The sequence below is a fragment of the Nicotiana tomentosiformis genome, chromosome 1 (assembly GCF_000390325.3).
Source record: "Nicotiana tomentosiformis chromosome 1, ASM39032v3, whole genome shotgun sequence".
In the NCBI taxonomy this organism is placed as follows: Eukaryota; Viridiplantae; Streptophyta; class Magnoliopsida; order Solanales; family Solanaceae; genus Nicotiana; species Nicotiana tomentosiformis.
In genome coordinates, this window is record NC_090812.1 from 151,714,613 (window position 1) to 151,786,701 (window position 72,089).

General features: G+C 35.4%; 4 protein-coding genes across 4 annotated transcripts; 2 read left to right on the top strand and 2 right to left on the bottom strand.

The window, feature by feature from the left end:
- Nucleotides 1-32,959: 32,959 nt before the first annotated feature.
- On the bottom strand, nt 32,960-33,883 carry LOC138891615 (uncharacterized). Its single transcript, XM_070175222.1, has 3 exons — nt 33,672-33,883; nt 33,259-33,578; nt 32,960-33,162 (listed from the first exon to the last, which is right to left on the bottom strand). The coding sequence occupies exons 1-3, from the start codon at nt 33,881-33,883 to the stop codon at nt 32,960-32,962; spliced, it is 735 nt and encodes a 244-aa protein (XP_070031323.1).
- Nucleotides 33,884-41,944: 8,061 nt separating this feature from the next.
- Nucleotides 41,945-42,568, bottom strand: LOC138891616 (uncharacterized). The gene has a single exon (XM_070175224.1). It carries the CDS (start codon nt 42,566-42,568, stop codon nt 41,945-41,947), a length of 624 nt encoding a protein of 207 aa, XP_070031325.1.
- A 5,267-nt stretch (nt 42,569-47,835) lies between these two features.
- Nucleotides 47,836-50,209, top strand: LOC104100636 (premnaspirodiene oxygenase-like). Its single transcript, XM_009607909.4, has 2 exons — nt 47,836-48,759; nt 49,451-50,209. Exons 1-2 carry the CDS (start codon nt 47,875-47,877, stop codon nt 50,069-50,071), a joined length of 1,506 nt encoding a protein of 501 aa, XP_009606204.3. The 5' UTR covers nt 47,836-47,874; the 3' UTR covers nt 50,072-50,209.
- A 9,822-nt stretch (nt 50,210-60,031) lies between these two features.
- LOC138891617 (uncharacterized) lies at nt 60,032-61,234 on the top strand. The gene is made up of 2 exons (XM_070175226.1): nt 60,032-60,304; nt 60,494-61,234. The coding sequence occupies exons 1-2, from the start codon at nt 60,032-60,034 to the stop codon at nt 61,232-61,234; spliced, it is 1,014 nt and encodes a 337-aa protein (XP_070031327.1).
- The last annotated feature ends 10,855 nt before the right edge of the window (nt 61,235-72,089 follow it).

Sequence of the window (72,089 nt, forward strand, 5' to 3'; positions counted from 1 at the left end):
CCTACCGGGAAGTAAAGTTTGTTGTCGAATAGAGATTACCCAACATTTCACAAGTGCAAGCCACTGGGGGATAATTAGATAATCTTTGGCTCGATAGCATAAATTCCTAAGGCTAAGTGAAGTTTGTTATCGAACTGAAGATTATCTAGCAATTCACTAGTAGAATCCTCGAAGGTGTGAAACATCCAGTGTCAAATTCACATTCTTTGCATTCAAAAACTGGGGGGGGGGGGGAGTGATATGAGGACACGACAACAACGAATGCCAATTCGATCGAAATACGAAACCCTAAAATATAGTTGTATTAACGAGACCGAGGATTGCGCGACTAGTCCCGTAGAAACAAGTTGTACAAGTTAGCCATAAGAAATGGCAATTTTGTTTTAGCATAACGAATGCTTATGTACTTTTGAAAATGGAAGGAATAAAATAAAGTCATTTTGTTTCTATCTTGTTTCTTGTGTGAACGATGAATTGATTTTATCATTTGAAAGTTAAACAAGTACTTCAAATGCTAGTGCCTTAATGAACATGAGACGTCCTCTTGAAGAGCACCGTAAACATAAGAGGGCCATTTTCTATGAAAACCCTCACGATAAAAGGGTTGATTTTGGAAGAACTTGTGCCCAAAATCCAAACGCTTTCGGGAGAAAATACACCAAAGCCTTGTACAATTAGACGCAAACAGTAAAACCTGTACAAATACCTAAACGAAAAAGAAAAGACGCAAATATGAAAACTTGCGCAAATGTTTAAACGAAAGTATGCAGCAAGGGAAACTTATACAATACTTGAATGAAAAAGAGTTTTTATTTACGATAAATATGCTAAACATCACAAGTACAAAAGATTGAAAAGGAATGCAAAAACTAAGCTGCTGCATCTTCGGAACCCAGAGGAAGAGAAACATCTACGCCCCTAGGATAAGTGGGTAGATCCGCCGTTGATTCGATATCTTGGCCTTTGTCATTTTGTCCTTCAACATCATCACCTTTCGCTTCCTCTTCAGTTACCTAAAACTCAAAACCAGAACCAGAAATATTGGTTGCATTTGGCCTGGCCGGAAGACCATTTTAGTAGTTAACTCCAACTCAAGGGATTTAGCGATTTCGGCATCAAAATCAATGACACCCTCTTTAGCCTCTTCCAAGATTTTTCTCCTTATGTTGTACATAGAATATGTTTTTCAATAACGAGGGAAGCCGCTCGGCGCTTGAGTTCTTCTTTAAGTTGGTCAACCTCTGCAAAAAGATTTTCCCGCGTGGATCTACCGGACCGGAGGCTGACTTCGAGATCACAGACAGTAGAGCTGAAAATTCTATTATGCTCAATGGTCTTCTTATGTTTCTCCTCCAATTTGGCATACTTCGCCTCGCAACAGCAAGTTCTTCAGTTTTGGGAGCTAAGGCTGCCTCCAAATTATTCAACCTTTATGCAGCAGCAGCCTCGCGATCGGATGCAGCAAGAACGACATTGTGCACTTTAACCTATTTAGCCATAGTGTCTTCGAATTGTGCCCTTAATGGGGTGACCTACTGGATAAAAGTCACTACTTCTTGCTCGCTTTGCTGCAATTGAGCCTCCAAATCAACAACCTCAGCAGCTCGAGCTTCTAGGTCTAAGAGGCGGGCACCAGTTTGGTCTCACTCAAAGGTAAGTTCCTGCTTATCACGAATCAGTCGTTGGAGGCCCTCAAAAGTAAGGAGTTTAGCTTGCAAAACAAGATTGCAAATTCAAAACTCTGCCATAACACATATAAAAGAAATAACAGAAAAAACAAAGACTATACTAGCGTTGAATTGTGCATAGCATTGTTCAACAAACATCTCCCGAGAGCAGAGAGGGTGACGCCTCTCCTCCTTTGTGCATCTTCTGAGGGGGCAGCATAATTTTGCCCCAAATTTCCGTGAACTGGTGACTGGGGGAGAGGGATGTTCTCCTCTCGGGAAACCATGGCCGGTGGAGATGATATAGTAGCTGCTGGTAGCGAAGGAAGAGTTGGTGAAGAAGGAGATGAAGCTGATGGAATTGAAAGATAAGAAGTGGTTGCGGCAAGCGCACTACTAGTTGTTGCTTTCTCATCAACCAAAGATAACATGGACCCAATACTCAGCCTCACGGTACCGGGCATGACGACTGGGATTAGGAAGAGGGAGTTAGCATTTTCCACCATCTAATACTCTCCCTAGAGAGCCGAGGCAACACTCGATTGGTGTAACTAACTCACTAGATTGAGCAGTCTGTTAAGCTCAGGAAGTCATTGTCTTCTATGTAGAGAAGGCCCATTGACGAGCGCAAAACATACACTTAAATTGTGCTCGCTAGTCAAAGATAGTATAGTATAATATCGTATCCACAGGGATTAGAGTTAAACAGTATTATCGTAGTTTGTAGCTAGATTGTTATCCAGGAGGATCAACAATGGGGATTTATATAATTAATAATCTAAAATCTACAGCTATTGATTAATGACAATCGCAACAAAAGTAAGCAAGGGAGTTACCAATGGGAGAAAATATGGGTTGATAGGATAGGTGCAGGATAATTGTTAGGGATCTAACTCTAGATAATTCAATTGTAATGTTCAAGTGAGTCTCTCAAATTAACTCAATTATCAGTACAATTGTTTACTAGAAACTCCTCTCTCGATTAAGTCTCAACCTCACAATATGAACCAATTTAAGCTCGATGAAGTTATGCAAGAATTCGTAATGGATTAGTTTTTAGAAGAACCTCTTTCAATTATCCTCCTACCTAGGTTTAATCAAGGATTCAACTAGCCTCTTTCAATTACTTCGAAGAATCTATGAACTCAACCAATAATATAGTACAAATATATCACAAGTTATGCCTTTCTCGATTACAAGAACAAATGAACATAGATGCATCAATTAAATCCTCCACAAACGATTCAAATACATAAGAATAGAGTTCTAATCCACAAACAATCATCAATATACCAAATCCATCAAAACCCAAAAGGATCTACTCCATAGAATTGGAGAAGTTCTTCACAAATAAAACTTAAGTATAAGAAAGCATAAATTCAATCCAAACCCGGATCTTGAGTGAGGAAGGAATGATGAAATCCGTGTGCTTGTGTTCTTCCAACTCCTCCTTATCCTCCTTGGTTCCTTAGGTTAAATATGTGTCAAGAGTCTAGAAATGGTATTTTTTCCGTATATTTAACTATCCCCCCAAATAACCCGGGACGAAAATACCCTTTTTTGCAAAAATAGGAAGATACTATAGGAATTTTGCACTACCGCGCCGCATGTCGCTCCGCACCATGTGACGCGCTATTGGCAATTTCCAGAACGATTTGCTATATGGATTCTGGGCACATTTTGCATAGCCGCGTCACCCCATGTATCGCCCCATGGGGCACGTCTGTGTAGTTTTCTTCGAGTAAGTTTGTCTCTCAAATCTTTGACATCCGGACTTGGTACTCGACTCCTGAACGCGATCCCGGTTTAATTCTTTGGGTTTCTACTCAGACTTCTCCAATTAGCTCGAATTTGATCCACAACATCTAAATAACTTGGAATCACACCTACATGGCATAAAATACATAATAAGTGCAAAGCACTACTAATTAAAGCTCAACATAAGTAAAGTGCAGTGAATTAGAGTGCAATAGACTACTAAAATACGGGATTATAGCCTACCATCAACACCCCACACTTAAACCATTGTTCGTCCTTGAGCAATCAAACTATATTTCACATAGACACGACCTTTTTGAAAAACTCTCCTAACTCATCACACCAAGAATAATAAAATAGATTAAGCATAATATCGTAACATCCTCGCTTCAAGATTTGACTCAAAAGCACCACGCAATTATTTTCACAACATGCTCACTTACTCTAACACAGAGGTCAATGATATTACCTTTCCTTCATGAATCAAGTGTCCTCACACAATAATAGAGAGTAGTTCCACACACAATAAAGTTTAAGAATAATTAGGAACTCAAGATAGGAAGAAGTTGCTCACTCTCAGAAACAACATTCATGTGACACAAAAGACGTACCATAAGTTTGCTCGTAATGTAATACTCTACTAATTGAGCTCATAAAGTCAAGGATCAAGTAGGACTTTATTTGGTTGTAATATAAGCTGTAGGATGGGTAAGATATATTTGGATATAAGCATGACTACACCTCCTAAAGCACTTTAATACATACCGTTTAACCATTTAAAACTCCATACTTATGTCAAACCATAAGTCCACCTTCACATCAGTATACGTCAACTCCCAACTTCTTTAAGTACAAATACATTAAGAGTTACCACTATCAATGAATATTTGTACAACAATGCAATTATAATATTTTCCATGCCAAGCGGCTCTTATTATTATTATTATTATTATTATTATTATTATTATTATTATTATTATTATTATTATTATTATTATTATTATTATTATTTCAAAACATTGCAACTTTCTCCTTATTTCATTAGTTCCACTCAATAGCTAACCAACACCCCACGCTTTAACTTTTATAAAGTTCATAACAATTTCAAGTGCTCGCGAGAGGTAAAATGGGTAAGGTTTATAATGTCGTTGCCAAAGAAATAGGGTTACGGGCTCAAAGGGGTTAACTAAGATACATAACAATTTGGTGGGTGCAACATATAACTGGCTCAACAAAAAAATGCCTATATCATTTCCAAGACTGAATAAAACTACTATTTTGCTTTGCAAACACACGGGGCAAGTTCTAGACATCAAATGCAATGCAAAGAATACACGAAACCTCACACACACATGGCACATAACTCACTCAGGATCGGACTTATCAAGACACTCTAATCAAAGTAGTTAAGCAAAGTTAAGATCATACAATTTAAGGTGCTTATACATGAGTCAAAAACTAAGCCTAAGCATCACAAATAAAGTACTTACTATTCTCAAGGCATAATAAAGTCAAGAGAATTTGCTTTTATTTAAAATCACAACACAAAATTTCCTACTTCTAAAAAAAATAAAACTAACTACACCTCATTCAAACAAAACCCTTATAAAAGGACCGCGACACAAAAAAACAATGGGGAATTATTATACTACCTAAAGAAAATAATATAAATTTTTGTTTTTCAATCAAAAAGAAACTAAAACAAAATATAATCTCAATCAAAAGAAACAAAAACACACACAAGAAATGAAAACAAACAGTTATTTACATATTTACATCCTCACCCCATACTTTAAATTATGGCATGTCCCCATGACACACAAATAAAAAGCAAGAGGTAAAGAAAATTCCCCTGGACTTTTTTCGTTTCCGACAATTTGTGAACTCCACCCCTAATTCTGAATGCATTTTTCATTTTCGCTCCTCGGGTTTCTTTACGGAGCTTATCAGGCTAAAGTCCTTTAGGGATTTTTGAAATACCCGCTCGTTTCTTTCTTTCTTGGCCTCATTTTGAGCGGTGGATTGTTCTTGTAGGATTATCCTCAACTTGTTTTTGCATTCATTCACAAGATCAATCCATACATATTCCTGTAAATCCCTAAAAACAAAATTCACATGATCACGATTAGAATAAGAAAATGAAGAAGAAGGGTCATGTGAGTGTTCCTCTAGTATGTCCAAGAACATTTGTTCCTCATTCTCTTCTAATAAACAATGTGGTTGTGGATAGGTGGATTGGTATTTGAACTCTTCTTTTATGGATGCACAATCAACCCAAGCCTCATCTTTAATCATCTCATTTGAAGAAGAGTCCTCATGCAGAGTGGAAAGCTCTCTCTGTAGATATTCATCATCTCGGGTAGGCTCAATTACACATGGTATCTCTTCCATATATTCACCATCACAATGCAATGAGCTTCTGAAAGTGTACTTATTATTTGACTCACTTATATTGTTAGGTTGTTAATGGTTTCATCATCTTGTGTAAATCTCTCTTCCACCTTATTAATGAACTTATACATAAGTTCTTCTAAAACTAACATTCTCTGCTTGATGTGGTTGTCTCACTTCTCTTGCATTCCAGTTATAACAAGGGTAATTATCCGAACCAGAGTCAGAATTGTGCCCATATGAATCTTCATACATCTACGGACTAGAGACAAAGTGAGAGCGTTCAAAAGATGAATCATAGGAAGAATACCTACCTGCTTGACAATCAACCCATAGATGATTTCCACCGCATTTAAAACACATAGAAGACCGCTGACAATGTCCAGCTGCTAACTCTTTAACTGTTCTCTTAGGCTGGTTCAACTCCATTTTTACAACATTTAGAGTTCAGTATCAAGAATATGCTCTTCAAGATTTCTTCAGCAAAAGAAATCTTGAGGAGAAGTTAACATAACAAAGCTAAAAATAAGAGAAAAAAAAGAAAATATAAAAGCTAATTCCTAAATTAGCACTACAAACTATTTCAAACACTATTGATTTCGAATCCCCGGCAACGACGCCAAAATTTGGAGCACAAAACACACACTTAAATTGTGCTCACTAGTCAAAGATAGTATATATAATATCGTATTCACATGAATTGGAGTTACAGTACTATCATAGTTTGTAGCTAGATTGCGATCTAGGAGGATCAACAATGGGGATTTATATAATTAAAAATCTAAAATCTACAGCTATTGACTAATGACAATCGCAATAAAGGTAAGAAAGAAAGTTATCAATGGGAGAAAATACGGGTGGATAGGATAGGTGCAAGATAATTGTTCGGGATCTAACTCTAGATAATTCACTTTTAATGTTCAAGTGAATCTCTAGAATTCACTTAATTATCAGTATAATTGTTTAGTAGAAATTCCTCTCTCGATTAAGTCTCAACCTCACAATATGAACCAATTTAAGTCCAGTGAAGATATACAAGAATTCGTAATGGATTGGTCTTTAGGAGAACCTCTTTCGATTATCCTCCTAACTAGGTTTAATCAAGGATTCAACTAGTCTCTTTCGATTACTTCGAAATATCTATGAACTCAACCAACAATATAATGCAAATATATCACAAATTATGCCTCTCTCGATTACAAGAACAAGTGGACATAGATGCATCAATTAAATCTTCTACAAATGATTCAAACACATAAGAATAGAGCTCTAATCCAAAAACATTCATCAATATACCAAATCCATCATCCAAAAACAATCATCAATATACCAAATCCATCAAAACCCAAAAGGATCTACTCCATAGACATGGAGAAGTTCTTCACAAGTGAAACTAAAGTATAAGAAAATATAAATTCAATCCAAACCCGGATCTTGAGTGGGGAAGGAATGATGAAATTTTTGTGCTTGTATTCTTCCAACTCCTCTTTAGCCCCCTTGGCCTTCTTAGGTCGAAAATGTTTCATAAGTCCAGAAATGGTATTTTTCCTATGTATTTAACTATCCCCCAAAATAACCCCAGACGAAAATACCCTTTTTAGCTGAAATGGGAAGATTCTCTAAGAGTTTTGCACTACCACGCTGTATGCCGCGCCCCACCATGCGACGTGCTAGTGGAAATTTCCAGAACGATTTGCGATATGGATTCTGGGCACATTTTCCACAGTCGTGCCGCCCCATGCGGCGCATGTTACACCCCGTACCTTAGTATTAGGATGTGCCGTAGTAAATCCACATGAGTTCGAAGGGATTATATCTATTAGGAGGTTGTAGAGGGTTTAAGACATTATTATTATGAGACCCGGTAAGTTTACAATATTGATACCGTTAGATATTATGTTAGTGCTATTTTCTTTTAAGTGAAGTATTTTAGTAAATGTTTTATAAGTATAATTTTGGATAGTTACCATTATTACTATTTTCGGATATGATAAATTATACACATAATATAAGAAAGTTTATAAAAAAAAAAATTTATTTTAAAGATAGAAATTATTTTCTCACAAGAAAAGAAGGTTATCTTTTTACCATTTTAAGAATCAAGCATACGAGAATTTGTACTCTTTATATGAGATTAGGAAAATTAGAAGTTGAAAAATATATGCATTTTTACACGGATGTTTTAATGAAATAATAGTGTAATGTATAAAGTGGGTTAAAAGTGAATAGTAATTTAAGATAATTTTTAATTAGGTAGGTAATTGATTAATTATCGGGTAACGGGTCATTACCTAATTAATTAGGATCTTGGAGGCAAAAACGTGGCAGCAAGACACTAACCAAACAAATGACTCTTAGTCATTGTTGATTAGGTGGCTATCTAAAGTAAGGTACATAAAGTCATATGTCTTAGGTGGCCATCTAAAAGTAAGGTACATAAGACACATACGTTTGATATTACAAATTTGGTCTCATTGGGACATACAACAATAAACTGAGAAATGATATACCATTCTTCCTAATTCAAAACCTTTCAAGAACAGACGCTAAACTCATCCAAAAAGCTTCCAACAAAATTTCTTGCGACCAAATCAAACCCAGCAATAATTATTAGCACTTTAGCAACGTAAACTTTTGCGGTTCTAATGGAGTACGGTGTAATATTTTTCAAGAATATCATACGGATTTTTTCCTACTCCAGGTATGTTAACGCTAATTCTTCTTTCTTTTGGCATGATCCAAGTGACGATACGTAAACGTAATGCTATTCCATAAGTGATTCTACTCTTAGTAATTAAGAATATCTACGTTATTCAGTTTCATTATTTACATGAATCTCTTCTTAGTCCTTATGAGCGGATAGTCTACTCAGCCAACTTTTCGAGACTGAATTATACTTCAATAGCTGAATAAGTATTGCATTGCAAGTAAGGGTGTCATTATTGTATTAGGCGATATTAAAAGATAACAACTGTCTACATGTAAATGTAATATTTCTGCCAAAGATAAAAGCTTGTTCTTTATCCTTGCATTTTACTTTTTATGACTGAAGCTGTTAGAGCCAGTGAGATTTTGGCAAAAAGTAAGTAAAAGTAACTCTGCTTCAAGTCCTGTTCCCAGTAAAACAAGAAAAATAGTCCATTAAAATAATATGGAAGTACTCAAAAGAGGTTATACACAGAGGAAAAGGCAGAGGTTTTAGTTGACAGTTATGAACTCTTTTGCTATGCATCATTATTTATCACTGAGCTACGACCGGTTGGGCAGTTACATATTTACTATCGAGCTACGACCGGTAAGAAAGTTACGCATTTATCACCGAGCTACTGCCGGTTGGGCAGTTATACATCTACCACCGAGCTACGGCCGGTCGGGCAGTTACCACCGGTTAGGTAGTTATGTATTATTATTTAACACCGGTTGGGTAGTTATGCATTTACCACCGAGCTACTGCCGGTCGGGCAGTTACCATTGATCAGTTGGGCAGTCATGCATCATACGATATGGATAATAGTATCAAATAGAAGCATTGTATATATATATAAGTTTAAGCATATACGGTGGCACTTTAGAGATTCAGGTTGATTCTTATATGTCTTTAATTAATGTTGACTTATTATTATATTTCAGTTCTGCCTTACATACACAGTACATTATTCGAACTGATGTTCTTTTGTTGGGGACGCTGCATTCATGCCTGCAGGTATAGATAATCAATTTGACGAGCCCTCATAGTAGACGAGATTGGCATTCACCAAAGGATCGGTAAGACCCCACCTCATTCGGAGTGCAGCCGAGTCTATGAGTCATCATGTCAAAGTTTTACCACAGACTTATGGGTAGACCGGTACCCTGTCCTATTTGATATCAAATAATCTTAGAGGCTTTGTAGACATAGGTTCATTTTGTACAGTATGTTAGAGGCCTTGACGGCCCATATGTATTCATATTTTAAGAAAACTTGTTCAGTGATACAGTGTTGCCCACTTATGTAGCCATGTTGGCCCATGATAGTTACAGAAGAAAAGCAAATGAGTTACGCAGTAGTTCGCTCAGGCCAGCAGGGCACTGGGTGCCAGCCACGCCTCCCCAGGTTCGGGGCGTGACAACGCGGTTGTGTAGTTTTCTTCGAGTAAGTTCGTTTCTCAAATTTTTGACATCCGGACTTGGTACTCGACCCCCGAATGCGATCCCGGTTTAATCCCTTGTGCATATACTCATAATTCAAAGCTCAAATTAGCTCGAATATTCTCCGTAACATCTAACTAACTCGGAATCACTGTTTCACGGCATAAAATACATATTAAGTGCAAAGAACTACTAATTAAAGCTCAACATAAGTAAAGTGCAGTGAATTAGAGTGAATAAGTGACTAAAATATGGGATTATAGCCTACCATCACCCCTCCTCGCTGGTTTCCTCATCATCGCCAATCATCACGTGTCTATGCCGGCTCGGGCGGGGGGCTCATCCCCACAACTTCCGGAGACTACTCGGGGGCGACACTCTTTACATTTTTATTTTTTCCCCTACCGCAGAGGAACATCTTCTTTTTGGTTGCTAGTTCTCCGGACGGGGACTCCGAGAAGAAGTACTTGCACCAGAAGCAAGCCCGGAGACATGTCTATGTAAAAGTCTCCTACAACAGCCTCGCCACATCAGCAGAATTAGCCAAAACGTCCACCTTGGGGACGACAACTGAGCCCTGGAGTAGACCTGAATTCAACAGGAGAGAATGGTTAAACAACTTCCTTATACGAAAAGGTAAAAAACCGATGAGTTCGGCTTACCATGATTTTTGGCCTTCCACTTATATTTAATGGCCAATGTTTTCCACGTGCGGGTCTCGGGCGTAGTAATGTCCAAACTTTTCTGGACCCACTGGTCCAAGCCTTCAACTCTAGGTGGTACCCACCTAGTCGCTGAAATAAGCGAAAGAAGAAGGGTAAATAATGATATGGGACGATCTTTAATGGAAGAAAAGACAAATAGTGAACTTATGAGTGCGGTTCCATAATTCTGAAAAGGTTGAAGCCGTGGCCAGAAAGATGTCATTGGTGGAGACTGCAACAAACCGTTCCATCCACCTATGATCACTGTCATCATCCATGCTGGATAGCAGAGCATGGTGGCCACGCTTGCTGAAATTTATCATTCCCCCACGGAAGATCTTGGGGGAATAGAGGTTAGCTCTTCTCCCGTCTCCTGGCACAAACGCCAAAGACAAGTTACTGTCCTCAATAAAGAAGAACTTACTTGTGCCAGGCATACCTGGTAGCGGATGCAAAACTCAACGATAACGGATTCAAGCTCTCCACTCAAAGAGAACTGCCCCAAAGTGAAGGGATACATATAAAAATACGTAAAACCCTTCTTGGGTATGGTTATCCGCTCTGCCAGGTCAGGAGCGATAATGTCTAAATCTTGGCAATGGTAGTCTTCCTTCATAGCAAGAATACTAGAAGGACGTATGGAAGAAGGGTATTTTCTAACTGCCCACGTACGAGGGTGAGCCGAAGGATACTTCTCTTCAAAATTTTTAGTTATGACGAGACTCTTTAGGATGTTGGAGCTCACTGTAGGAGGAGAAACAACATCATCTTTACCTTTGTTCTTTGAAGAACTAGGGTTTCTAGAAGAAGAGTCCATTTTTATCAGAAATGAAGGAAGGTTTTTTCTCAAGAAGAAGGTTAAAGAAAGGTTGAAGAACAAACTACGAGTTGAGTAAAGAAAGTTTGAGAACGTTTAGTGAATTATGAAGTGTAAATGAAGAAGTTAGATGTGTATAAGCTAAAATTATATCTATAATTACCTCGATAACCGGCAAAAGTGATGCTAAATCATGGGATGACGCGTGTTCCGGACATTAAATATGGAGAGACGTGCATCTAATCAACAATCAGAAACTTTTCAGAAGGGGTCAAAGAATTTCCCGCCCAAAAGATATTTCTATCAACTTCTCGGTGACACAAAGTTATGCGACTGGAAAGCAAGGGGCTATCTGTATTGGGTAAAATATGTTTATATTAAATGATCGCATGAGAAAGTGATGCGTGGAGCCGAAAACAGAAGGCAGTCGGATCTGGAGAGAATAATGCTCATAAAATTGAAATAAATGCCTTCCAACCGGTAGTATATAATAAAGAATATTCTACAACATTAAGTGTGCGGCCCATTACAGAGAATATAGCATTCACTGCTTGCCGTTACACATTCTTCAATGACCCTCATAATTGTTATTAAAGAGGGACTTGATCCTAGGACCTTGTTCCCTAGGTGCAACTATAAATAGTGAGCTCTATTATTATTGTAAGACGGGAATTTGTTGACAAACATATGCTACACTCTATTCAAAGCTCAATATAATTTTATCTTCTTGTTCATTTATATCGTTGTTATTGATTCCGGAAGCCCTGATCCCGCAATTATAATTTCTGCTATTTTATCTCCATCTCAAGGCTAAGCATTACATTTTTGTCATTTAATTATCATTTTGGGATTAAATTAATTCACTCGTCTATAAACCACGTATAAATTCAACTGTACCGTTTTTCGGGTAAACGGTAAGTTAGAAAGTTGATTCAGTTAGTTTTTAAATAGGATTACGAATCTCACTTTCATAGAAAAATTTACCACATTTAAAAAATATGATGAAATAAGTGATAAGGATACTGTTTTCTGCTCTTGTATTCCATGTAGGAGTTGGTCTCTATGTTCTTAGTTTGAGTTGGTTTTGTTACTGTATACATATAGCTATAGGATTCTTGGTTATTGCTGTTCTGTAAATATATGGACTTGTATTCTGTATGTAAATCATTGAGGAAGACTATATATTTGTATTGGAGCCCTAAGAGGTTAAAACAATCCTCGTTGAAAAATAATGAAGGCGGTATAACAATCAGAACAAGCTCTTTAATGGGGGATGATAATGTTTCCAAGGCAACCTCATCCTTACCAGGAAGAGGAACATCGCTTAGCAAATCATCTCCCATAATTCCCACCATGTCTTCTCCAAATCTGGCACACCAATTGCGGGTAAAACTTATATCCTCAAACTTCTTTTTATGGAAGACGTACAGTTTCTTCCGATGGTCAAGGGCTGCGGACTTAGCCATCACATTAATGGTGGTGGGTTGGTTCCCGAATAGTTTCTGACTGGTACTCAACCTAATCCAGCGAATATTATTTGCGTACGAGAAGATCAACTTGTTCTAAGTTGGATAGTTGTTTCGGTCTCTGAAAGTATATTACCCAACTAGTTGGTGCTGAAACTGCTCAAGAAGCTTGGAACAAACTTGTGGTAGCTTATGCTTCAGGTTCAAAGCCACAAATTCGTGAGTTAAAAACTAAGTTGCACAACTTGTAGAGAGATAATGCAAGTATAAAGTATTGAATGAACGGTACCTTGGAATGAAATATGTGCCAAACTGCCGGTAATCAAATTTGTATTTAGGGTGTGTTTGGAATGAATGAAAATATTTTTTGATTTTCTCATGTTTGATTGGCTTAAATATCTTGAAAATTATTTTGCTCATCAACTCATTTTCCTCCAATTGGAGGAGAATATTTCTCCTATCAAGAAAAGGAAAAAATGGAGCTATAGGTGACGGATGCAATGGCTAAATGGAGCACAGGAGGGCAAGATGCTATTTTTTATAGAACTACCTAAATAGACATTGGGAGCCTACACACTTTATAGAATACAAATGCCATCATTCAGACATATGCAGTTGAAGAATGCTTTCGTATGGCCACAAGAAATATAGATTTCTGGTGTTTATTAAGTAACATTGCTTCTCCCTCTCGTGTAGATGTACATTTTTGTCATATAGGAAGATGTCAATTTCTTCTTTTGCTGCATGATACAAGTCAAGGATCGGGGGAATAGCCTTGTTTCTTATTCTATACGTGTATATTTTTTATTGGCTAGTTTTCCAGTACATTCTCTTGTAGGTATTGGCATTAAGTCCCCCTCCATTGTAACTTTTTTTTTTTGGTAATATGCACGGTAGAACCGTAGAAGTCCATGTCAAACTCCCCATAAAAACGAGAAATGATGATTTGGTCGAGTTTGTTCTTGCTGCTGGGCTAGGACAGCTTATCGTCCTTATACTAGATCATTTGAATCACGTCAAGAGGATATTTTTTTGACGCTTTATATGGGCTCACTACTAGAAATTCGCTAAAAACCAATCAAAAGAACCGACCAAGTTGGTCGGTTATGGCCAATTACCGACCAAAACGCGATCATTAGGGTGTGGACGGTGTTTTGATGGTCGGAATGCCTTACCGACCAAAGTTGGTCGGTAGCTTAAAACGACCATCTGACAAGTTTAAGTACTTACCGACCAACTTTGGTCGGAAACATATTTTATTAATTTAATTTTACCGACCAAAGTTGGTCGGTTTAACTAAATTATATTTTTTTATTAATTATTAAAATTTAAAAAAACCGACCAACTTTGGTCGGTAATTAAAAATATATATTTTTTTTTAAATAATTAAAATTAAACATTACCGACCAACTATGGTCGGTAACCTCAACAGTGTAGGCAAAATACCAACCAAAGTTGGTCAGTAATGTTGAATTCTGGGAATTCAATGTTCATTAACCAACCAACTTTGGTCGGTATTTTGGAATATTTTTTTATTATTATTAAAAACCGACTCTGGGTTTAATTTTGGCATAAAATGTCTGTTTTGGCAGCTACACCACCCGCCAGCATACCAATACACCTAAGAACAATAACAACAACAACAACAACAACAACATAACAACAACCAAAACATTTAATAAATACTTTAGAACTAACAAATTAAAGTTAAATTGAACATAAAAATCCAAAACCAAGTTAAAACTAATTACAACAAGTTCAAAATTGGTTCTATTTGTCTAGTTCAAAGTATATAAAAGTCAAGGGGTATTTTCTACAACATCATCATCACCGTCTGATGAACTTTCATTTACAAAACGGTATAGAGAATGGTCTTGTGGAGGACGGGAGGAACGATCACGAGCAGGATGGGACGAACAATCACGTGGAGGTCGACCCTTTGGAGATGACTCATGATATCGGGGAAACGGAAAAGCTCCACTAGATAGGAGAGTTCTGATATGAGCTTGCATGCCAAGGAATTGAGCATTTCTAAGCCTTTCTCTTTCCTTGGCCGCTTCTAGCTCGGATGTGAGCTTTGTCACTGTCTCCCGCATAGCGGAGAGGCTCTCCCTATTAAGTTACTCGCCTTGCGAGGAAGTCCCTATTCCTTGCATTCCACACTTATAGCGATGGAAGTTTTTAGTAGGAAGCCCGTATACCTTCCCCCATTTTGGACTGCCAATAGACTCCAACCATATTCTTTCAACATCCTCGTCCGAAGGCTGGGTTTGCTCACCCGATTCACCAGCTGGATGACTACGGATGAATTCCTCCATGTTACTTTGGTAGCGACCCTATATTATTTTAAATTAAATCAGTATTTCAAATTTTTTATAAAAGTAAATTATAATACTTAAAGAAAATTGAAAGCTTACATATGCAGTCGAGGCCCGGTCCTCGACCCACCTATTTTGATTCCCCTCTTTCTTCTTCTTCATAATATGCGTCTCCTTGAATATCTCATCATGACTCATTGGACGCCCATACTTCTTTTCCTGAAGTATAACCCTCAGGCATCATTCAACGCATAACCCTCAGGCATCTTCAATTTCGTAACCCAATCACAAATTTGTCATCTTTCCTCCAAAGTGAATGTGTAACTTGCTTTGGGCTTGAACACCTTACCATTGTTTGCTTTCTGCAAGTATAATTCAGGCCGCCTGCAATATTCTTGTATGTTCATTCTAGCCTTCGATTTATCTTTTGTCTTACCTTTAAAATCCATCACTGTGTTGAATAAATTATCAAAATAATTCTTCTCAATATGCATGACATCAAGGTTGTGTCGGAGAAGATTATCCTTCTAATAAGGCAACTCACAAAATATACTCTATTTCGTCCAATTATGATTAACACCATATCCGGGGAATCTATAAGGTGGAGCCTCAGTAACTTTACTGAAGTTCTGGACCCTCTCCCAAATTTCCTCACCTGAAAGTATTGGAGGTGGAGAATCAAATTCCACTTTATTATTTTTGAATGCATTTTTCATCCTTCTAAACTCATGATCATCAGTCAAGAATTGACGGTAATAATTAAACCATGATTGCTTTCGTCCATGTTTCAAAGTGAACGCTTTACTATTTTTCATGCAGTAAGGACAACCTAGCTTCCCATCAATCATCTACCTAGACAACATTCCATACGCAGGAAAATCGTTAATAGTTCACATTAAATTAGCACACAAATTGAAATTCTGCTTGCTTGATATGTCATATATTTCAACACCATCATACAACAATATTTTTAGCTCATCAATCAAAGGTTGCAAATATACATCAATCAAACTTTTTGGATTACGTGGACCGGGGATAATACAATTTAAGAATATATATGGACTAGTCATACACAACTCAGGTGGTAGATTATAAGGTATAAGAAAGACATGCCAACATGAATATGGAGTCGCAGATATAAAAAAAGGCGTGAAGCCATCCGCACATAGACCTAACCTAATGTTCCTTGGTTCACTAGCAAAATCTAGATATGTCCTATCAAAGTGCTTCCAAGCTTCTCCATCTGAAGGATGACACATTGACGAAAGTCCTAACTTAGAAACCAATATCTTTGCCTTATAGAAATCACTAGGTAAGTTGATATTAGGGTCAACTAGTTCACTTATAAGGTCAATGAAAGAGTCCATGGCTGCTTGAGAAATATTCCAATCAGATTTGATACTTAGTAATCTAACTGCAACAGACAGCTCAGAGTGCGGACTTCCTTCATGTAGTGGACGACTAGCTTCCTCTAACTGTTCATAAAAACGTTTTGCGTCATCATTAGGAGTTGTTCCACATTTTCATTGGGCTCACCCCCGAAGTGCATCCCAAAAGCATCCGCAACCACATCCTGAATTCTAGAATCAGATTTGTATTCTCCACCGACCTACTACTTTCACCAACAACCATGTTATGAAATATCCCACGGCTACCATCGATCTCTCCATGATTAGTCCACACAAAGTAATTCTCATTAAACCCCTTCCTATAAAGATGAAGCTTAACTTCCTTCGATTTTTTAAACTTCATATAATCGCACCTGACACAAGGGCACGTAATTACTCCTTCACTTTGGTATGTTGGAAGTGACATTTCATGTCTAATAAAGTTATCAACCCCTTCTACAAAATCCTCCCGCAATCCCCGCCGATTAGGATAATTCATACTATACATCCAAGTACGATGTTCCATCTATACAAATAAAACAAGAACAAATTAATTTAATCTATAATTATAAATTAATTATATCTTTTTTTAGTTAATTCAAGATAGGTATTTTTTTCCTAATTACACCAACTTATATCCTAAAAGTTCCAATTCATATCCTAAGAGTTCAATTCATATCCTAAAATCCTAAAAACTAAAATTTCAATTCATATCCTACGAGTTTAAACATAAACAAACTAAACTAAAGAAATTCAACCCATACCCTAAAAGTTCGATTCACAAGAATAAATTAATTTATTTTACAATTAAAATTTAATTATATCCTTTTTAGTTAATTCAAGATAATAATTTTTTTTTAATTACACCAATTTATATCCTAAAAGTTCAATTCATATCCAAAAGGTCCAATTCATATCCTAAAAGTTCAATTCATATCTTAAAAGTTCAATTCACAAGAACAAATCCTAAAAACTAAAATTTCAATTCATATCCTACAAGTTTAAATATAAACTAACTAAACTAAATAAATTCAACCCATACCCTAAAAGTTCGATTCACAAGAACAAATTAATTTATTCTACAATTATAAATTAATTATATCTTTTTTAATTTTCAAGATAATTATTTTTTCCTAATTACACCAATTTATATCCTAAAAGTTCAATTCATATCCTAAAAGTTCAATTCACAAGAACAAATCCTAAAAACTAAAATTTCAATTCATATCCTACCAGTTTAAACATAAACTAACTAAACTAAAGAAATTCAACTCATACCCTAAAAGTTCGATTCACAAGAACAAATTAATTTATTCAATAATTATAAATTAATTATATCTTTTTTAGTTAATTAAAGATAATTATTTTTTCCTAATTACACCAATTGATATCCTAAATGTTCAATATATACCCAAAAGGTTCAATTCATATCTTAAAAGTTCAATTCATATCCTAAAAGTTCAATTCACAAGAACAAAACCTAAAAACTAAAATTTCAATTCATATCCTACGAGTTTAAACATAAACTAACTAAACTAAAGAAATTCAACCCATACCCTAAAAGTTCGATTCACAAGAATAAATTAATTTATTCTACAATTACAAATTAATTATATCTTTTTAGTTAATTCAAGATAATTATTTTTCCTAATTACACCAATTTATATCCTAAAAGTTCAACTCATATCCAAAAGATCCAATTCATATCCTAAAAGTTTAATTCACAAGAACAAATCCTAAAAACTAAAATTTCAATTCATATCCTACGAGTTTAAACATAAACTAACTAAACTAAAGAAATTCAACTCATACCCTAAAAGTTCGATTCACAAGAATAAATTAATTTATTCTATAATTATAAATTAATTATATCTTTTTTAGTTAATTCAAGATAATTATTTTTTCCTAATTACACCAATTTATATCCTAAAAGTTTAATTCATATTCAAATGGTCCCATTCATATCTTAAAAGTTCAATTCATATCCTAAAAGTTCAATTCACAAGAACAAATCCTAAAAACTAAAATTTCAATTCATATCCTACGACTTTAAACATAAACTAACTAAACTAAAGAAATTCAACCCATACCCTAAAAGTTCGATTCACAAGAATAAATTAATTTATTTTTCAATTATAAATTAATTATATCCGTTTTAGTTAATTCAAGATAATAAATTTTTTTTAATTACACCAATTTATATCCTAAAAGTTCAATTCATATCCAAAAGGTCCAATTCATATCCTAAAAGTTCAATTCATATCCTAAAATCCCAAAAACTAAAATTTCAATTCATATCCTACGAGTTTAAACATAAACTAACTAAACTAAAGAAATTCAACCCATACCCTAAAAGTTCGATTCACAAGAATATTCTACAAATAAAAATTAATTATATCTTTTTAGTTAATTCAAGATAATTATTTTTTTTTAATTACACCAATTTATATCCTAAAAGTTCAATTCATATCCAAAAGGTCCAATTCATATCCTAAAAGTTCAATTCATATCTTAAAAGTTCAATTCACAAGAACAAATCCTAAAAACTAAAATTTCAATTCATATCCTACGAGTTTAAACATAAACTAACTAAACTAAAGAAATTCAACCCATACCCTAAAAGTTCGATTCACAAGAACAAACTAATTTATTCTACAATTATAAATTAATTATATCTTTTTTTAATTTTCAAGATAATTATTTTTTCCTAATTACACCAATTTATATCCTAAAAGTTCAATTCATATCCTAAAAGTTAAATTCACAAGAACAAATCCTAAAAACTAAAATTTCAATTCATATCCTACTAGTTTAAACATAAACTAACTAAACTAAAGAAATTCAACTCATACCCTAAAAGTTCGATTCACAAGAACAAATTAATTTATTCAATAATTATAAATTAATTATATCTTTTTTAGTTAATTAAAAATAATTATTTTTTCCTAATTACACCAATTGATATCCTAAATGTTCAATATATACCCAAAAGGTTCAATTCATATCTTAAAAGTTCAATTCATATCCTAAAAGTTCAATTCACAAGAACAAAACCTAAAAACTAAAATTTCAATTCATATCCTACGAGTTTAAACATAAACTAACTAAACTAAAGAAATTCAACTCATACCCTAAAAGTTGGATTCACAAGAATATTCTACAAATAAAAATTAATTATATCTTTTTAGTTAATTCAAGATAATTATTTTTTCCTAATTACACCAATTTATATCCTAAAGGTTCAATTCATATCCAAAAGATCCATTCACAAGAACAAATCCTAAAAACTAAAATTTCAATTCATATCCTACTAGTTTAAACATAAACTAACTAAACTAAAGAAATTCAACTCATACCCTAAAAGTTCGATTCACAAGAACAAATTAATTTATTCAATAATTATAAATTAATTATATCTTTTTTAGTTAATTAAAAATAATTATTTTTTCCTAATTACACCAATTGATATCCTAAATGTTCAATATATACCCAAAAGGTTTAATTCATATCTTAAAAGTTCAATTCATATCCTAAAAGTTCAATTTACAAGAACAAAACTTAAAAACTAAAATTTCAATTCATATCCTACGAGTTTAAACATAAACTAACTAAACTGAAGAAATTCAACCCATACCCTAAAAGTTCGATTCACAAGAATATTCTACAAATAAAAATTAATTATATCTTTTTAGTTAATTCAAGATAATTATTTTTTCCTAATTACACCAATTTTTATCCTAAAGGTTCAATTCATATCCAAAAGATCCATTCACAAGAACAAATCCTAAAAACTAAAATTTCAATTCATATCCTACCAAGTTAAACATAAACTAACTAAACTAAAGAAATTCAACTCATACCCTAAAAGTTCGATTCACAAGAACAAATTAATTTATTCAATAATTATAAATTAATTATATCTTTTTTAGTTAATTAAAGATAATTTTTTTTCCTAATTACACCAATTGATATCCTAAATGTTCAATATATACCCAAAAGGTTCAATTCATATCTTAAAAGTTCAATTCATATCCTAAAAGTTCAATTCACAAGAACAAAACCTAAAAACTAAAATTTCAATTCATATCCTACGAGTTTAAACATAAACTAACTAAACTAAAGAAATTCAACCCATACCCTAAAAGTTCGATTCACAAGAATAAATTAATTTATTCTACAATTACAAATTAATTATATCTTTTTGGTTAATTCAAAATAATTATTTTTCCTAATTAAACCAATTTATATCCTAAAAGTTCGACTCATATCCAAAAGATCCAATTCATATCCTAAAAGTTCAATTCACAAGAACAAATCCTAAAAACTAAAATTTCAATTCATATCCTACGAGTTTAAACATAAACTAACTAAACTAAAGAAATTCAACTCATACCCTAAAAGTTCGATTCACAAGAATAAATTAATTTATTCTATAATTATAAATTAATTATATCTTTTTTAGTTAATTCAAGATAATTATTTTTTCCTAATTACACTAATTTATATCCTAAAAGTTTAATTCATATTCAAATGGTCCCATTCATATCTTAAAAGTTCAATTCATAACCTAAAAGTTCAATTCACAAGAATAAATCCTAAAAACTAAAATTTCAATTCATATCCTACGAGTTTAAACATAAACTAACCAAACTAAAGAAATTCAACCCATACCCTAAAAGTTCGATTCACACGAATAAATTAATTTATTCTATAATTATAAATTAATTATATATTTTTTAGTTAATTGAAGATAATTATTTTTTCCTAATTACACCAATTTATATCCTAAAAGTTCAATTCATATCCAAAAGGTCCAATTCATATCCTAAAAGTTCAATTTATATCCTAAAATTCAATTCACAAGAACAAATCGTAAAAACTAAAATTTGAATTCATATCCTACGAGTTTAAACATAAACTAACTAAACTAAAGAAATTCAACCCATGCCCTAAAAGTTCGATTCACAAGAACAAACTAATTTATTCTAAAATTATAAATAAATTATATCTTTTTTAGTTAATTCAACAAAATTAGTTTTTCCTAATTACACCAATTTATATCCTAAAAGTTCAATTCACACGAACAAATCCTAAAAACTAAAACTTCAATTCATATCCTACCAGTTTAAACTTAAACTAACTAAACTAAAGAAATTCAACTCATACCCTAAAAGTTCGATTCACAAAAACAAATTATTTATTCTACAATTATAAATTAATTATATCTTTTTTAGTTAATTTAAGATAATTAATTTTTCCTAATTAAACCAATTTATATCCTAAATGTTCAATATATACCCAAAAGGTTCAATTCATATCTTAAAAGTTCAATTCATATCCTAAAAGTTTAATTCACAAGAACAAAACCTAAAAACTAAAATTTCAATTCATATCCTACGATTTTAAACATAAACTAACTAAACTAAAGAAATTCAACCCATACCCTAAAAGTTCGATTCACAAGAATATTCTACAAATAAAAATTAATTATATCTTTTTAGTTAATTCAAGATAATTATTTTTTCCAAATTACACCAATTTATTTCCTAAAGGTTCAACTCATATCCAAAAGGTCCAATTCATATTCTAAAAGTTCAATTCATATCCTAAAAGTTCAATTCACAAGAACAAATCCTAAAAACTAAAATTACAATTCATATCCTACCAGTTTAAACATAAACGAACTAAACTAAAGAAATTCAACTCATACCTTAAAAGTTCGATTCACAAAAAAAAATTAATTTATTCTACAATTATAAATTAATTATATCTTTTTTAGTTAATTCAAGATAATTATTTTTTCCTAATTACACCAATTTATATCCTAAAAGTTCAATTCATATTCAAAAGGTCCAATTCATATCTTAAAAGTTCAATTCATATCCTAAAAGTTCAATTCACAAGAACAAATCCTAAAAACTAAAATTTCAATTCATATCCTACGAGTTTAAATAGAAACTAACTAAACTAAAGAAATTCAACCCATACCCTAAAAGTTCGATTCACACGAATAAATTAATTTATTTTATAATTATAAATTAATTATATATTTTTTAGTTAATTCAAGATAATTATTTTTTCCTAATTACACCAATTTATATCCTAAAAGTTCAATTCATACCCAAAAGGTCCAATTCATATCCTAAAAGTTCAATTTATATCCTAAAAGTTCAATTCACAAGAACAAATCGTAAAAATTAAAATTTCAATTAATATCCTACGAGTTTAAAAATAAACTAACTAAACTAAAGAAATTCAACCCATACCCTAAAAGTTCGATTCACAAGAACAAACTAATTTATTCTACAATTATAAGTTAATTATATCTTTTTTAGTTAATTCAACAAAATTAGTTTTTCCTAATTACACCAATTTATATCCTAAAAGTTTAACTCATATCCAAAAGATCCAATTCATATACTAAAAGTTCAATTTATATCCTAAAAGTTTAATTCACACGAACAAATCCTAAAAACTAAAACTTCAATTCATATCCTACCAGTTTAAACATAAACTAACTAAACTAAAGAAATTCAACTCATACCCTAAAAATTCGATTCACAAGAACAAATTAATTTATTCTACAATTATAAATTAATTATATGTTTTTTAGTTAATTGAAGATAATTATTTTTTCCTAATTACACCAATTTATATCCTAAAAGTTCAATTCATATTCAAAAGGTCCAATTCATATCTTAAAAGTTCATTTCATATCCTAAAAGTTTAATTCACATGAACAAATCCTAAAAACTAAAATTTCAATTCATATCCTACGAGTTTAAACATAAACTAACTAAACTAAAGAAATTCAACCCATAACCTAAAAGTTCGATTCACAAGAACAAATCCTAAACCCTAGATTCTAACTAAACTATTCAAGACAATACAAAGTTAATAATTCAATTCTAACTAAACTATTCAAGACAATACAAACTCAAAATTGAAACACTCATCAATTAAAACTAATTCATAACTAATTGACTAATTAATAAAACTAATTAACAAAACTAATTAAAACAAGACATAAACCCTAATCCTCAATAAAATGCAATGTTCAAATAATTGAAACACTAATAAATTGACACTAATTCATAACTAATTAACAAAACCTAGAAATAATAAATAAATGGGTCCTAATTCAATCCTAAAATTTTTAGGATGTGGAGAAGGAGAGGGGCGGCAGTGGCAGTGGCAGCGGCGACGGCATGGGCTGGGCGGTGGCGACGCGGGTTGGGGAATGGGATTTATGTGAGGGAAATAGAGAAGGAGTGGGGAAGGTATTGAGTGAGAAAAATAGAGAAGGAGAGGGGAAGGTAAGAGAGAAATGGGGGTCCCCCCGTTATTTCAATTCTAATTTCAGAATTACTAACCAAAGTCGGTCGGTACATTAAGTGTTGACCGTTTGACCAAAAACCGACCAAAAAGATTTATAAACTATAAGCATTTTTTTTATTTAACTATACAATTATTATAAATAATTATAAACTATAAGCATAATCTTTATAAATAATTATATTAACTATTTACTTTTAATAAATTATAATAGTATCTATCTAAGTAAATTTTCTAAGTTATAATTAAGTATGTGAGTAATTTCTCTCACACACACGCATACACTATATTGTAATTGATGCATACACTATATTGTAATTGATGCTAATAACTTCTTTTTTCATTCGTTCATCACTAATAATGCATAACATAGATTAATCAATATATAGGTCGAGACGTTTTGATGAATCATCGATTAATATTCATCGATGCATCTAAGTAAGTTATAAGTCGATGAATCAATTTACAAATAGATATATTTGATGATAAAGTATATCTACTAATTAGGATCTTCCCAAGTCTATCCCTAAAAGAACCCGACCTTGTGGTCCTAGCGCTTCGTGTTCTTATATATATACGGCTATATATATATATATATATATATATATATATATATATATATATATATATATATATATATATATATATATATATATATATATATATACACACACACACAAACACACTTCACTGTAATACTTTAACTATATGTATAGCTTGTTATAGTATATGTTAGTGTGTATATATATAGCTTGTTAAAGTTTGACCTATTAATTTAACTCGTTTACTATTAATATATATATATATATCAAAGATGTTTAGTATTAATTCTTCTATTTTTCATTCATTCATCACTAATAATACATGACATAGATTAATCGATATAGGTCGAGATATTTTATTTTTACTATTAGTCGATATAGGTCAAACGTTTGGTTTTTAATATTCATCGATGCATCTAAGTAAGTTATAAGTCGATGAATCAATTTACAAATAGATATATTTGATAATAAATTATATATACTAATTGGGATCTTCACAAGTCTATCCCTAAAAGAACCTGACCCTGTGGTCCTAGCGCTTCGTGTTCTTATATATATACGGCTATACCTCTCTCTCTCTCTCTCTATATATATATATATATATATATATATATATATATAACACGCTTCGTTGTACTACTTTAACTACATATATAGCATGTTATATATAGTATATGTTAGTGTATTCAATATTTGTATTATAAAAGTGTTAACGAGTTATATTTATATTATTTAGATAGTAAATATAAAAGTAATTCAAAAGTTTGACCAATGTTGACGTAATAACCGACCAACTTTGGTCGGTTATTTTGCAGAAAATAACAATTACCGACCAAAGTTGGTCGGTAAATGCTTCCCATGCATTAACCGACCAACGTTGGTCGATAATTTTAAATATAAATTCTTAAATATTATAAAATATTTTAAATAATAAAATAATTATTAAAATTTAAAAAATTGGGTCCAGATTACCGACCAACGTTGGTCGGTAATCCAAAATTTTCTTGTCTGACCAGCTGGGTCAATTCGTTGACCAATTTACCGATCAATGTTGGTCGGTATTTAGTTTTAAAAAATATATAATTTTTTTTTAAATTTCAGTCCAAGCTGAACGGTTTTTGATCGGAATTCTAGTAGTGGCTGTTGTTGAATGAAAAGACAATTAAAAAGAGATGAGGCTCTTAATGTCATTGCACCTACAACACAGTTTACTTAAAATTCCTTCACTTCTGCTCGTAGACACGTGAGAGGCAGAGGCAATAGAGGCCGTAGACGATTTTAGAATCAAGGATTCTCACAATCTACTCAAAATCGTGGTTTCCAGTATACTCAAAATCGTGGTTTCCAGTATACTCAAAATCGCGGTTTCCAGTATTCTACCGTCTACAATTATTGTCACAATTGCGAAGGTAAGGGGCATATCGCACGAGTTTGTCACAATTGTGAAGGTAGTGTAATGTTGGTTCTCCGAGTACAAGTAAGTATACGTGGACGTCAAGTTAGAAAGTGACTCGAAAGTCGGATATCGAACCTACAGAGACATAGATTAATCGTTAACTAATAAGCAAACTAAAATCAATTTAATGTCCAAGATAATCGAGAATGGTGTTTTTCTATTACAACTACTATTGCGAAATTTAAACACGTAACCAAGGGAGATATAGATTCCAGTGTTGTGGTCGGTTTATCAATCCTATTGAGTTCGTAATTACACATGTTAATCCAAATTATCTATGATTTTTAGTTGACCGTATCGTTTATATAAATAGCATGTTCCCACAATGCTATACGTCTTTTCATAATATGTCAACCCTATATTTCTATGGTCTTGAATCTATCATGAACAAATATAATACAGTATTCAACTAAGAAAGACTGTTAGGTATATTCCTATCTTAACCGCGAAATCTTCCCTCGAGCCACGGGTTCAGAAACAAGCTCTCTCCAATTTTACTCTAATCTAAGCACGGCTTTTTCAAGCATAACGTAGATTGTAAATAGAACTCAACTGCTGGCCAAACAATTAAACAATTATACACAGAATTAGAAAACAACCAAAGATGATATCTCGAATTAACAGTAATATAATTAATAAACTTTAATATTCATGACAACCACAACCCTAGCTAGAACGTGAAGTTTAGCTCCACATAGACATGGTAGCAAAACAACAAATCATCAAGAAAAAGTAAAGATTACTAAGTTTGATGGAAAAAAGGTGGAATCTGATGAATTCCGGGCTCCTCGCTCTCCCTAGGTCTAAAATCTGTCCAAAGTCGGTCCCCTTAAAAATAATGTTTAATGACTATTTATATGTATAGGAAAAAAATCTAGACGAAATAATCAAGTCCTTACCCAAAAATAAGACAAAATAGACTTGAAACCCGGACCACACATCGCCTCGTGAAACACGTGACGCACCTCGCGAGCTCCAACGTGAGCAGAAAGTCTCGCTTCGCCGCTTATCCAATTTGTTGTTGCCTAACTTTTTTTCTCGAAGCTCGTCGCTTTTGAGTGCAGCCAGGTAATCTCCAAACCTTCATGCTTTAATTTTTGTGTCTCCAATTACATGCAATCATTTAAATACATATAATATACTTTCAAATATTTGCTTTGCTCACAATTTTCACTATAAAATACCTACACATAAAATAAATTTAATTAAGTATAAATATAATATAATTTAGTATTAAAGTACCTAAATATAAAATAAGTAATGTATTAAAAATGTATAATTATAGTCCAACGTCATTTAACACTATTCTAGTGTAAATAAGCTATTTGATAATGATGCTACAAACGTCTTTATATGTACAACCTACTACTTTGGACTCAGTGGGGCAGCTGTACAGTCAATTCGTTTTTCTTCTTTTAAGAATCAAACTTCTAGCAGCCGCAGTTGACTGATTTATTGGTCACGCTCCATTGCTCACAGGGGCGGATGTACATCATTAGTTAGAGTTCAACAAAATTTAATAATTTTAGCTCATATTCTATATAATCTATTCCGATTCAATATGTTGTCATCCCTCAAAATTTAGAACAATAAACTTAAAATTTTGAATTCGGTTATAATTGCTTACTAGAAACTTCACGAGCATGACAAAAAGATATTTATGTTTATCTCCATAATAATTAATCAACTAAAATAATTGCTTACCTCATGTTGTTCTTTTAGCCAGCTGAACTATTTCTTGGACGAAAGTTTAACTGTGTAATAGACAAAGAATTGAATTTCCAGCCACCAACTTAGAAAGTTGATTCAGGTAGTCTTCAAAGAGGACTGTAGTCTATACTAGTAGTCTTGCTATTATAAGAAAATTACCTATTTGGTGAAGCAACTCTACTCACGAGCGTTTGGTCCTGAGTTTGAGCCACGCTGGAAAGGAAGTGTGGGAAACACTATAGATTCTCTTAAATTTGGAGGGATTTTTAATAAGTAAAAAAAAAAGATAAAGAAATAATAGCAAAATATCATGATAAAAAAAATTGCAGACTTGAAAATTTTAAAGTTCCTTTTAATGTAGAACAAAAGGTAGTAACAAAGCATAGAATAAATGAGTTATTCGAATAATTCAATAAAATTGATCAAATACTTTGTTTTGTACACAATAAATAGCATGCGCACGAGATAATTTGATATTGTCACTTGCTCACAAATGTGGCATGTGTCATGTCCCATCATCATAAGGACACCTGACAGGCATCCCACAAGGGTGGAGCAAGAAGTTTGAACGCGGATTCGGACGAACCAGTAATTTTTGCTTAAAAAAGTACATTTGTATTAAAATATTCATTAAATATGTACAAAAATTAACTTTAGAACCAATTTATCGTTATAAAGTTCGAAACATATAAAGTTAAATTTCTGGCTTCGCCTACAATAGTTATGCCTTTAACTTCCGCCGAGGTACCATTTTATATAAAAAAGATGCTCCATTCATGAATGACATAACGATTGTCCATAACATATACAAAATACACCAAATATGTTATAAAATATAACTCAAAGTAACAATATGGAACAAGGAAAACAAGCTAAGAGATATATGGAGAAAGAGAGAAGAGATTCTTATTTCTTTTTCAATTGTATGTATTTTCCTATCTATTTCAAAGCCTTTATATAGGCATGAAAAGTGAAGAAAATATGTCATTGAATATGCCATTAAACATAGAAAATATGTCATTGAATATATCATTAAGCATTTGAGATGAAGATCATGGAGGAAGAGTAGACATCCACCATAATTTGATATTTCTTATAACACTCCCCCTTGGATGTCCATAGATAATGTGTCTCGTTAAAACCTTATTGAAAAAAAAAATCCTAGTGAAGGAAAAAAAGTACACATGTTTAGGAATACGCTTTATGGTAGCCTCATTAAACACTTGCAAGGAAAATTCAGTGGGACAAAACCTTGTAAGGGAAAAAGAGTACACCGCGTATTAACTTCCCTTGATGAGAGCATCAATTCACATCCTTGAGCCTTCGTATCCCAATCTTGTACACTAGTTTCTTGAAGGTTGACATTGGTAGAGATTTGGTGAACAAATCAGCCATATTATCACTTGAACAAATCTGTTGCACACTGATATCACCGTTCTTTTGAAGATCATGTGTGAAAAATAACTTTGGTGAAATGTGTTTTGTTCTATCTCCTTTTATGAGTCCTCCCTTCAATTGGGCTATGCATGTTGCATTGTCTTCATACAAAATTATGGGTAGTTTGTCACACTTCAAACCACATTTATCTCGAATTAGGTGTATTACAGACCTCAACCATACACATTCTCGACTTGCTTCATGAATAGCAATTATCTCAGCATGATTAGATGAAGTAGCCACGATTGATTGCTTAGTCGATCGCCAAGATATTGCAGTGCCTTCACATGTAAACACATAACCTGTTTGAGATCGAGCCTTGTGTGGGTCAGATAAATTTCCAGCATCGGCATAACCAATAAGATCGGGACTGCAATTATTGCCATAAAATAAGCCCATATTGATAGTCCTTTTTAGATGCCGCAATATGTGTTTGATTCCATTATAATGTCTCCTTGTAGGAGCAGAGCTATATCTTGCTAAGACATTAACTGAAAAAGTTATGTCAGGCCTTGTAGTGTTAGCAAGATATATTAGTGCACCAATTTCACTAAGATATGGTACTTCAGGACCAATAAGCTCTTCATTCTTTTCTTGAGGTCGGAACGGGTCCTTATTCACATCAAGTGATCGAACAACCATCGGAGTACTTAATGGATGTGCTTCATCCATGTAAAATCGTTTCAATACATTTTCTATGTAGGCAGATTGATGAACTAAAATCCCATTTACCAAATGTTCAATTTGCAAACCGAGACATAATTTTGTCTTTCCGAGATCTTTCATCTCGAATTCCTTCTTTAAATAATCAATTAATTTTTGGAGTTCTGTAGGAGTTCCAATAAGGTTTATGTCATCAACATATACGGCAAGTACAACAAACTCCGATGTTGTTTTATTTATAAAAATACATGAACAAATGACATCATTTATATAACCTTCCTTTAATAAATATTCACTAAGGAGGTTATACCACATTCTTCCTTATTGCTTTAGACCATAGAAAGATCTTTGCAATTTGATTGAAAATATTTCCCTGGACTTTGAATTATGTGCGTCAGGCATTTTAAATCCATTGGAAATTTTCATGTATATCTCATTATCAAGTGAGCCGTAAAGGTAGGCTGTAACCACATCCATTAAATTCATGCCAAGTTTTTTCATGGACAGCAAGACTAATGAGATAACAGAATGTTATAGCATCCATAACAGGAGAATACGTCTCTTCATAATCGACACCAGGCATTTGTGAAAATCTTTGTGCAACAAGGCGTGCCTTAAATCTTTGTACCTCATTTTTCTCATTCATTTTACGTACAAATACCCATTTATAGCCAACAGATTTAACACCATTAGGTGTTTGGACTACAGACCCAAAAACTTCACATTTCGCAAGTGAATCCAACTCAGATTGGATTTCTTCTTGCCATTTTGGCCAATCACGTCTTTATCGACATTCTCCAATGGATTAAGATTCAAGATCCTCATTATCTTGCATAATGATAGATGCAAAATTATATGCAAATACATAATCCACAACTATATTCAATCGATTCAAATCTGTCTCAATATCGATTGTGTTTATTGATAGTTCCTTATTTTCTTAAGTCTTAGGCTCATTGATTTCTTCATGAATTTCAGGATTGGTTACATCATGGGCTTCTTTATGAGACTCATTCGTAGTGTCATCTTGATTATTTATTTTTCTTTTTCTAGGATTTCGATCCTTAGAACCCAACGGCCTGCCACGCTTTAGGCGTGCTTTTGACTCATTAGCTATGATACTAGAAGATTGTCCAATATGGACATCAATACGGATTGGAACATTCTTTGCATGGATATGTGATTTCGTTATCCTTTCCAGATCCGTAAATGCATCTAGCATTTGATTTGCTATTTTCTGCAAATGGATAATCTTTTGCACCTCTTTTTCACAAATAGAGCCACGTGGATCAAGATGAGATAATGATTGATTTTTTCACGAAATTTCCCGTTTGATTTCACCAATTTCTCCCCCTAATTTTGGAAAAAGTGCCTCATCGAATCGACAATCTGCAAATCGAGCAGTGAACAAATCTCCCGTTAATGTTTCAAGGTAGCGAATAATGGAGGGCGATTCAAACCCAACATATATTCCTAACCTTCTTTGGGGACCCATCTTGGTGCGATATGGCGGTGCTACAGGCACATATACAGCGCATCCAAAAATTCTTAGATAGGATATATTAGGTTCATGACCCAAAACTAATTGCAACGGGTAATATTTATGATAATATGTCGGTCTGAGATGAATTAGCATTGTTGCATGAAAAATGGCATGGCCCCAAACATAAGTGGGTAATTTCATTTTCATGAGTAACTGTCTTGCAATCAATTGCAGACGTTTAATCAAAGACTTTGCAAGGCCATTTTGAGTGTGAACATGAGCTACAAGATGTTCTATTTTTATCCCAATTGATAAGCAATAATCATTAAATGCTTGGGATGAAAACTCATCAGTATTATCAAGTCGAATAGACTTAATTGGATTATCGGGAAACTGTGCCCGTAATAGAATTATTATTGCCATTAATTTTGCAAACGCCAAGTTGCGAGATGACAATAGGTACACATGAGACCATCTAGAAGATGCATGTATTAAGACCATAAAATATCTAAACGACCCACTAGGTGGGTGAATAGGTCCACAAATATCCTCTTGTATACGTTCCAAAAACGCAGGGGACTCAATCCCAACCTTTGCTGGTGATGGTCTAATAACCAACTTGCCTTGATAACAAGAAGTGCAAGAAAATTCATTATTTAAAAGAATCTTTAAATTCTTTAATGGATGCCCATTTGAGTTCTCTATAATTCGTCTCATCATAATTGATCCAGGATATCCCAATCGATCATGCCAAAGTACAAAAATATTAGAATTAGAAACCTTTTGGTTTATGATAGAATGTGCCTCAATTGCACTAATTCTTGTCCAATACAGGCCACAAGATAAAGATGAGAACTTCTCAATAACCCTTTTCTGGCCAGAGACATTTTTGATAACGATGAGATATTCGAGATTATTCTCATCTATTGTCTCAATATGAAATCCATTTCGACAGATATCTTTAAAACTCAACAAGTTCCTCTTGGACTTGGAGGAGAACATTGCATTCTCTATGATAAGTATTGTTCTCTTAGGTAGAGTTATATTAACTCTTTCAGAGCCTTCAATTAGATTACTACTACCAGAAATTGTAGTAACATCTGCCTTACACATACTTAAATGAAAGAAATATTTCTTCTCTTTGAATATTGTATGTGTTGTACATGAATCAATTAAGCAAATATTTTTACAATTCAACTTTGATCCAAGTTTGCTTTGAAAGATATCCATATTTGCTTCCCATGGTTTGACATACAAAAGAAGTATATGAATAAATATTAGTATTTTTTAGAGAAAAAGGAAAAGAAAGTTAAACCAATAATTCAATAGTGACATTTTAATGCATTTTTTATCAAATTCTAATTATTATACAAATAATTACGCAGCAAAAATAATTCAATAATAAGTACATGAAAAACAAATTAAGGGTGAAGTAACAAAAGTTGTTCCAGGGTGCTTGTAAACCTCTTCTTAAGGAGAATTAAAGTAACGTAAAGGAAAATCAAAAGGAATTAAAAGATCAGTGAGACTAGGACACTAATTACTTAGATATTACTCCTTGTTTATGAAATTTATGAAATTTAGGAAATACATATATTTTTAAAAAATACATAAGAAGTATTATTAAGTGCAATAAAAATTATAAGATGTTTATTCATTACATACTCCGAATAGGAAAACATAAAATTCAAAATGCTCAATCATCTTTAACCATAGATCCATCACCTATCGAGTGCTTTATTTTTCCATCAGGGTACTCAAAAATATCTGCCACATCCAAGTGGGTGATGTCAAATTCATTGTCATAGACAAAATTAGCTTCATGAGCTTTATCCTTTAGAGATGTTTGACAAAGCTCAACCAAATATTTTGGTATGCGACAAATATTTGCCCAATGCCCTTTTCCACCGCAACGATAACGTTCAGTTTCTGAACCATTTGCCTTTGGCCCTTTTCACTTTTGGTGGTTATTTTTCTTTGGGGGGTGATTAACACCAGGAAAATTTCTTCCTTGGCCACGACCACAACCACGAACATGGCCACGACATTTTCCACGCTTATAATAATGGGAATACACCTCATTCACTTCAGTCAATGGTGTAGACCTAGTGGGTCGATTTTCGTGATTTATCATGAGCAAGTCATTGTTTCGTTCAGCCACAAGGAGAAGAGAAATCAACTCAGAATACTTCTTGAAACCTTTCTCTCGGTACTGCTGTTGCAAGACCATATTGGAGGCATGAAGCATTGTGAACGTTTCAAGCATATCACAATCACTGATAGTATCTCCACAGAGTTTCAATTTAGAAGTAATTCTGAACATCGCAAAATTATATTCAGAAACAGACTTAAAGTCTTGGAGCCTCAGATGAGCCCAATCATATCATGCTTGTGGAAGAGTGACCAACTTTAAGTTGTCATATCTTTTCTTTAAGCCATTCCACACGCTAAGTGGATCTTTGACTGTGAAATATTCTATCTTTAACCCTTCATCAAGGTGATGGCGCAATAAAATCAAAGCCTTAGCACAGTCTTGGGTAGATGCTTTATTTCTATCTTTAATGGCGTCTCCAAGACCCATTGAATCTAAATGGATTTCAGCATCCAACACCCATGTCATATAGTTCTTGCCCGAAATTTCAAGGGCAACGAACTTTCTTTTCATAATATCAGTCATAATTAAAAGAGGAGAAAAGTTATACCTTAGTCTTCTCAAAGAGCTTCTTGAGACGGTAAAGTCTTGTGTTGATAATGTGTTATAAAATATAACTCAAAGTAACAATATGGAACAAGAAAAATAAGCTAAGAGATATATGGAGAAAGAGAGAAGAGATTCTTATTTCTTCTTCAATTGTGTGTATTTTCCTATTTATTATAAGGCCTTTATATAGGCATGAAAAGTGAAGAAAATATTTCATTGAATATGTCATTAAACATAGAAAATATGTCATTGAATATATCATTAAACATTTGAGATGAAGATCATGGAGGAAGAGTAGACATCCACCATAATTTGATATATCTTATAACAAAATATATGTTTATGGAGCCTTTACGACAATCAAAATAAAATTTATCCACAAGTTGAAAAAAAAATAATATGACGTCCGGCTATACAACCAAAAAAAATGATATGACGTCTTTGGCCTCCACTAGATTTTGTTTTTATTGTATTGTTTTGAAAACATTTGCCTTGTTTTGCTGCCGCCATATTTGAATATAACTAGGACCGGAAGTTAATTATTGCCACAAAACCCTTGTAAGCAGGACTGTCTACTATGAATTTATTGGTGCATCTACATAATTATTCCCTGGTTTTCATTTAATTGACAATATATTTTTTTTAATCTGTTTCGAATAGAATGAAGTCATCTTTATTCAAAAATAATTTAATTTCAAATTTTTTATTTTACTTTTAATGACTTGATTTCATAACCTAACAAATATCATGACATATTTAAGATAAAACTTTCAAGTTAAAAGTTTAATAGCTATACAAATTTCATATATATTTAAGATCACGAGTTTCAAAATTCTTTCTTTTATAATTTCTATCTCCGTCAACAAATTCACATAAAATGGAACAGAGAAAATATATTCTTTATCTATTTCATACTAAACAGACTTCAGCCACGAAAAATAAATTTCATATATTGCTCCACATAATGACTAGTCGGTCAAAATACAATTGCTTAACTCATTTTGTGTTCAATGAGTCGAGTGAAGTACTTTTCACTGACAAACAAAAGTTGCTGAAAAATGCATATCTCATATTTTTTTAGACAAATCCCATTTCTTGCCTAAACGAAATGCATGTAAAAGAGCATATATTTGCAACAACAGTTTGCAGAACCTATGTCGAATACATAAAAATGTCTCAAAAGTACAATATTGTCCGAATATAAAAGCAACAGTATCAAAGTAAAGGAAGGGGACTCTAAGGGTCTGCAATGGTCATGCGGCACTGTAACACCCCGGAAACTTTTGAAGTACTTAAGCGATATTAAGAAAGTTGATGTGCGCTAAGTATATTATTTTGTGTGCAGACGAGGACTATTATGATGTGATGTTTTAACTTCAATACCACACAAGAGGAGAGGGGGGGTGATTTGTGTGGTGTCCAATTTTTTGCGTGCACAGATTATAGAAGGACCTGGTTCTTCTATGTGTTCCTTATACTACTATTGCGGAATAATAAATGCAGAAATTAAAGAACATAAGTATTTTACGTGGAAAACACCTGGCTCAAAAGGTGAAAAAAAACCATGACCTACATCCTAGTAGGATTTTTTCAAACTCTCCACTAAATCACTGAGCCAAAAATGACATTTACAAAATACTTTTGTAAATCTAGGATTAACTCTAATCCCGTTGTAGCAACCAGCCTCTAACTGTTGCGACAACATCAAGTTAACTCTAACTTGAATACTCTGAGTACCTATTACAATTGCTTCTAGATAAAGCTGAAAGGTACAATATGAAAACACTTACTAAAATTGAACTAGAATAAAAGACAGACACTTGGAACTGGTTCTTCTATCTGGTTCATGTAGCTTCAGGTTCGCACACTTGAATCACACACGAACTGCTTGCAAAATGTCTTGCTATTTTGCTCTCAATTCACGTTTAACTTCTGCTTTTGTGCGTCACCTGTAGAATGAGAACTTCCTACGATTTATAGAGTTAGTACAGTAGAAAACAACTAGAGTTCTAATGCTACTCTTCCTTGGTGGAAGAGTTCTAGTTGATCTCAACCTCTAACTTCTCCCGTATCTTGGATAGTGTTCTCTTTGATAAATGAGACCTTCTTCTTATTAATTATGCAACCCTTTTCGATCAGGAGATCTTCTCCTTATCAATTATGCAACCCTGTTCGATCAGGAGATATTAATTAGACCAAGTTTAGCTTATCTCGTTCACGTGCATCCCACATGCTCGAATCTGCCCTGTCTATGCACACAAGGGATGGACCTGGTTCATGCCTGAGCTTCCTTTTTCAATCTTCAAAACTAACCTTCACTTGGACCAACAAATTTCCCCTTTTTGATAATGACAAACTCTGTGTTTTTCATAAGCTTAGGCCTTGTTTCAACTTACCCCAACATCAACACAATGTTAAAACAATTTTCACTTATCATCAAGGACCAGGTTCATTAGGTTATAAACATCCATGTTCAAAGTGTAAAGCACAACCTTTTCCCCCCTTTTGGTGTCATCTAAAAGTTGCATAAAAATATGAGATAACCAGATTTTAAAACTTACTCATGGCTACTGGGCCTACTTCAAATGCAATCATGGATTAATCATCATAGATCAAGCTAAGAATTTTAACCATCAAAGAAATATAAACAAACAGTTATAGCAAAAGACAATGAATTTAATTAATGATCGATAAGATTTTACCACGAAGCATAAGAAGAAATAAAAACACTGGAAACATGAGCAAAAGAACCAAAAAATCCCGAACTGGGTCACTGGTTTTAATCTACACTACGCTAGGAGGCTTAAGGCTGGGAAGAACTAGGTGCTTGGTTTTTGGCTTGGAGGAGTTTTAACATATCTTGAAGAATACCATCATTCTTCTCCTTTTATCTTGCCAGCTCAGTTCTGAGAGCATCTCTCTTAGTCTCCACCTCTGCCAACCTCTTCTTCAGCCTCTCAATCTCAGCATCCTTAGCCCCACTTTCTAGCACCAAGGCTCGCACCTTGCTATTCACTGATACCTTCTTAAATGAACCAGGTTCTTTATGAGTGACATGGACTTTATAGTCACAAGCAGGCAACGTATTTTCCCCAAAATGATCCTTGCTTGTACCAACCTCCATTTCTTCTTCAGATTATAACTTTCAGTCACTCTCTTCAGTAGGTCTGCGAGGCTTTCCTGTTCAGATGACACAGGTTCATCTATATTTTTTCCAAGTTGATCCAGCCCTTCAACGGCTTCGCCAGACCCACTCCCCCTGTTTTCTTTACACTCTCATCTACTCCAGCAGATATTTCTCCCCAAACAACCATTTCACATGTGTCTTTTGTTAAACTCACATGAGTGGGTGAAGAATCAATCACTCTTTTACCCTTTCCCCTCACAGCACTTCGAACACCCTTGCTCTCTTTTTCTTTTTCTTTTTCATTTTTACCACCAATTCCTCCAGACTCTGTAGTTTCAACACCTGCTATAGACCCTACTAGTACAAACCTATTCTCCAAATTTGTATCAACTTCAGAAATTGTCTCAGGAGTAACTTTAGGGCCAACAGATACATGTTCGGTTTCAGAAGAAACTGTTTCTTCCCCCTCAGTAGCAGATTTAAATGAGTCTTCAGATTTCTTTGGGTGGGGATGAAGGATTTTCAGGAGTGTTAGCCATTTTTGTGCTTGGGTATGGGAGAGAAGAGAATTGGATTGTGTTTAGAAGATGAGAGTATTTAAAGACAGCTCATGATCGAAATACTATTATTCAAATTATGCAGAGTGTAGAAAACATACCGAGTAATCTTAATGAACCAGGTTCTTCACTGAGAATTATCTTGTGTAAGTCTAATATTTCCAAAATAGAGAAAATATCATTAGAGATTAATGAGTCATTTTAGCACATGGCATAAGAGTATACTATTGAAAGTATGAGACAGAGCAAAATCTAATCTAATTACACACAATTTACAGATTTTCTAACCATTTTTTTTTCAATTGTTTTCGTTGTGAATTCTGAACTGGTCCTGTTAGGTGATCTTAATCATCCCTAATTCTAACATGTTCCTTTCAAAGTGATCTCTACTTAGGGCTTTTGTGAAGATGTCAGTTATTTGCTTGTCAGTAGCACAAAATTCCACAGTGATCAACCCTTTTTCATAGTTATCTCTCAAAACGTAATGCCTAATATCTATGTGCTTAGTTCTCTTGTGATGAACCGGGTTCTTGGTCATACTAATAGCACTAGTGTTATCACAAAAAATGGGAATACAACTAACAATAATTCCAAAGTATACTAATTATTGTTTGATACACAACAGTTGAGCACAACATGAAGCAACAACAACATACTCAGCTTCAGCAGTAGATAAGGCCACTGGATTTTACTTTTTAGCAGCCCAAGACACAAGACATGAGCCAAGAAAGTATGCCATACCTGAGGCGCTCTTTCTATCCACTAGAAAACCTGCATAATCATCATCAGCATATCCCACTAGATTGAAATTACTACCTTTTGGATACCATAGATAGAGATTAGTGGTGCCTTTTAGATATCTCAAAATTCTCTTGACAACAGTCAAGTGAGAATCCTATGGATTTGCCTGAAATCTTGCACAAAGGCCTACACTGAAAAAAATGCCAGGTCTACTAGCAGTGAGATACAACGATGAGCCAATTATTCCCCTATACAACTTATGATCGACAGATGAACCAGGTTCATCTATATCCAACTTTGTAGCTGTTGCAATAGGAATGTCAATTTCTTTAGAATCTTCCATTTTAAACCTTTTAACAACTCTTTCACATACTTCTGCTGATGGATCATAATTTCATTTGGATTTTATTTAATTTGTAAGCCTAAAAAGAAATTAATCTCACCCATCATGCTCATTTCAAATTTACTCCCCATTAGTTTAGCAAATTCTTTACTTAACTTATCAGTAGTTGCTCCAAAGATTATATCATCAACATATATCTGAACTACCAAGGGATCTTTACCTTTTTCTTTCAAGAATAAGGTATTGTCAATTTTACCTCTCTTGTAGTCATGTTCAAGCAAAAACTTTGATAACTTTTCATACCATGCTTTTGGCGCCTGCTTAAGCCCATAAAGTATTTTGTCAAGTTTGTACACCTTATCAGGACTCTCATTGCTTTCAAACCCCGGAGGTTTCTTGACAAACACTTCTTCCTTTAGATAACCATTGAGGAAGGCACTCTTGACATCCATCTGGTGGAGGGTGAATTCTATGTAAGAAGAAAAGGCTATAAGGAGTCTTATTGCTTCCAACCTTGAAAATGGAGAAAAGGTTTTATCGTAGTCTATGCCCTCCTCTTGGCTATATCCTTGAACCACAAATCTTGCCTTGTTCCTTGTAATTGTTCCATCTTCATCAAGTTTGTTTTTGAAGACCCATTTTGTGCCAATTACTGATCTGTCCAAGGGTATTGGTACTAGATGCCAAACTTGAATCCTTACAAATTGGTTGAGTTCATCTTGTATTGCATTTACCCAGTCTGCATCCTGCAAAGCCTCAGCAACATATTTGGGTTCAATAACAGATAAGAAAGCATTAAAAGCACAAAGATTCTTTAATGAGGATATGGTTTTGATTCCAGAGGTTGGATCAGTAATTACGTTCTTAATGGGATGAGAACTTTCATACTTGTAAGGTTTCACAACCAACTAGTTTCCCCTCGATGTTCCTTCAGTGTTTTGTTGATGTGGAACAAGTTTATGGACAAGTTTCATTGAGGTTTGGGGATCATTTCCCCTTTGTTCTGTTCCCTCAGACATGTTGCTCTGGGTGGAAGAACCTATTCCATCACCTGTTCCTTCTTCCAGTGTAGCTTCTGTTTGGGTTGTGGTTTCATTTAAGTTTCTTACCAGCCCAATTGCTTCATCATGTTCCCGTATCTCAGAAAGAATGTTAGTTTCATCAAAAACCACATGAATACTTTCTTCAACACACATAGTTCTTTTGTTATAGACTTTATAAGCTTTGCTATGTGAATAATATCCCAAGAATACTCCCTCATCACTTCTGGGATCAAACTTGCCTAGGGAGTCATTACCATTGTTGTGCACAAAGAACTTGCATCTGAATGCCCTAAGATAGGATATATTTGGTTTTCTCCCTTTAAGTAACTCATATGGAGTCTTCTCAATAAGAGGTCTAGTCATGCACCTATTTATGATGTAGCATGCATTATTTACAGCTTCTGCCTAGAAGCTATGGGGCAGTTTACTAGAAAGAAGCATAGTCCTAGCCATATCTTCAAGTGTCCTATTCTTTCTTTCAACTACTCCATTTTATTGTGGAGTCCTAGGAGCAGAAAAATTATGATCTATGCCATGGTCATCACATAATGCAGCAAATTTAGCATTTTCAAATTCAGTGCCATGATCAGACCTAATTGATGCAAGTTGATTACCTAGTTGTTTCTGAGTTTTTCTAACAAAAGAAAGGAACATGTCAAATACTTCATATTTAGATGTTAAAAACAATGTCCAAGTAAACTCAGAGTAATCATCAACAAGCACCATCACATATCTTTTACCACCTCTGCTTAATGTTCTCATTGGACCACAGGGATCCATATGGACCAATTCCATCGTTCTGGTGATACTTACCACTTTCTTGCATTTAAAGGAGGATCTTACCTACTTCCCCCTTGCACAAGCCTCACAAACTTTGTCTTCCTTGAACTTGATATTAGGTAGTCCTATCATCAAGTCCTTGGAGACAAATTTGTTGCGTTGGCCCAGACTTGCATGTCCAAGTCACTTGTGCCAAAGGAGGGGATCATTGTCCAACACACTCAAGTGAGTTCATTTTTTCACAATGTGGACAGATCTACAATATATATATTGTTCACTCTTTTCCCTGCAAAACAATCTTGTCAGTGGTAAGATTAATCACAAAGCATTTAGTTGAGGTGAATGCTACTAAGTTACCTCTATCACACAGTTGTGATACACTAATTAGACTGTATTTTAGACCGTCTATCAAATAGACATTCTCAATCGAGTGAGATTCAGTCTTACCTACCTTACCAACCCCAATGATCTCACCTTTCTTTCCATTTCCAAAGGAGAAATTACCTCATTTGAGGTCCTCAAGTGAAAGGAATTGGTTCTTGCTTCCTATCATGTGCTTTGAGCAGCCACTATCCATGTACCATATTTGCTGCTCCCCTTCACTTGTACTTGCAAAAGGAAATCAGAGGTTAGTCTTAGGAACCCAAACTAGTTGGGTCCCTTTCTATAAGCAAAAGGATGAATCAAATTCTTTTTAGCCCAGCCTGGCAGCCTATTTTTCCCTTGAACAAACTTTTTATTCTCTTGACTAGCCTTTTCTTTTGCAGTGCATTCACTTTTATAGTGACCAGTCTTACCACAGTGTATGCAAATTTTGTTCTCAGGAAGTGTGAGATACTGGCTTTTGGGATCCCATTTAGGTGGCAGATTATCAAAGCCAATTCCTCTTCTATTGCTACTATGATGTTCCTGTAGCCATGACAGTGCATCGGAGGACCTGTTCCATTTACAAGTTCTGTCTAGTTCATGCTTGATTTTGCCTAGATCCTCTTTCAAAATTCTAACCTGCTCATCCTTCTTATACAACTCATCTTTTAGTTTACCTACATTTTCTTCTAGAGTGAGTTGTATGCAATCAACTGTTTTCTTCCTTGTTCCTAATTTCAATTTTAGGTTTTCATATCTAAGTTCTAGGACATTTGATTCAAATGCATGAACCTGGTTCTTTAATACAGTATTTTCACTTATAGTCTTACTAACCCTAAGTTTTAGGTTCTTACACTTTGCTTTCAAAATCACACATTCCTTAGACAACTATTTCTTTTCATTATTTATATCCTCAAATTCATCAATGAAATCTAGAAGTAACTCAAATAGCCTTACTTTAGACAAAAACTTAATATTGTCTTTTAGATGGATTATACTTACTTTAGATTCCTCATTAGATTCTCAAATTGCCATAAGTGCTTGTTCATCTCCATCTTCATCATCTGAGTCCTCATCAACGCTTTCTCCCCAAGAAGCAACCATAGCCTTTATTGATCCTTTGTTCTTCTTGGGATGAACATATTCCTTCTTTTTGTTTCTTCGTTCAACTCTTTCCTTCTTCCATTCAATTTCCCATTGAAGGCAGTTTTTGATGCGGTGATCAGTCTTCCCACACTTGTAGCAGCCCTCGTTGGTTTGCTTTTCATAAACCCTTGGTTTGTTGTAGCCTCCATTTCTTGAAGAAGTCTTTCCTCTCATTAGGTACTTCTTGAAGTCCTTTGTGATCATAGCCATTTCATCATCTTCAAGATTAGAACCTTCAGTTATTCTGAGTGCCAGGCTTCTTTCCTTCTTGGGTACATCCATATTCATGGTTTGCCTTTTAAGTTCATAGGTAGTGAGATGTCCAATTAGCTCATCCAAATTAAGAGTGGCAATATTCTTTGATTCCTGAATAGCAGTGATTTTGCTCTCCCATGAGACTGGAAGAACCCTTGTCAAAATCTTCTCATCTTTGTCTTCTTCAAGAATAACCCTTCCAAGAGGCTTAAGTTCATTTGTTAGTGTGGTGAACCTTGTATACATCTCTTGGATGGTTTCCCCTTCTTTCATAGTGAAATTATCATATTAAGAATATAGTAAAGTTCATCTGGACCTCTTCACCTGAGGTGTTCCTTCATGAGCCACTTGCAAAGTGTCCCAAATTTCCTTAGCAGTAGTACAACTTTGATTTCTGCTGTACTCGTCTGGGCCAAGTCCACACACGAGCCATTTCTTGGCTTTAACATTTTTCTCCCATTTCCTCAAGTCGTCAGCAATGCAGTCAGCTCTTGTTTTTGGCATCTCTTCTCCTTCGACATTAATCATCATGGTAGCCGGTGGACCGTCTATGACAATGTCCCATAGCTCATAGTATTCTCCTATGATGTGATCTCTCATCATGTTTTTCCACCAAGAGTAATACTGGCCATTGAAGAGTGGTGGCCTAGCAGTGGATTGCCCTTCCTAGTTTCTAGGTGGTGTACTCATCTTGATCTTCTCCTAAGGTGTTAGCCTCTTCAAGGATAACTTGCTCTGATACCAATTGATGTTTTAACTTCAATACCACACAAGAAGGGGGGTGATTTGCGTGGTATCCAATTTTTTGTGTGCACCGATTATAGAAGGACCTGGTTCTTCTATATGTTCTTTATACTACTGTTGCGGAATAATAAATGCAGAAATTAAAGAACACAAGTATTTTACGTGAAAAACACCTGGCTCAAAAGGTGAAAAAAACCAAGACCTACGTCCCAGTAGGATTTTCCCAAACACTCCACTAAATCACTAAGCCAAAAACTGCATTTACAAAACACTTTTGTAAACCTAGGATTAACTCTAATCCCGTTGTGGCAACCAGCCTCTAACTGATGCGACAACTTCAAGTTAACTCTAACTTGAATACTCTGAGTACCTATTACAATTGCCTCTAGATAAATCTGAAAGGTACAATATGAAACCACCTACTACAATTGAACTAGAATAAAAGACAGTTACTTGGAGCTATTTCTTCTATCTTGTTCATGTAGCTTCAGGTTCGCACACTTGAATCACACACGAACTGCTTGCAAAATGTCTTGCTATTTTGCTCTCAATTCACGTTTCTTCTGCTTTTCTGTGTCACATGTAGAATAAGAACTTCCTACGATTTATAGAGTTAGTAGAGTCGAAAACAACTAGAGTTCTAATGATACTCTTCCTTGGTGGAAGAGTTCTAGTTGATCTCAACCTCTAACTCCTCCCTTATTCTGGATAGTGTTCTCTTTGACTAAGGAGTCCTTCTCCTTATCAATTATGCAACCCTTTTCGATCGGGAGATTTTCTCCTTATCAATTATGCAACCCTTTTCGATCAGGAGATTTTCTCCTTATCAATTATACAACCCTTTTCGATCAGGAGATATTAATTAGACCAAGTTTAGCTTATCTCCTTCACGTGCATCCCACATGGTCGAATCTGCCCGTGTCTATGCATACAAGGGATGGGCTTGGTTCATGCATGAGCTTCCTTTGTCAATTTTCAAAACTAACCTTCACTTGGACCAACATGATGGATATTAATTGGATATGATAATATATGTATGAGGTGCATTAAGAATGATTTATGGTCTAAGGAGAGCCCTAAGTCCAAGTCAAGTTGGAAATTTCATAATAGACTAAAGTTTCAAGTGAGTTCGCACAAGACCTAACTTAAAACGAGCATAACTCTCATGATACGAAGTATAATATGATTTATTACCTATAAAATGAAATATATTTGAGTCTAGTTTCTAACTCTTCAAATCGTTTGTCATTTGGACACTCCTACAAGAAGTTATGATCAAATTACCAAAGGCTGGCAAAATGCAATTTTGCGACCAATTCTGTGACCGCAGAACCATTCTGCGTGCCGTAGGAGTGGTTATGGGATCGCAAAATGGTCGCAGACCTGGCCGGCGCAGCCCAGTTTTGGGCATAGATTCTGCGATGCATTTTGCGATCTGCATACCCATTATGCGGTCCATTATGCGACCGCAGACTTGATTTCGGAGGGTTAATTTTTCTATTTTCATAACCCGACCCCATTTTGATAAATAGCCTTTGGGGCTTATTTTGGGGTGTTTTTCTGAGGGTTTTAGAGAGAGGTAATAGCATTTTAGAGAGAGAAGTAGGGAACCTAACATTCTAATCATCCAATCTTCAAGAATCAAGGAAGCCAATCACAAGATATTTATCTAAGAGGTAAAATTCAAACCCCTAATCTTCAATTTTCGAGTTTGGGATAAAAGTTGGGTGATTGAGAGTATGATTCTTGGGTGTAAGAGTATTATACATATATTCTTGTACCAATAAGGTTTGTGAAAAGATTTTTGAGCTCAAATAAGTAAGGATTGGGGTTGTGGAGTGAAGGAAATCTTGTAGAAGAACCTTGTAAATAAATTTGCACACCTAGTGTTTGATAAAATGCACAAATAAGTTGAAAACATGAATATCTTCCTAATTATGGTTCACTTTTGTTATATTTCTAAATAGATTGAAATTGATAGGATTTTCGGAACCTCATAGTAATGTAAGGAGGGCTCAAGAAAGATTGGAGCTGTCCGGAGGTCAATTCACGTGAGAAAGCTATTTTGGACTATCGGCCTAACTTCAAAAAAGTAAGTATCTTGCCTAACCTTGAGTGGGGGAATTACCCCTTAGACATTGAGTCTTATGTAAAAATTGTGTAATTGAAAACCATGTACGCGAGGTGACGAGTACGTACTTAGTTTATATGTGCAAATTATATCGGTTAAAATTCGTAGACTCCCTTTATGTATTAAATTGAAAGATTGTTGGAACTTAGTAAATCCTTGATTTATCATGCCTCATTCCTTGTTTGTTGAGTTTGTATTTTATATGATAATTTGGTGTGATTGCCATTTGACTTTTATGTGAACTCTGTGTTTGTTTGAATTGCCATTTTTATGGAAAGTACTTTCATTATTGATTTTATCTACAAATAATTTAAATGAGAATTTTAGTTAATAAGATGAATAAATCTATTATTTTATGATGTTGTGATTTAAAGGTGTCGTTCCTTGATGAATTACTTTTCAGTTCATGTTGTTGAAAATTTGGTATTGAATTATAAAGGTCGTGAATCATATTGAGGTAAAGTGCCAAGTTGTGAAATATTATTCGGTTGAGTTGTTCACGCCCGAACATTTTGGTAAGATGTTGTGCACATTATAATTAATTAAATAAGTTTAAATTGAGGCATTTATATATTTATCTAAAATTTGGATTAAAGAAGGCGCTGTTCTATGATGAGTTATTTTTCCATCCTTGTAGGTGTTTTTGAGATTTTATGTACATTATGTTGAGCTGTGGACTATCTGTTGTGAAATTAATTGACTTTATTGTACCTTTGGAATGGTTGTGGCATACAGGAAATTTATAAATACGAGTTGATGATGATGTGTTGTTGTGATAATATTCTGTGTGAATTATTGTGTGATTTGGGTTACTGTTATGCAGCGTACAAGGGTGGCATCGTATTGTTGACATTTTGAGGGTATAAGGGTGGCATTTCACTGTTGTTATATGTGTTGGGATATTGTCTTGGCGGAGTAATAAGGGAGGCAATTAAATAGAGTGATAATGGTGGCTATAGGAGCAATAAAGGTGGCTATAGGAGTGATAAGGGTGGATATATGAACGATAAGGGTGACTATTGCTATTGTTAGGGGGGAGGGATAATGGAGGCTATTATAGGAATAATAAGAGTGGTTGTAGGAGAGATAAGGGTGGTTATTGTCAGGGATGATATGTGATGATGTGGGGTTATTATGTTGATGATTTTTATATGATGATGTGGGATTATTGTGTTGATGAATTTTATGTAATGTTGCGATTCTCTTGTGCAACATGTCTTGTTGTTTCGGTAAACTTGATAATAGTTTGATCCATGTTGAAATTGTGACCATGTGGCTATTGCCGGGAGGATTATGTTATTGGCACGTGATTTGTCCGTGAAGATGTGATATGAAATGCAGGCTCGAGGTACCGCAGAAATATGATGATTATGATATTGGCACGTGAACTGTCCGTGCAGTTGTGATATGAGATGTGGGCACGAGATGCATAAGTAAATAATAATTGTATTATTGGCACGTGAGTTGTCCGTGCAGTTATGATAGAAATATGTGCACGAGGTGCCGTAAAAATATGAAAGTGGGCTAAGACCCGTGTTACGAAAATATGAAAGTGGGTTGAGACCCGTGTTTTATGACTATGAAATGAGGTGTCATAGAGTAACTTTTATTTGAAAGAATTATATGTGAAAGATATATATTTGAAGGACTTGATTAATTGGTTGTACTTGTGTTATTTATTCGTTTGAGCAATAATTATGGTGTTCTTGTTTCCTTGTTGTTTATAACAATGGTTGATTTTTGTTGCTATCACTGCTAGTTGTCTTTCAATACTATTGTATACTGCTATATTGCACAAGTTATTTGACTAGTGAGTGTCTTGACTATACCTCGTCACTACTCCACCGATGTTAGTCTTCATACTTACTGGGTACCGACTGTGGTGTACTCATACTACACTTCTGTATATTTTTATGGAGAGCCAGGTATTGGAGATATCGGATCCGGACAGAGTTAGAGTGTGATCGCAAGGATTCAAGGTAGAGCTGCTCGGTCATCGCAGTCCCTTGGAATTTTTCTATTTTATTGTACTGTTAATTATTATTCAAACAATATTGAGTATTCGGCCTTTGACATCATTTTATGTATTCAGTTAGAGTTCGTGACTTAGTATTACCAGTCTTTGGAGTTTGTTTGAATATTTTCGCTGTTGGTTTTGATTATTTATAAATAAAAAAAAAGACTTGAATTATTGTTATAGTCGGCTTACCTAGTCTTAGAGACTAAGTGTCATCACGACACATGTGGTGGAATTTTGGGTCGTGACAGGCACTACCTTGAATCCATATCTATTAAAATTAGAGAAGAAAATTTATCCTACAAATGTTACCTATATTTTGTTACCAATCTCCTGTATTGTGACCTCTTGTGGAAAAAAATATATATTTAAAAATCATTTATAATAAATTATAAAATCGATCTTTTCAAATATGTTTTAAAAACTAAATTATTGGTACATAACCCCTTATAAGTTGAACCATCTACTGTGAATTCAATGGGGGCAGCTATTCAATTGTTTAGTTTGTTTTCTTCTTTATTAAATTATATAAAAAGTTCTAGCAGCCACTGTTGACAACTGAATAAACAAAGTTGCTGAAAAATGCATCTATCAAAAAACATTAGCATAAATATGCAACAACACTTTGGAGAATCTTTCAAACCAAATAACCCTCCCAAAATGCAGTTCTTCAATTTCATTTCCTTTGTCTTTTTTGTGTCTTTCCTCTTTTTATTAAGAAAATGGAAGAACTCCCATAGCCAAACCAAAAGATTGCCTCCAGGTCCATGGAAATTACCTGTACTTGGAAGCATGTTTCATTTGCTAGGTGGACCTCCACATCATGTCCTTGGAGATTTAGCCAAAAAATATGGTCCACTTATGCACCTTCAACTAGGTGAAGTTTCTGTAGTTTCTGTTACTTCTCCTGAGATGGCAAAAGAAGTACTAAAAACTCATGACCTCGCTTTTGCATCTAGGCCGTTACTTTTGGCTGCCAAAATTGTCTGCTATAATGGGACGGACATTGTCTTTTCCCCCTATGGCGATTATTGGAGACAAATGCGTAAAATTTGTCTCTTGGAATTGCTCAGTGCCAAAAATGTTAGGTCATTCAGCTCAGTCAGACGAGATGAAGTTTTCCATATGATTGAATATTTTCGATCATCTTCTGGTAAGCCAGTTAATGTATCAAAAAGGATTTCTCTATTCACAACCTCTATGACATGTAGATCAGCCTTTGGACAAGAATACAAGGAGCAAGACGAATTCGCACGACTAGTAAAAAAAGTGTCAAGCTTAATGGAAGGGTTTGATGTTGCTGATATATTCCCTTCATTGAAGTTTCTTCATGTGCTCAGTGGAATGAAGGCTAAAGTTATGGATGCACACCATGAGTTAGATGCCATTCTTGAAAATATTATCAATGAGCACAAGAAAATTGCAACTGGAAAGAATAATAATGAATTAGGAGGTGAAGGATTAATTGACGTACTGCTAAGACTTATGAAAGAGGGAGGCCTTCAATTCCCAATCACCAACGACAACATCAAAGCTATTATTTTTGTAAGTATTGTATACTGCATCATTCTTCCCTCATTATTATTACCCTTTCAGTTCCATTTTATATGACTTTTCTTTCTTTTTACTTTGTTTAAAAAAGAATGACAAACTTTACCTTTAGAAATAATTTAACTTTAAGTTTCTCATCATACTATTAATGACATGCTTTTATAGTTATAGAACTATCATGATATATTTAAGATCATAAGTTTAAAAAATCTTTCTCTCTTTCTTTTTAAACTTTATATCTATCAAATACTGCCGTATAAAATGAAACGAAGGAAGTATTATGATTTCAGCATACAACTAGTACTTTCTCTAATTGCATAATTGTTTTTCTATAATTATTTTGGCACTTAAAGAGTCAGTTAAGTTAGTTTTTAAATAGGATTACTAATCTTACTTTCATGACTAAATTTACATATTTGAAAAGTACCATGAAAAAACTATGTCAACGACCACAACTTAGCCTTTCTGGGATAATAATGAAATACGTAGCAAAATATCACGAGCAGAAAATAATTTTGGCCTAGAACTTTTAAAAGTTTCTTTCGATGTAGAACAAAGGTAGTAACCCAAACCTAGTATAAAAAAAGTTATTTAAATATTCAGCTGAAATTGGTCAAAAAGTTAGTGTACGAAATAAATAGCATGTGTGAGATAATATACTATTTTAACTTGCTACAAATTGAAGGACATGTTTGGTGCGGGAACGGAAACTTCATCAACCACAATTGACTGGGCCATGGTCGAAATGATTAAGAATCCAAGTGTATTCGCTAAAGCTCAAGCAGAGGTAAGAGAAGCCTTCAGAGAGAAAGAAACTTTTGATGAAAATGATGTCGAGGAGTTGAAATACTTAAAATTGGTTATCAAAGAAACTTTCAGACTCCATCCTCCATTTCCCCTTTTGCTCCCAAGAGAATCTAGAGAAGAAACAGATATAAACGGCTACACTATTCCTTTTAAAACAAAACTTATGGTTAACGTTTGGGCTATTGGAAGAGATCCAAAATATTGGGATGACGTGGAAAGTTTTAAGCCAGAGAGATTTGAGCACAACTCTATGGATTTTATTGGTAATAATTTTGAATATCTTCCCTTTGGTAGTGGAAGGAGAATGTGCCCTGGGATATCATTTGGTTTGGCTAATGTTTATTTGCCACTAGCTCAATTGTTATATCATTTTGATTGGAAGCTCCCTACTGGAATCAATTCAAGTGACTTGGACATGACTGAGTCGTCAGGAGTAACTTGTGCTAGAAAGAGTGATTTATACTTGACTGCTACTCCATATCAACCTTCTCAAGAGTGATGCAATGATATCAACCTTTTGAATTTCTGTCAACCCCACCAATAGTGTATTAATTCTTCTCCTAGTGTTGTAGGTTTTACCTATTTCTATTATATGTATTTTATCATATAATAAAAATCATGATAGTTTTGGATACAAGTTGTCGAATGAGTTTTTTTGTTGATTTCAAATTTTTGAATGTAATGAAGTGGGGACAACATACATACTTACATCCCTCGTATTATGACGATTCAGGAGATAAATTGATGGTGTTTTATACTATATATTCTGTTTTTATACCATCCATGAACTTCTTATTATAGGAACATATTTCTAATACCCCGTACACCAAACAAGCCTCTAAATATTAATATGAACCTGTATATAACCTAATTAAAGGATGGTTTGGGAGTTATATGGTTAATATCGATCCCTACCAAAGTACTGCACGTGAGTTCTCAATTCGAACTTCATTCTTTTCCTACTGTAACTGTTATTCCTTACCACAAGGAGATGGTTTGTTGCAAACTTAACAATATTTCCATCACAATCTTCTTTTCAAAACTATTTGCTACTGTTGGAATATGAATAAAAAGGGGAAAAGGGTAAAACTTGCTCTTGTATTATTTGAAATTGAGCATCTTTGTCACCTGTTAAACTTTTGATCTAATGTTACCTCTGCCGTTAAGAAACATTCTCATTTTTGCACTTGACCCCTAAAGATGCTCCAACTTGTGGGTAATTTTAAAGCATAATCAAAAGTTTTGGGTAAATTTTGAATATTTTCTTGAAGAATATGGACACATAAAGTTTATTCATTTCATGTTGGAGCTCTGTTAATGTTAAGGGATAATGCTAGAAGGTTTGGTAACGATAAGGGTATGAATGGACCAAAGAGTTACATAGGAAAAAAGTGAGCAATTCCGGATAGTAGATGGACAAATTTCGACAATTTTCCTAAAACGAAAAAGAAATAGTTTCTGGTTTCTTTGTTCGACATAATTTCTCTACAGTCATGTCACGACCCAAAATCTCACCCGTCGTGATGGTGCCTATCTCAATAATAGGCAAGCCGACAATCCCAATAAACCCCATATCTTTTAAGTTTGAAAATATAAAATATAAATTTAGCGGAAGAAAAAATCACAATTACATATATAAACACTCCCAAAACTCGGTGTCACTGAGTACATTAGCATCTAATATGGATACAAATCTGGAACATAAGGTCTATAGTAGTATAAGACCAAAATACAGTAAACAAGGAGATAGAGAAAGAGAGACTGCGAAACACGGCAGCTACCTCTGAATCTCTTGAAAATCAACTGCGCGAAATGATCAACACTCGTTATGTCCGGGAACACCTATATCTATACACGAAGTGCAGGGTGTAGTATGAGTACAACCAACTCAGCAAGTAACAATAATAACTAAGGAACTGAAGATAATGACGAGCTACACAGTTATAGTTCACTTTCAGTAATTCCAACAAAGAATAAACATGCTTTCAAATCTGGCAATTTAAGTCAAATCAATTTTTATATAGTTCAAGTTCATGTAATTCGGATAAAAAGCTTTCAGAAATTTCACAACAATGACAGATAGCAACCAAGTGCAACAACAAATGCAAAGCAAGTATAGCCTCTCAGGCAACAGTCACTCAACTCATCACAATAACTCAACCACTCGGCCCTCAGCACTCACACTCAATTGGTACCCACTCTCACTAGGGGTGTACAGGCTCCGGAGAGGCTTCTACAGCCCAAGCGCCATAATTTGCACGGACAACTCATGTGCTGCACGGACAACTCGCGTGCTATGATATCCTACACGGAAAACTCACATGCCATATATTCTTACCTCACCGACAGGCCCTCGGCCTTACTTAGTCGTCAACCTCTCTAGTCTCTCGGCTCTCGGAAATCACAAAGATCAACCCACACAAAGATAACATAGTAAATCAACAAATATCAAGAAAGACTAAGGTATGATGCATAAGTAAAATCATGACTGAGTACAAGACATCCATTAGCAAATAATTCAACAAGTACGCAACCTCTGTGGGTCCCAACAGTACTATCACATATCCTAAGTATGATTTTTAACATGATTTACAGTCAAATTTCTTCAACACAAAGAGAGCTTATAGCTAACAACAAGTTATTCAACTTTACAGTTTCACGTGACGGACAAAGTCACAATCCCTTCGGTGCACGCCCACACGCCCGTCACCTAGCATGTGCGTCACCTCCAAAATAATCACATGACACAAAAATCAAGGGTTTCTGTCACGACCCAAATTAACCCTCTGTAAGGCGTCGTGATGGCACCTAGTCTTTACGACTAGGTAAGCCTAATATTACGAAAAATATAAAGAAAACACAATATTTTAAAGATAAATAGTATATTGTGAATAGCCAAGAGTAGTACCACTCGGCATATATAAAATAATTTTTCAAGACCCGGAATATCACTAAGTCACATGCTGCTATTATCTATGTAGCTCTATACAAAATTCTGAAGATAATAAAGGAAGTCTCTAGGCGAGGGAGTAGAAGGGGACTCCGAAGATCTGCGGACGCAAGCAGTAGTACCTTGAAGTTTCCTAAAATCAGTAGCATGCACTAAACCCGAGGCTGATAGCTCGCACCTGGATCTGCACACGAAAATATGTACAGGGAAGGGCATGAGTACACCATAATAGTACCCAGTAAGTGCCAAGCCTAACCTCGGTTGAGTAGTGACGAGGTCAGGTCAAGGCCCTACCAGAGTAAATATATAAATTAAACAGTAAAAGATATAAGTAAAATTTACGGTAACACAATTAAATAAATTCTCAAAAATTTAACAGTTAAGGGAGCCCTCGGCTGAGAACAAGGTAAACTCAGTGAGAAATCTCCCGGGATACCGTCTCGTAGTTCCGAATTAATATGCAGTACAGGGGGATCTCCCAGAATACGTCCATAGTCCCAAAGTAAATATGCAGTGCTGGGAGATCTCCCGGAATACGTCCGTAGTCCCAAAGTAAATATGCAGTGCTAGGGGATCTCCCAGAATACTTCCATAGTCCCAAAGTAAATATGCAGTGCTGGGGGATCTCCTGGGATACGTCCGTAGTCCCAAAGTAAATATGCAGTGTTGGGGGATCTCCCGGAATACGTCCGTAGTCCCAATCTAAATATACAACGCAAGATGAAATGGCAGGTATGACATCGAGTTATAAAGTGTATACTGAACACATATAAGGAAAATAGGGATTTAACTAAGCATGGCGCACAGAATGTCAAATAGGTAGTTAAAACACGTAAGCATGCTTTTCTAGTCTGTGCGAAGTCTCTCCTGAATCACCTTCACCTTATCTAGGGCATCCTGGACCAAATATGTACCCAACAATCGGGCCTCGCCCGGCTCAAACCATCCCACTAGGGACCGGCACCGCCTACCATACAAAGCCTCATACGGTGCCATCTGAATGCTGGACTGGTAACTGTTGTTGTAGGCAAACTCTACAAGTGGCAAGTATTGGTCCCATGACCCTCCGAACTCCATCACACAGGCATAGAGCATATCCTTAAGAATCTGAATTGTGCGCTCGGTCTTCCCGTCCGTCTAAGGGTGAAAGGCTATGCTCAAATCCACCCTAGTACCTAACTCCTGCTGTACGACTCTCCAAAACCGTGATGTAAACTGCGTACCTCTGTCTGAAATTATGGATATTGTAATACCATGAAGGCGGACAATTTCTCTGATATAAATCTCAGCCAACCTCTCAGAAGAATAAGTGGTCAACACTGGAATAAAATGAGCTAACTTGGTCAGCCGATCATGATCACCCAAATAGCATCGAAACTTTTCAAAGTCCATGGAAGTCCAACTAGAAAGTCCATGGTGATCCGCTCCCACTTCCACTATGGGATCTCTAACCTCTGAAGTAATCCACCCGGTCTCTGGTGCTCATATTTGACCTGCTAACGGTTGAGACACTTGGCTACAAACCCAACTATATCCTTCTTCATCCTCCTCCACCAGTAGTGATGTCTCAAATCCTGGTACATCTTCGCGGCATCGGGATGAATGGAGTACCGCGAGCTGTGGGCTTCCTTGAGAATCAACTCCCGAAGCCCATTTACATTGGGCACATAGATCCAACCCTGCATCTTCATCACACCATCATCACCTATAGTCACATTGCTGGCATCACCTCGCCGGACCCTGTCCTGAAGAACTAGAAGATGAGGATCATCATACTGGTGCTCTATGATACGGTCATAAAGAGAAGACCAAGCAACCACACAAGCTAATACCCGGCTAGGCTCTGAAATATCCAACCTCATGAACTGACTGGCTAAGGCCTGAACATCCACCACCTCCGCTGATATAATATAGTGATATCATAGTCTTTAAGTAGCTCCAACCACCTCCGCTAACACAAATTAAGGTCCTTCTTCCTGAACAAGTGCTGCAAACTCCGGTGATTAGTGTAAATCTCACAGGGAACACCATACAAATAATGAAGCCAGATCCTCAGGGCGTGAACAATAGCTGCTAACTCGAGATCATGAACCGGATAATTCTTCTCATGCACCTTCAACTGCCTAGACGCGTAGGCAATCACCCTTCCGTCTTGCATCAATACCGCTCCAAGGCCAATCCTCGAGGAATCCCAATAGACAGTGTAGGACCCCGAACCTGTAGGCAATACTAATATTGGGGATGTAGTCAAAGCTATCTTGAGCTTCTGAACGCTCTCCTCCAATCCTCAATCCACCTGAATGGAGCACCCTTCTAGGTCAATCTGGTCATAGGTGCCGCAATAAATGAAAATTCCTCCACAAAGCGACAGTAATACCCCGCTAAACCAAGGAAAATGCGGATCTCCGTAGCTGATGACAATCTAGGCCAACTCTGCACTACCTCCACCTTCTTCGGATCTACCTTGATCCCATCACAAGACACTATGCCCAAGAATGCCACTGAATCAAGCCAAAATTCACACTTAGAAAATTTTGCATACAATTTCTTTTCCCTCAAAGTCTGAAGCACGGTCCGCAGGTGATGCTCATGATCTTCCCTAGACCGGGAATATACCAGGATGTCGTCAATAAACACAATGACGAAGGAATCAAGATAAGGCTGGAATACACTGTGCATAAAATGCATAAAGGCTGTTGGGGCATTGGTTAACCCAAATGACATGACAAGAAACTCATAGTGACCTTATCTGGTCCTGAAAGCAGTCTTCGGAATATCGGACTCAACTGATGATAACCTGAACGTAAGTCAATCTTGGAGAACACTCTGGCTCCCTGTAACTGATCAAATAAGTCATCAATACGAGGCAATGGATACCTGTTATTCACTGTAACCTTGTTCAACAGCCGATAATCAATACATATACGCATAGAACCATCCTTCTTATTTACAAATAAGACCGGAGCACCCCAAGGTCATACACTGGCCTGATGAAACCCTTATCAAGCAACTCCTACAACTTCTCCTTCAACTTAGGAGGAGCCATATTGTAGGGAGGAATAGAAATGGGTTGAGTGCCCGACAATAAATCATTGCCAAAATCAATATCTCTGTCGGGCGGCATGACCTGAAGATCAGCTAGAAACACATCTGGAAAGTCCCTCACTACTGGAACTGACTCGACTGTAGGGATTTCAATACTGACATCTCTCACATAGGCCAAATATACATCACACCCCTTCTCAACAATTCGCCGAGCCTTAAGAAATAAAATGACCCAGCAGGGAGTATACTCTAAGGTACCTCTCAACTCTAATCTCGGCAAGCCTGGCATAGTCAGCATTACGGTCTTAGCGTGAAAATCAAGAATAGCATAATGAGGCGACAACCAGTCCATGCCCAAGATAACATCAAAATCTAGCATACTGAGTAATAACAAATCGGCTCTGGTCTCAAAACCACTAAGAGCAATCAAACACGACCGATATACGCGGTCCACAATGAGAGAATCTCCCTGGGGAGTAGATACATAAATAGGGGAACTCAAAGAATCCCGAGATGTCCCCAAATGTGGAGCAAAATAAGAAGACACATATGAATACGTAGAGCTTGGGTCAAATAATATTGATGCATCCCTATGAGAGACAGGGACGATACCTGTGATGACTGAATCTGAAGCAACGACCTCTGAACGAGCTGGAAGGGCATAGCACCTGGCATGGCCTCCCCCTCTAGGGCGACCTCAACCTCAAGCTGGCTGAGGAGGTGGGGTGGCAGCTGGTGCTGGGAGAATGGCCGGAGGACCCGATGGAGCACGTGGAGGCTGATAAGTATGTGGAGGTGCACCCCTCCTGGCTCTGGGGCAATCTCTAACCAGGTGACGAGTGTCGCCAAACTTAAAATAACCTTTCGGAGGACGCGACAGCTGAGACTGACTCAGACCTTCCCTGCTGGAATGGCCGGTAATAGCACCTCGAGTAGGAGGCACGCTGGATACTATCGGTGCATAATAGGGCTCCTGAGGTCTAGGAGGAGCTGGAACACTGCTGGCTGCTGGAAGGGATGAATGAACAGGGCAACTCACAAAACTCCTACCATAGCGTGCTGCTGGTGCACGAGCTCCTGAATGATGACCAGTCTCTCGAGACTTCTTGGCCTCTCTCTCCTCTCTGTCCCGGGCAAACATGCCATCCAATCTCTTGGAAATGCTCACTGCTTGCTGATAAGTGATGTCCATCTCCAACTCCCTGGCCATGCTGGTCTGAATACTGGGGTGGAGTCCCTCAATGAAGCGACGAACCCTCTCTCTGACTGTAGCAACCAGAGCCGGTGCATGGCGAGCTAACTCACTGAAACGGACTGCATACTCCGACACAGTCATAGCACCTTGACGCAGCTGCTCAAACTCTGCGCGCCAAGCGTCCCTGAGGCTCTAAGGAACAGACTCACCCAAGTACATCTCTAAAAACTGAGTCCAAGTGAGTGAGGCTGCCTCGTCCTTACTACTCAGCTCATAGGTACACCACCACTGATATGCTGCTCCCCTTACCTGGAAAGCGGTGAAAGAAACCCCTCGTCTCCACAATGCCCATAGTTCGGAGAATGCGATGACACTCGTCAAGAAAACGCAGAGCATCATCTGAAGCTAGTCCGCTGAAAGTAGGTGGGTGGTACTTCGTGTACCTCTCAAGTCTGAGCTGCTCTGCCTCTAAAACATCATACGAACTTAGTCGAATCCTCAAATTACCTCAAAAACAACGCTAAATTCAATTCAAGCTTATTGAACTTTGAAATTTCTAATTTCTACAAACGACTCTGGAACCTATCAAATCACATCCGATTTACCTCAAATTTTGCGTACAAGTCATAAATAACATAACGGAGGTATTTCAATTTTCAGAATCAAATTCCGACCCCGATATAAAAAAGTCAACCCCCCGGTCAAACTTCCCAAAAATTCAACTTTCGGCATTTCAAGCCTAATTCCACTACGGACTTCCAAAAGGTTTTCGGACACGCTCCTAAGTCCAAAATCACCATACGGAGCTATGAAAATCATCAAAATTCAAATCCGAGATCGTTTACACATAGGTCCATATCCGGTCCACTTTTCTAACTTAAATTTTTAATTATGTGACTAAGTGTCTCATTTCACTCCGAATTCCTTCCGGACCCGAACCCACTAACCCGGTAAGTCATAAAATAACTTTAAAGTATAAATTGAGCAGTAAATGGGGGAACGAGGTTAAAATACTCAAAACGACTGGTCGGGTCGTTACAAGCAACTACATGCAGTCCTCAGCTAAGATTTCAAAATTTCTGTAATAACTTTCAGAATTATTAGGAAAACTTCTAGCTTGTTTAGACGGTTATTATGTATCGTTTCATAATATATCGTATCATATTGTATTGTATTGTACTGTATCATTTTGATGTATATAATATTTGGATAGATTGTATTGTTTGCCGTCGTTTGATTATGTCAAGCACCAACAATATGAAAAATAAACATGCAATATTATAAAGAAAACGTAAGGTACGAGGTAAAATTATTATATAAAAAGATAGGAAAAATGATAAAATAGGATTATTTACTAATAAGGAATGGCAAGATGAGAGGAAAAAATAAAGTAACACCGCGACCACACCAAATCATCGTTACATTAAGTGATTTTTTTTTGTTACGTAATGATGAATTACACGATACGATAAAATTTAAATAACATTCAATGGTATTTACAGTAATAATACGACACTGTACAATAGATAACAACCATCCAAACAAGTTGTTAGTGCTTTGGCACCAACCACTTAGCATAAAAGAACTTAATCATTAAAGCTTCTAAGCAAAAGATGGCACCATACGTCATAAGCTTTATTCTTAGTGCTACTCTGCGCCTACCATAAGTATTAGGGTTGACACTATGATCAACATATCTTAGAGAGTGCGCGGTTTGTTCACAATGGCACATCGTCCAAAAGTAAGATTGAGTTAACAAATCAACTAGAATAGAACCACAAAGTGCTAAACACTTTGAAACTTGTAAAGAATTTAACTAAATCCTTAAAGTATAAATCCTTAATGTATCACTTTGAAGCACAAGGAAAAGATCAAACAGATAGATTTATTGAAATCCATTAGCGAAAAAGCAATTAATTAAGAATCAACCTTTTTTATAAGGGAATTATTAAATTCAACCTACTGCATTATTTTAAATTTCCTCTTCGATATTTCAAGCATTAACAACTCCAAGACATAATCTAGTTCATATTTTAAATGAATAAACAATTGGGAATGTTATAGATTAAAAATATTATCTAAGGCATTTAATCAAACAAATGTAGGCAAATTTGTGAATATGATTATCCACATCATTGTACAATGCAGTAACTGTCAGATATGGATTTTAATGATAGACAATAACTTAATTCTACTTGCATGAAACCAATCCCAAAGGATGTCATAAGAATGGGAAAGATTTTAACAGAAAACACCAATCAAGGAGGCAAACGTGCAAGTCAAGATCCAAAGGCAAGAATCAAGGAGTAACAACTGCTGTGACCGCGCGTTCTATGAAAATTGAATATACGAATCAACCATTTACGGAAGGCATCAATCAATCAACATAAGGTGGTCAATCAATCAATATAGAAGATTAATCATGTGAATATTTGAATCAACCATTTACGGAAGGCATCAATCAACCAATGTAGAAGATCATTCATCTACACAGAAGATATTCTAAGAATATTCTTCTCAATGGATCGCAAGGAAAAGGAAATGAAGGAAGCAACGAAAGAAAAAGTCCATTCTATTTCTAGAATAAAATCATCTTCATTGATTATGAAAATCAACTCCCTTGGGTTGCCGTTCAATCATTACACTATCACGCCATGAAGAATGAAGACCAACTCGCCATATATATATTCTACAGAAGATGCCAAGGATGGACATACTTTGATCAAACCAATTTCAATCTCTTTGTTCTACTTCAAAAAAGCATTGTAGTCTGCTATAGATATTTTGTATAAGTAAGAAGAGACGAGAGACAGAAAAGAACACTGGTGAGGCATTGTATCGACTATAAGAGAGAAGAACAAAGTGACCAAAAGTTGTTGGTGTATAACAACATCAAATCATTTGTACTAAGCCACTTCATACATGAAAGAGATCACCATTGCAGCCCAAGGGGACTGACATAGGATTCACTCTGAATCCGAACCAGTATAAAACATTCAGTGTCATTTACTTTCTTATATTTAGTTTTGAAAAACCCAGTTGACTAGAACGCAAGTTAATCGACTACCACGCAAAAGAAAGAAAAATTACAATCCCCCCTCTTCCACTTTCAATTGGTATCAGAGCTAGTCTCACACTTTCTGCTTAACAACTTGTGAGAAAAGATCATGGAAAATCAAATAATTATTGGAGCACTCTTTCAAGAAAGAACGTTGCAAGTCAGTCTACCATATTTCAATGGACAACACTTTTCTCACTGAAAAATATGAATGGAAATTTATATAAAATCCTATGATGTCAAAGTATGGTGCGTTATCAAAAAGGAAAACTATCCACTACCAACAGCAGATCAACCACCCGCTGATCCTGAAGATATAGATGAATACACAGACGAAAAAATGGTGGTTGTTCAAGTTAATAATAAAGCACGAAACTTTCTCTATGATGCTATAAGTGAAGAAGAGTATGAGAAAAGTTTAAGCTGTGATACAGCTAAAGAAATGTGGGACGAACTGGAAGTCACTTATGAAGGAGCCAGCAAAGTAAAAGAAACTCGGATAAATATGTTGGTTCATGATTATGAACTCTTCCAGATGAAATAAGGAGAATCCATTGAGGAAATATTTTCAACATTCAGCAAAATTATTGGCGATCTAAAAGCCTTCGGTAAACCCTATTCAAATAGTAATCAAATTCAAACAATTCTAAGGAGTTTACCTACCATTTGGTAGAGAAAAATAGTCGCACTCGAATCTCAAGATCTAAACAAACTTTCATATGGTGAATTACGAGGAGATCTTATAGCATTTGAGAAAACCCATCTCAAGAAAACATATCAGGAAGAAAAGAAGAAAGCAGTTGCCTTCAAAACTACAACAGAAGGACCTGAAAATGATACTGATAGCAACCCAGAATCTCTTGAAGAAGAAATTACCATGGTATCAAGAAACATGGATGGATTGATGAGAAGGTATATAAACACAAGAAGGGGAAGGATGCCATCCAAGCGAACCAGGAAATACAATGAACAAGACAAGAATGATGGAAAGTGTTATGAGTGTGGAAGGTATGTGCATGTTCAAGCTGAATGCCCAGATCTTAAAAGAAAAGTATCCAAGGGATTCAATAAAAACAAATCCTTCAGAAGATGGAGTAATGAAGACAATTCAGAACACGAAGAAATAGCAAATATGTATTTCATGACCATCTTGGAAAACAACATGAACAAATACTCTGGTTGTTGGACTGATGAAGATGCATCAGACGATGAATGCAAGGAAGATACTGAGAATTGCTTCATGACACTAGGTGAAAGAAGCGAGGTAAGATCCTATAACTATGATAGATGTAATGAAATACAGGATAGTCTTGACCTTACCTTGAAGGAGTCTCAAAGAATGTTGAATGAACTAAGGAGACTCAATAGGGAAAAGAAGGACTGGGAACTTAAGCTTGAAGTCTGTGAAATATAAAAAGATGTACTTCAAGATGAAGTTCAGGAATTGCAAATGCAACTTAATGGCATGTGCAAGTCCACCAGTCACAGTTCTGTCAAATCTAACCATGCGACTTACAAGTCAACTGGAAAAAAGGACTGGCTAGAACTGAGTTCGCAAGTATTAACACAAGTTGGAGATCGAAAATTGGATCAACCCCTCTTTGTCATTACTGTAACAAAGTTGGTCATAAATACTCATTTTGTAGATTTCATAAATCAAATATTTCAGGGTGGATTTGGAAATACAAAAACAAACCTAATTCTAGTAAAACTGACCAACAAGGACCCAAGCAACTTGGGTACCTAAAAGAAGGTCATAATTTCTATTTTGCAGGAACACCATAGAAAGAATCACAAAGGAAAATTATATTTAGACTGTGCGTGTTCCAGTCACATGACGGGTGACAAAAATCTATTAAAAAAAGTCACAAAAATAAATGGAGGAAATGTCAAATTTGGAGATGATTCAAGAGAAAAGATAGTTGGTACTAGAACAGTTCCATTCAGCAATAATTGCGAAATTAGAGAGGTATATCTAGTGGATGGACTCAATTACAATCCTCTAAGTATAAGTCAACTTTGTGATTCGGGGTACGAAGTTAAATTCAAGAAAACAGGATGTGCTATTGAAGACGAGGCAGGTAAGATTATTCTCCCTGGTAAAAAGTATGGAAACGTCGACATTCTTGATGGCATTGAAAATATAGATATCCATATTTGTTTAGCATCCGTATATGATAATCCATGGCTCTGGCATAAAAAACTTGGTCATGCAAGCATGCATCTAATTGAAAAGCTCTCCAAGCATGATTTAGTTATTGGTCTTCCCAAGCTCATTGTTTCTAGAAATCATCTATGTGATGCATGTCAAATTGGTAAACAAACTAGAAACTCTTTAAAAATCAAGGACATTGTGTCTACTACCAAGCCTTTACAATCGCTTAATGTGGATATGTTTGGACCTACTAGAACTACCAGTATTGGAGGTAAATGATATACTTTTGTTATTGTTGATGATTACTCGTGTTTTATGTGGGTGATTTTCTTATCTCATAAAGATGAAGCATTGAAAAACTTAGAGATTTTCTGTAAAAGAATTGAACGAGAAAAGGGGCATAAAAAAACTTTGAGATTTTCTGTAAAATAATTGAACGAGAAAAGGGGCATCTTATAATAACTATTAAAAGTGATCACGGAGGAGAATTTAAAAGTAGAGCTTTTGAAGATTTCTGCAATGGTCAAGGATACACTCATAATTTCTCAGCACCTAGGTCACCACAGCAAAATGGAGTTGTTGAACATAAGAACAGAACTCTGCAAGATATGGAAAGAACCATGATACTAGAACATTCTCTCCCAAATTATTTATGGGAAGAAGCAGTTAGCACAGCTTGTCACATTCTCAACAAGTGTTTAATTTGACCTATTTTGAAGAAGACTCCATATGAATTATGGAAAGGTAAGAAACCCAATATTGGATAGTTTCATCCTTTTGGAAGAAAATACTTTGTCCACAACAATGGCAAGGACAATCTTGGTAAGTTTGACCTAAGGAGTGATGAAGGTATATTTCTCTGCTACTCGAATAACAATAGATCTTTTAGAATTTATAATAAGCGTACCCTATGCGTAGATGAATCAATTTATGTTATTTTTGATGATAATAAGTCTATGGCCGAGAAAGGAGATTTTACAGGTGATGAAGATATCAACAGAAATTAGCCAAAGATCAGTGAACAGAAGACTTCAATAGAGACTACTGACAATACGGCTGAAACCTCATAGTCGACTAATGAAGACATCAGTGAGTATGATCAACTTCAGAATGAGTCGACTAATCAACGTATGAAGTAGTACCTAACGAGTGGAGAAGCGAACCAGAATACCCTCAGAAGTTCATCATTGGAAATCCAACTGATGGAATGAAAACAAGTGGATCTTTAAATAAAAAGTCCAACAGCGCACTCATATCTCAAATAAAGCCAAAGAAAGTTGACGAAGCCTTGAAAGACTCAAGTTGGGTACAGGCCATGCAAGAAGAACTTGATCAATTTGATAAAAATCAAGTTTGGACATTGGTTCCCAAATCAGCAAATGCAACAATCATAGTAACCAAATGGGTATTCAAGAACAAACTGAATGAAGAAGGTAAAGTTATCCGAAACAAAGAACGACTAATTGCTCAGGGTTACTCTCAATAGGAAGGAGTCGACTATGATAAAACCTTCGCTCTGGTAGCACGGTTAGAATCAATTCGTATATTTTTAGCATATGATTCTTTTAAAGGATTTCAACTATTTCAAATGGATGTTAAAAATGTATTTTTAAATGGCTTCATTTATGAGGAGACTTATGTTAAACAACCTCCTAGTTTTAAAAACTCACAGTTTCCTTATCACGTGTTTAAGTTGACTAAGGCTCTCTATGGGCTAAAACAATCACCTAGAGCTTGGTATGAAAGACTAAGCTCATTTTTGGTTAGTCATAAATTTTCAAGAGGTAAGATTGACACCTCTTTTTATCAAAAGATCATCTTCTGTAAAGCTCATTATTCAAATTTAGGTTGATAATATTATATTTGGAAGTGCTAACCCTAATTTATGCAAGGAATTTTCACATCTCATGAAAAATGAGTTTTAAAGGAGCATGATGGGAGAATTAACTTTCTTCCTTGGACTCCAAATTCATCAATCCGATGAAAGGATCTTTATTTGTCAGACAAAGTACACATATGAGCTAATACAAAAATTCAGAATGGACAATGCCAAGGCAATTGGGATTCCCATGAGTCCAGCTATATCTCTTGACAAAGATGAACAAGTAAAATCAATAGATGAATCAAAATATCGTGGAATGATTGGATCTCTACTCTATTTAACTGCTAGTCATCCTGACATAATGTTTAGTGTATGGAGATGTGTCAGGTTCCAAGCAGCTCCAAAAGAGTCACATTTAATTGCCATGAAGCGAATTATTAGAATCCTTATTAGAACTACTTCACATGGATTATGCTATCCATGCCTTAGCAATTTTTAGCTTGAAGATTTTTCAGATGCAGACCATGCTAGTGATAAAGATGGCAGGAAAAGTACAAGTGGAACTTGTCAATTGCTTGACAAATGACTTATTTGCTGGAACAATAAGAAACAGAGATCAATTGCACTGTATACAACTGAAGATGAATAAATTACCACTGGGTAATGTTATGCTCAACTAATTTGGATGACTAGTCAATTAACTGATTATGATCTTTCATTTTAGCGTGTTAAAATTTTATGTGATAATTCTAGTTCTATATGTCTTTCAAAATATCATGTGCATCATTCTAGAGCAAAGCATATAGATATCAAGCATCATTCCATTAGAGACCATGTTCTTAAGGGCAACATTGAATTATCTTTTGTTAACACGGAATATCAATTAGCTGATATTTTCACTAAGATTCTTCTAGAGGATAGTTTTAAAATCCTTAGAGATTTACTTGGCATTATTACCTTTTCCAAATAAGGCTTTAATTTTTGTTTTACCTGAAATATTGCGTATCAAAATAAATTTTGGTAAAAATCTTCTATTAATGTGTTACTTTATTATTACTTCCTGTTGCATTAATTATGCGCCTCTATTTTCAGCCCTTCTTTTCGCCTTTTTGATTTACCGAGATGGAAACTGAATGAATCAGTCATGTCTATTGCCTTTCTCTGACCCGTCAATCATGTCTATTTAGTCACATCGCTTCATTCCTCTCTCCACCTCTATAAGTCTACCTCTCCTCTAAACTTCTTTGCATACTCCCTTCAATCATCCTCTACAATGGCTAAAGCCTCAAAAAATCTTTCCGTTTCCGCTCCCAAAAGTAACTAGTCCAAAGCAAAATCCCCTTCTCAACCATCAGAGCCAGTCACTATTGTCTCTGACCACTTTGAGGGTTTCTCGTCTTCTCAAGAAATCATCTCTGAAAATGCTCGAGCAGAACATGTATTAGGAGAGCGACCCATGGACGAAAGAGCAACAACGTACACTCCGAAGAAGGTAAAGATCGACCTGGACAGTGCACTGGAATCCGAACTAAACTATTGGGATTCTCCCAATAGAGATAAGTTCGTCTCCTTCAAAGGTAAGACAATCTCTCATGGAAGGATCATCAACTTGGAAGAGATGGAGGCGCTAAATTGCAAGGTAATAGACTTCTTCACTCTTCAAGGTTGGTAAAGTTTCTTTTCCCTAACTCCTCCAAAGGTCTATGAAGACTTAGTTCATATGTTCTATGCAAATCTTCACTCCTAGAAATCTGATAAAATTGAGTCACTCATGCTAGGCTGGTGTATTATTTTCGACTATTCTACTTTTGATACCCTTTTAAGTGTAAAAGTGTTGGTTATTCTACTTTGTTTAAGAACTCTTGGCCTGATGAGTTTGAAGTGTCGTTTGAACAAACCAAAGAATGTCTTGTTGATTCCCTGCCAAACCAATTAGGACCCAGTGAAATTAATTTTGAAACTCGTATTCTTGCCCACATTGTGGCCAAAACTATTCTTCCCAGAACTGGTTCCTGCACCACTCTGTCTCAAAGGGACACCTTTTTGGTCTACTGTCTTCTTACCAAGCACAAGGTGAAACTGTCTTCCTGGTAATAAATTTCATGATTGAATGTGTTGAAGATCCCTTAAGCCTACCATATGGGACATTCATTACTCACCTTCTCTAGTACTTCAATATCCCTCTTTCCAACAGCTATAACAATAGGGCTATAACAATAGGGCATTTGTCGGTATGTGATATGTCGTTGTGGATGGTACTAGGGTAAAGAAGCAGGATGTTGAAGCCAAAGTGATACCATCCAGTTCCAAGGTAAAAGTTGATACCCCTCAGGCTCCCATCAATAATCTAGAGCTGCTTGAAACAATAACTGCACTTGATGACAAATTGACTGTCGTCAAAGAACTGATGCTAGCTACTCAGACCTAATTTGGAGATATCTATGCAATTGCAAAGTAAAGGGGTTTTAACGTGTCCAAATTAAGAGTTATGGTGTTGAAAATCGCAGAAAAAGCAGTGACATATTTCAAGGAAGTGCATGATCGAGTGGATGGAGTCTCAGTCACAATGAACGCTAGTTTTGATCACCTCAAAGAAGCTATCTGCAACACCCTTACCTATTTCCTCCATCGTTAATCTGTGTTGGCTATTTAGACAATTTCTTTTGATCTTTCTAGATAATTTTCTTTTGCATGTTTATTTTGGATACTTTGTGGATGCCTATAATTAAGCATATTGCCTGCTAATCTTATCAGCTGGTAGTTAATCTTCCTTAGCAATCATTTTTATTGATGCCAAAGGTTGAGAAGTAGAATACATTTCACTAACTTTGTAGGATGCAGGATTTATAGTCGACTAATTGAGAAAAAGTCAAATAGTATACTAACTTGCAGGATACGGCTCAGTCAACCTAGTAAAATCAACTACTGGCATCTGAATGATGGGGAGTCAACTCCAAGTACTCAACTTACCTCAAACTAAGTTGAGGGGGAGTTGACTAGAACATGAAATTAAAATGAATTAAGTTTTTTTTGTCATCATCAGAAAGGGGGAGATTGTTAGATATGAATTTTAATGATAGACAATAACTTAATTCTACTTGCACGAAACCAATCCCAAAGGATATCATGAGAATGGGATAGATTCTACATAAATAAAGGAGGCAAATGTGTAAGTCAAGATCCAAAGGCAAGAATCAAGGAGTACAACCGTTGTGACAACGCGTTCTATGGAAACTGGATATTCGAATCAACCATTTACGGAAGGCATCAATCAATCAACATAAGATGATCAATCAATCAATATAGAAGATCAATCATGTGGATATTCGAATCAACTATATAAGGAAGACATCAATCAATCAATGTAGAAGATCAATCATCTACGTAGAAGATCTTCTGAGAATATTCTTCTCAACGACTCGCAAGGAAAAGGAAATCAAGGAAGCAACGAAAGGAAAAGTCAATTCTATTTCTGAAATAAAATCATCTTGATTGATTCTGAAAATCAACTCCATTGGGTTGTCGTTCAATTATTACACTATCACGCCGTGAAGAATGGAGACCAACTCGCCATATATATTCTACAGAAGATGCCAAGGATGGACATACTTTGATAAAACCAATTTCAATATCATTGTTCTATTTGAAACATGCACTGTAGTCTGCTATAGATTTCCTGATAACTAAGAATAGATGAGAGAGAGAGAGAAAAAATAATACTAGTGAGGCATTGTATCGATTATAAGAGAGAAGAACAAAGTGACCAAACATTGTTGGTGTATAACAACATCAACCCATTTGTACTAAGCCATTTCATACTTGAAAGAGGTCACCCTTGCAACCCAAAGGGATTAGATATAGGATTCACTCTGAATCCGAACTAGTATAAAACATTCTGTGTCATTTACTTTCTGCTTTCTTTTATTTAGATTTGAAAAGTCCAGTCGACTAGAATGCAAGTTAGTCGATGTCACTACCCAAAATCCGACTTTTTATGATGGCACCTAACCCAGCCGTTAGGTAAGCCACTTAAGCATTAACCAATTCCAATAACAATTAATAAAGTAATTTAAGTAAAGAAATATCTAAATCTTATACATTCCCCAAGCACAAGTAGTACAAATCATGAGCTTCTAAGAGTGGAGTATACAAAGCTGGTATGAAGTAAATACATGATCTGTTCGAAAAGTACATAAACAGAGTTTTATGAATCTAAAGCTACCGTGAACAAGAGGCAGAAACAACCGGAACGCAGGTACATCTTTAGATCCAGCTCCCAACGAACACAGCAACATCAGCAGCCAACATCTGCATGCAAGGTGCATAAGTGTAGTATGAGTACAACCGACCCCATGTACTCAATAAATAACAAACCTAACCTTAGGTTGAAAGTAGTGACAAGCTTGTACCAAGGTCAAAGTCCCACTTCAATAAACAATCATAGTTCATAACAATATAAAACAAGTAATACCAGAAGTAACTCAGAAATAAAATGCTCAACAAAATCATGATTTCTGAAAAATAGTTCTCTCTTTCAAGTATATCAGTGAAAAACTCAAATCGTTTTCCGTTGTTGCCAAAAATATGGGTAAGTTTGAAAATCGTAATTTTTCCAAAATCGTTTAAATGATAATTAAGATGTCTCATTTTCTTTCCACATTACAAGTGTAAAACAAATGCATCACTATGACCATATGCCAATATGTGTAAGAAGTCATGAATGGTGTGATATCGTACAACATGAGGAAAAATATATCTCTATGTATGTATGTCATGCGTGCATGTCAATGAAATGTATCTCAGAGATGAACTCATGTACTACCACTCTCAGAGGACTTAATCTCACTATCTCACACATTTCACTCATCATGCTCAATCACTCGGTACTATATATGGCCAATCCGGCCCGGGAAAGATCCATCCCGGAATATACACATCAACTGATCATCAGTAACTCAGTATTGAGTAGGGTCAATCCATCCCATGGAGAAGATCCATATCCAGGTATATAATGCTTCGGATAAGATCCATGTTCAAGGAAGATCCACCCCTCAATAATATCAACCGCGCTCACTGGGGGTGTGTGGAGACTCTGGAGGGACTCCTTCAGCCCAAACGCTATCATAAATCAGTATCAATCAGGCCCTCGGCCTCACTCAGTCATCAATCTATCTAGTCTCTCTCTCTCTCATTGGCTCACAATGTCAATTAAATAGACCGAAAATGATGATATGATGTATCAATAAATAACAATAGAGACTGAGATTTGATATGCATATGAATGTATATGCCGGAGTATGTAATGCAATGAAAGTGGATAACTTAACAGCAGAAATGACCTCAGTGGATCCCAACAGGATAAACATGTAGTAAAAACATAGTTTATAGCATGAATCTCATTTTGATAACTCTAGTACGTAGAGATTTTATGATTTCAGACAAGTTCAGATAACTACACAGTACCACACGGTGCACGCCCACACGTCCGTCACCTAGCATGTGCGTCACCTCAACCCCAAATACATAACACGTATAATCAGGGTTCATACCCTCAGCTCTCAAATAAGAAGAGTTACTTACCTCGACCAAGACGAATCCAATGCCGAGCAAGATAAACAATGCTCCAGAAATCCCATTCAGCGCGTATCAACTTCTGAACGGCTCGAATTTAGCCATAATTAAATTTGATTCAGTCCACACAATATATAGGAATTAATTCCATATCAAAATACTAATATTTTCCCACAAAATTCAAAATTACATCGGAATCCGACAAAACTCACAAAATCCGACAACCCATCCAATTACAAGTCCAACCATACTAATTTCATTCAATTCCGACTCTAAATCGACGTTCAAAACCTAAACATTTATATTATAAAACGTTAGGCCAACATCCCCAATTTCCTCTTTAAATTCATCAACTAATTGCTAAAAATGAAGATGGATTCATGGAATATAGTCACAAGGGAGTCAAGAAGACTTACCGCTAATTGTGTGGAAATATTTCTCTCCAAAATCGTCCAAACCGAGCTCCAAAATGTCCAAAATGAGAAAAATCTCGGAAACCTTTATTTTTGACACTGCCCAGGCATTTCCACACTTGCGGTGCTGGGCTCGTACCTGCGCATCCGCTTTTGCAGAAAGAATTGCGCTTCTGCGGATTTCCCTTGCCCAACGAGCCTCCGCATCTAAGATGCCAAGGACCGCATCTACGGTCGCGCTTTTTCGCAATAGGCTTCGCACCTGTGAGTTTATTGTCGCTTCTGTGACCATCGCACCTGCGAGCCCCTTTCCGCAGGTGCGATCACACTAGAACCAACAAATCTTCAGCAACTCTTCAACTTCGAACCTTGGTCCGTTAAAAACTCGAAATCAACCCGAGGTTCCCGGGACCTCAACCAAACATACCAATAAGTTTTATATCCCAATACGAACTTAGTTGAACTCTCAAACAACTTCAAAAATACGAACTACACACGGATTCAAGCCTAATGAACATTAAAATTTCCAAATTCTACAAACGGTGCCGAAACCTATCAAATCACGTCCGATTGACCTCAAAGTTTGCACATAAGTCACATTCCTAGTAGTATATTTTGCTTTAAAAAAAAAAGAAAGAAAGAAAAATAAAGCAAAATCAAAGAATGGGGAAAAGAAATTACCATAGATATGAAGAGGAATTACCATAGAAAATTATGCTACTGGAGTTGTGATTTGGTTGGTGATGTTTACGAGTATGCAGTTTTCGAAATGTGTTATTTCTGGGATTTAGAGTTCAACCTATTTGATTGTCAATAAGCCCCGTTGATGCTTTGGAAATTCCATTAGTTGCTGGCAAGATAATCTTCTTCTCCTTAAAGTTTGTGCACCCTTATAGATTGCTCCAAACAACATTATTTTAATTTTATACCTGCTTGAGAATGTAGATGCTTGAATATTAATTACAATTATTTCAGTCTCTTGTGATTTTTACACTGCATCTTGCTTATGGTGCATCTACAGAATTCTACTTCATAACTAAGGAATTAGAACTATGCTGCCGAAATTATTTAGCACTTGTAGAGTTGAAATATCATATATAAATCATATGGTATGTAAATGCACAATGTCTTTCATTTTGCATGAACATGTATAGTGGGCTGAAGCCTCAATATTATACAAGTTTTTAGTCAGATAGGAATGAAGATGGATCATATGTTAATGAGGCGGCAAAAGAGATATGTGTAAGTTTTTAATTTCTTCCATCAAATTTGCAATCATTTAGTACCTAGTATCAGTGATTGGTTCTAAAATATGTTGTAACAAGCAATATGCGGGTGTATGTCTTTTCTCTGATTTCTTGATCTGCGACTGATGATAGGCAGCACATTATAGGCGTTATATCAAGTTCTTGACTTAACCTTGATTAACTCTTTTTTTTTCTCCTACTTGGTTTTCACCCTTTAATTTATCAAATGATAATATAACTTTTTTCTCTTTTGTTTATTCAAGCATTGTGAAGTTGAAAATAAGTCTCCGCGAGATGTTCCTGGATCTGTTGCATTTTGAGTTCCCGATCATGTTGAGTGCTTTGTTTCTAAGTTGTGAATCTGTTGGTACTTTTTTTTTCCAGTTTGTTGTTGCTGCATTACTTTACTTGATTGTTGTTTTTTGGTTAAGAATGTAAAATTATTACGTTGGAACTGGACAGATATTCTTCTGTTCCTTAGCAGTTCTTTATTGTTGTAATTCCTATAAAAGAAAAAGATATTCTTCTTCTCTTATTTTTCTTTTTTAATAACTTATCAATCACTGATTGAAGGTAGGACACTAACTTTTGGTGTGTAATGTATTTAGGAAAATATTGAACTAGCATTGAGCCAAAGCACCGTGGATTAGTATGAAGTTTCGTCAAATGATGTCGTTGGTAAGGTGCTGGGAAAAGAGCACTCTGGAAGTGTAAGGTGCTTGGGATTAGGAGCTGTTCCTGGCAGAGCTTTTAGACGAGCAAGACCTCTTTATAGTGATTTAAATGCTTCAAGTTACATTGATGGTTCATGTTCTTCCCAATACCAAGAAAAGTACAATCAAATGTTCAATGCTCACAATCAAAGCCAAGAGAACTATATAGAATTGATGAATGCTAACACCCAAATAATATATACTTTTAAGGCGTATATGATAATGAAATAAGGGAGGACACCTGAAGAATTTGCAAGGATCTTTGTTTCTCCTCCTCAATCAACGGTAAGAAAAGTTCATAACTTTCTTATTTAATTTTGAAAGTATGATTGATCAGTCCAAATGTGA

Coding starts and splice junctions, on each gene's coding strand:
- LOC138891616 (XM_070175224.1), bottom strand. CDS start 42,568: ATGTATACAAGGTTCACCACACTAACAAATGAACTTAAGCCTCTTGGA.
- LOC138891617 (XM_070175226.1), top strand. CDS start 60,032: ATGGAAATTTATATAAAATCCTATGATGTCAAAGTATGGTGCGTTATC. Junction 60,305..60,493: donor CTTATGAAGGAGCCAGCAAA/GTAAAAGAAACT, acceptor ACCATTTGGTAG/AGAAAAATAGTCGCACTCGA.
- LOC104100636 (XM_009607909.4), top strand. CDS start 47,875: ATGCAGTTCTTCAATTTCATTTCCTTTGTCTTTTTTGTGTCTTTCCTC. Junction 48,760..49,450: donor ACATCAAAGCTATTATTTTT/GTAAGTATTGTA, acceptor TACAAATTGAAG/GACATGTTTGGTGCGGGAAC.
- LOC138891615 (XM_070175222.1), bottom strand. CDS start 33,883: ATGACATGGGTGTTGGATGCTGAAATCCATTTAGATTCAATGGGTCTT. Junction 33,579..33,671: donor AAAAGATATGACAACTTAAA/GTTGGTCACTCT, acceptor TGCGATGTTCAG/AATTACTTCTAAATTGAAAC. Junction 33,163..33,258: donor CCAAGGAAGAAATTTTCCTG/GTGTTAATCACC, acceptor GCGGTGGAAAAG/GGCATTGGGCAAATATTTGT.